This window comes from Juglans microcarpa x Juglans regia, chromosome 6S (genome assembly GCF_004785595.1).
Source record: "Juglans microcarpa x Juglans regia isolate MS1-56 chromosome 6S, Jm3101_v1.0, whole genome shotgun sequence".
NCBI lineage: Eukaryota > Viridiplantae > Streptophyta > Magnoliopsida > Fagales > Juglandaceae > Juglans > Juglans microcarpa x Juglans regia.
Genome location: NC_054605.1, coordinates 19,487,980 through 19,549,359, shown reverse-complemented (window position 1 = coordinate 19,549,359; position 61,380 = coordinate 19,487,980). Strand labels below are relative to the sequence as shown.

General features: G+C 36.4%; 8 protein-coding genes across 15 annotated transcripts; 4 read left to right on the top strand and 4 right to left on the bottom strand.

Annotated features, from left to right (window-relative positions):
• The first annotated feature begins 5,447 nt into the window (after window positions 1-5,447).
• LOC121236725 (L-lactate dehydrogenase A-like) lies at window positions 5,448-7,154 on the top strand. The gene is made up of 2 exons (XM_041133156.1): window positions 5,448-6,140; window positions 6,511-7,154. The coding sequence occupies exons 1-2, from the start codon at window positions 5,532-5,534 to the stop codon at window positions 6,952-6,954; spliced, it is 1,053 nt and encodes a 350-aa protein (XP_040989090.1). The 5' UTR covers window positions 5,448-5,531; the 3' UTR covers window positions 6,955-7,154.
• A 1,011-nt stretch (window positions 7,155-8,165) lies between these two features.
• LOC121237934 (NADH dehydrogenase [ubiquinone] 1 beta subcomplex subunit 8, mitochondrial-like) lies at window positions 8,166-8,854 on the top strand. The gene is made up of 3 exons (XM_041134866.1): window positions 8,166-8,382; window positions 8,540-8,624; window positions 8,757-8,854. The coding sequence occupies exons 1-3, from the start codon at window positions 8,245-8,247 to the stop codon at window positions 8,852-8,854; spliced, it is 321 nt and encodes a 106-aa protein (XP_040990800.1). The 5' UTR covers window positions 8,166-8,244.
• A 6,659-nt stretch (window positions 8,855-15,513) lies between these two features.
• Window positions 15,514-16,271, bottom strand: LOC121237937 (14 kDa proline-rich protein DC2.15-like). The gene has a single exon (XM_041134870.1). The coding sequence runs from the start codon at window positions 16,145-16,147 to the stop codon at window positions 15,743-15,745; it is 405 nt and encodes a 134-aa protein (XP_040990804.1). The 5' UTR covers window positions 16,148-16,271; the 3' UTR covers window positions 15,514-15,742.
• Window positions 16,272-19,235: 2,964 nt separating this feature from the next.
• LOC121236452 (14 kDa proline-rich protein DC2.15-like) lies at window positions 19,236-20,095 on the top strand. Its single transcript, XM_041132880.1, has one exon. The coding sequence runs from the start codon at window positions 19,356-19,358 to the stop codon at window positions 19,761-19,763; it is 408 nt and encodes a 135-aa protein (XP_040988814.1). The 5' UTR covers window positions 19,236-19,355; the 3' UTR covers window positions 19,764-20,095.
• A 5,396-nt stretch (window positions 20,096-25,491) lies between these two features.
• Window positions 25,492-29,672, top strand: LOC121236818 (protein NRT1/ PTR FAMILY 6.3-like). Of its 2 annotated transcripts, none has more exons than XM_041133288.1 (5): window positions 25,492-25,743; window positions 25,839-26,016; window positions 26,128-26,167; window positions 26,263-26,834; window positions 28,435-29,672. In XM_041133288.1, exons 1-5 carry the CDS (start codon window positions 25,626-25,628, stop codon window positions 29,315-29,317), a joined length of 1,791 nt encoding a protein of 596 aa, XP_040989222.1. In that variant the 5' UTR covers window positions 25,492-25,625; the 3' UTR covers window positions 29,318-29,672. The 2 variants fall into 2 exon arrangements, with proteins under 2 accessions (XP_040989222.1, XP_040989223.1); XM_041133289.1 differs by having other exon boundaries at window positions 25,507-25,743; window positions 26,301-26,834.
• Window positions 29,673-31,582: 1,910 nt separating this feature from the next.
• On the bottom strand, window positions 31,583-40,527 carry LOC121236817 (oxysterol-binding protein-related protein 2A). Of its 4 annotated transcripts, none has more exons than XM_041133285.1 (11): window positions 39,797-40,527; window positions 38,093-38,452; window positions 37,570-37,666; window positions 36,275-36,717; window positions 35,048-35,203; window positions 34,004-34,171; window positions 33,467-33,607; window positions 33,034-33,264; window positions 32,808-32,927; window positions 32,291-32,488; window positions 31,583-31,914 (listed from the first exon to the last, which is right to left on the bottom strand). In XM_041133285.1, the coding sequence occupies exons 1-10, from the start codon at window positions 40,211-40,213 to the stop codon at window positions 32,312-32,314; spliced, it is 2,310 nt and encodes a 769-aa protein (XP_040989219.1). In that variant the 5' UTR covers window positions 40,214-40,527; the 3' UTR covers window positions 31,583-31,914; window positions 32,291-32,311. The 4 variants fall into 4 exon arrangements, 3 of the variants coding, with proteins under 3 accessions (XP_040989219.1, XP_040989220.1, XP_040989221.1); XM_041133286.1 differs by having other exon boundaries at window positions 32,808-32,921; window positions 39,797-40,525; XM_041133287.1 differs by lacking the exon at window positions 39,797-40,527 and adding an exon at window positions 39,266-39,478.
• Window positions 40,528-54,063: 13,536 nt separating this feature from the next.
• On the bottom strand, window positions 54,064-59,749 carry LOC121237766 (probable lipid phosphate phosphatase beta). Of its 4 annotated transcripts, XR_005934967.1 has the most exons (3): window positions 59,034-59,749; window positions 54,685-54,770; window positions 54,064-54,512 (listed from the first exon to the last, which is right to left on the bottom strand). XR_005934967.1 is itself a non-coding variant. In XM_041134642.1 (2 exons), the coding sequence occupies exon 1, from the start codon at window positions 59,653-59,655 to the stop codon at window positions 59,044-59,046; it is 612 nt and encodes a 203-aa protein (XP_040990576.1). In that variant the 5' UTR covers window positions 59,656-59,749; the 3' UTR covers window positions 54,064-54,512; window positions 59,034-59,043. The 4 variants fall into 4 exon arrangements, 2 of the variants coding, with proteins under 2 accessions (XP_040990576.1, XP_040990577.1); XR_005934966.1 differs by lacking the exon at window positions 54,685-54,770 and having other exon boundaries at window positions 58,780-59,748; XM_041134642.1 differs by lacking the exon at window positions 54,685-54,770.
• Window positions 56,642-57,630, bottom strand: LOC121236683. Its single transcript, XM_041133117.1, has 2 exons — window positions 57,099-57,630; window positions 56,642-57,054 (listed from the first exon to the last, which is right to left on the bottom strand). The coding sequence occupies exons 1-2, from the start codon at window positions 57,628-57,630 to the stop codon at window positions 56,642-56,644; spliced, it is 945 nt and encodes a 314-aa protein (XP_040989051.1).
• Window positions 59,750-61,380: the final 1,631 nt, after the last annotated feature.

Genomic DNA, 61,380 nt, shown 5'->3' with positions numbered 1-61,380 from the left:
ATCTGTTCTGGTTGGTATTTCTCTTGCATTCACAGTTCATGTGGTTGGCCTTTACTAGTGGTATCAAAATGATGATCTTTTGTATCCATTAGTGATGCTTCCTCCAAAGGCTATACCACCTTTTTGGCATGCTATTTTCATCATCATGGTGAATGGTATGCTTTTTTCTGGCTGTTATTATGAATTAATGAAATCAATAATATTTTTTTATGATGAGGAATCTCAGAAACTGTGCAAACACAACATGACTTTTACTCTGTTAAACCTTGGACCTGTGTGACTAAGTGGTTTGGGCTTTTCGGTTTCAGGTTGGTATCTCTTAACTTTCTCAATTTGTATAAATATGAAGTTGCTTATATGATTTCATATTTGTCTTTTGTATTGATATTTGCATCTTTTTATTGTTTGTGTTTATGATTTTCTAATATATTTGGTTTATCCAGCGAATTTTACCTATTTGGTTTAAGGTTTGCATTTGCGCACTTTGTAAATTTTGTATAAATATGTAGTTATATCAAATTATCTGTAGTTAAAATGCAAACCTGTAGTTATTTGGGCAAATGTAAACCTCAGGTTGGTTTGAGGTTTGCATTTGCCCAAATAGGTAAGGCTTGCCTTTAAGATTGAAAGATATGGGTATTATACTAAATTTTATTTCTTTTTTGTCTAGATCAAATTATCGTAGGAAGTCTATCTCTGTTCTTACTGAATTCAGTCATCTTAGGAGATCAATCTCTGGGTTCAGGTTTGTATGGTTCTAATTATTTTGAAATTGACGTTCCAAATAATCCTCCTCCTCTATTAACGTTTGCTTTGTAAAATTAAGAATTATAATTAAAAATGCATAGGCTTTATGTATGTATTAAATTGTGTATGGTTTCTCGTGTGTTTGTTTGCTCATTTCTCATGTCTACATTCAAAAAGGGATTTTGATGGGTGCTGCTCTTGGGTAAGGTTGAAGGCGTGGAAGTGGGGCTTACCCTAGGTTTGGAGAATCAGGAATGAACACTAAAGCTTTCCCTCATGGAGTGTGATTGCTATGTGAAATATATATCAGCAATGTTGGATGGAGGAACTGTACCAGTTGTTTTAAATTTTTGTTTTAGAATTGGCGATTTTAGTTAGTGTATGCTACAAACTGGAGGTCAGTTAGTTGTTATATATATCCATACCCATGTATATATTTATATTTTAGAAAAGTGGCCTAGAAGATTTATGTCTTGGGTGTATGAAGGTCGAGGTTACATTTTTTTTGGTTTCTTATACTGGTTTTCATTTTTATTTGGCTTACTCATGCATCTTGAACTGAACTGTTATTGAAATTAAATAATTCTGTAGGATTTCGGATTTTATGTTGTTTGCATTTCATCTAAAGTTAGTAGTATATATTATGGTCTTTATTCCTGTGGAGATGCAAAGACCAATACATTGTTTTTTTCGTATAATTTATTTTTTTGTTCTGCCTATGTGAAGTCTTTGTTTTTCAAAGCAATGCTTGTTGTAGAGAAAGAATATGTTATTTCCACAATTTTTTTCACAACTAGGGAAACGTGCCTTGCATTTAAACTGTATTAGAAAATTGATCGAATGTAGTAAACTGTATTAGTTTGGTGGTGTGAGGGTTTTCAACAAGCTATTTAATTTTTATTTAACTTGCCTAAGAGAGTTGCTCTTTCCACTGTGGTGAACGTCTGTAAGAAACTTCCCTCTGAATGCTTTTCATCTTTCATGAAAGCTATTCTCATATTGTGCAATCTTCTTCAGTATGAAGATAGGCATGTATTGTGTAGAGTTTTTTTGTTGTCTTTCTTTTTTCTTTTAAATGATTTTGTTGTTGGTTATTATTTAAAGTATTTTGTTGATCTTCCAACTTATTATTAATTTTTAATTTCAAATCTTCAACTTGTTGAATATGTTGCTATCTGCTTGATTACAATAGTGGAGCAAGTAAGTCAATCTTCTGAGTTGCTGGATGAACTTTGTAAGCACAAATTGATTGATCAAGTAATACATCTTATAGACTTGAATTGCCGAACCACTATATTCCACCTTATATATAATGTAGGTTTACCTTATATACTCTTGCTTCTTAACCAGCTTTTCGCATAGAACTGATTTTCGAGAGTGATCTGACTTTTCCATTTTGGTTTGTCAGGGTTTGATTGGGTTACTTGTAAAACTTTCTTCTGGTTCAATTGTAGCCATCAGAACTCTATATGAGCTTGAGATAAGCAGCATACTGAAGGATATACTATCTACTTATGACCTCTCACAGAATGTCTTCTCCTCATATGGTGGATGGACATTGTGATCAGGTTTACATCTTTGTCTACACAATTTTGTTTTGTTTCTTATGGGAAAAAAAGAAAAAAAGAAAAAGAAAGTTGATCGAATCTTTGGACTATTAGTTTTATGAGCATTTGCTGGACGGCCAAATACTGAATGAAAACTTGGCATTGGGTTTTGGCAATGTGTGATAATGGAAAACATAAATTTGAAGTTTTATACTATTATGTGTTTGAAACACCCAATAGATTTTGAACCTACTCTGACACAGCTCAAAAACAAAGGTTTTGCTAACTGTTAATAAGTTGCGTGCATAAGCTGTTAAGTGTTGTGCCATATGGTTAATCAGGAAATGTGCTATTCGGAGGATCCCTTAATTATTTGCAATACAATATCTTGTACCATAGTTTTTTTTTTTTTAGCAAAATCTATGTCAAAGATTGTAATGATAGATTGGGTTTTGGGTTCATGGATTGTTTTCAACTATGTATGTGACGGCTGAAATTTAATTATGAGCCATATATTGTTTTTTTTTTTCCTTATATGTCTTTGTAATGTTGCTTCACCCCTTGCACAAGTAGTTAATTCTGGTGCAAATTTATATGTTTGCTATGGCTGTCTTTCTGTTATCAACAAATAAATTTATTTCAGCAAATCTGACATACTTCTTGAATTGCTTAAGAATACCAATATTTTAAGGTGAACCAGGCTATCTTGTATTTATAGTATTAATCTTGATAATATTTCTCTTGAACTGAAGATTTTTTTTTTCTAATTAGCAGTTGTTTGGCTGGAGTGTTCACTCGAAAGGATCAGCATGTGCTCTTAGTAGCTCTACATATTGCTGAGATGATCCGGCAAAAGCTTTCTGATATTTTCCTGAGTTCATTTATCAAGGAAGGTGTCCTTTTTGCTATTGATGCATTGTCATTTAAGTAACTATTACATTTCCTTCTTTCCTTTTATTTGTCTAATTTTTAATTACACTTGTATTAAAGACTGTTTGCCTCGATGGTGTTGGGTTGATCCAATGTTGGTAAAAGCGCAAAACCCCAAGGACAAAGCTAAGAAAATTTACAAATATTTGCTTAAAATGCACTTTTGAGTGATCTTAAAGCGCAGAAAAACATAATTTTGTAATTTTTTATTGAAGAAAATAGAAACTATCTATGCATGACCTAGAAAATAAATATTCCAGAGTGTTGATATTGAAAATCATTTGTCGTATGATACCACATGTTTTCATATGTTATGCTTTGACCCTAATTCAACACAAAAATGTGTTATGCTTTGAACTTGATATAATAGTCCGAAATGGCCTTTTAGATGGATTGATATTTTTCTTGCTTATGTTGGCATAGATGGATTGCTTTTGTAAAATATCAATTTTTTCTTTTATTAAAAATCGTGTCTTACCTAACTAGGCAAACGTGCTTTGCACGTTGTTTGACCTAATATGTTCAAATGTGAATTTTGAGGCAACGGCTCATGCGGACTTTGAGTTTTGGTTCTGGAAGGTTTGAAAGTTCTAATTGGTCCTCTTCGCCGCTGGTTTGCCTATGCTGGAAGAATAAAATTCAAATGCTAGTAAATTTATGACCCGAATGCTTGGAGTGGGTATCAAGCAAAATGGAGATTCTCTATTACCATTTTCGTGGCAAGTAATCGTGCCTATTTTATTTAGGAAAATGCTTTGCCATAACTAATGCCATAAAATTAAATTTATAAATTGATATAATTTTATATATTATGTCAGATTATAAAATTATTATAAAATATATTTAAGGTATTATATTAAATTATATCAATTTATAAATTTATTTTTATAAAATTTATTTATAATTATTGTACTTTTACATTATTTTTTATAAGGATATTGTTATATCTATCGAGAGTGGATATTGAGAAAAATTACTAATATTGTAAAAAAAGTTTTAAACATATTTTAAACCCCTTCAATATTTAAAAAAAATACTTTATTAATCATTAAATAAAAAAAAAACACAATCAATACATTTTATCGATGAAAATATCATTTCCCCTTTTATAATTAGGATGGCAAACATTAACGTGGTTTATAATATACAGATATTACAATCGGAGTTGAAAGATTTGTAAGGAAAACTCATACACGAAATTCTTAAGGAGATGTGTCTTCGTGAATTTATTCACGTGAGTTCTTTCCTGCCAAAAGGTTGATTATATGAACTACTTTTAAAGTATGAAAAAGTATATTCCGTCGTATTATTTATTGAATAATATTTTATAAATTTTAAATAAACAAATCTCATAAATTATTTATAAAAAAAATAAATTTCATTGATAAAAAATAGTTTTTTACATATTTTTAAAGTGGGTACATTTTTTTACGAAAACTTGTATGAGATTTATCTATTTGAGACTTGTAGAAATATTTTCTCTTATTTATTTATGCACACAATCTAACATTCTTCCAAAATTATTATTTATTCCATTGAAGAAACAGATAAATAAAAGGTGTAAAATCATAATACCCACACACTACATATCATATTTATTTTTATTATTTTTAAATTAATTAAATTTTTCAACTTATCATTCAACTACACATTTGATAAGAAAAAAATAAAAAATTATGTTTCATATATAATGTGAGGATGATAAAAAAAAAAAATTCTTATATAAAGAAGGTAAAAAGTTTTATGAAAAAAAGTTTATATATATATATACACATTATTAATAAAGTATTTAAAAAAATTTCTGTCAATCTATCGGAAGAGGAATATTATGTATTAACTATTATTTATTTTCACATCTTATATTTATAATTTTTTTTCTATAAAGTGTGGAGTGTGGAATAATGAATAATAGCTGATGAGAAGAATTTTTTTTATTGAAAATAAAAAATTTTATTCATTATCCTCATACACTATATATCATATTTTTTATTTTTATTTTTTTATTATTAAATGTGTGATATATGAATAATGAATAGAAGAATTTAATAAATTTAAGAATAAAAAAACTAATTTTTTTTTTAAAAAAAATATAATATATAGTTGGGAAGATGATGATGAGTAATAGTTGTCTGTGGCTGAAAATAAAGAGTATTGATTAGTCCGAAACAAGGGGCAGGAGCCGCTGATCACCCCGTCTTTACTGCTTTCTCTCCGACCGATATAAATCCCCACAAATCCTAAAACAGTGGAAAAACCATTCTCTCTCTCTCTCTCTCTCTCTCTCTCTCTCCAGCTTTCGCTGTCACTATGCACAAGACTTCTTCTGCCTCCTCCCTGGGTCCAGGAGGACTGGACCTTACCCAGGCCTTCTTCAAGCCCATCCACAGCGCCGCTCCTCCCTCCCCTACCAAGCGCCACACCAAGATCTCCGTCATTGGTGCTGGCAACGTCGGCATGGCCATTGCCCAAACCATCCTCACTCAAGCTCTCGCCGATGAGCTCGCCCTCGTCGACGCCAAGCCCGACAAGCTCCGCGGCGAGATGCTCGACCTCCAGCACGCCGCTGCCTTCCTCCCCCGCACCAAAATCCTCGCCTCTGTTGACTACGAAATCACCGTCGGATCCGATCTCTGCATCGTCACGGCCGGGGCCCGCCAGATCCCCGGCGAGTCTAGGCTGAACCTGATTCAGAGGAACGTGTCTTTGTTCCAGAACATCATACCCCCGCTCGCGCGGTACTCCCCGGAATCCATCCTGCTGATCGTTTCTAATCCCGTGGATGTGCTGACTTACGTGGCGTGGAAGCTGTCTGGATTCCCTTCGAATCGGGTCATTGGGTCGGGCACTAATTTGGATTCGTCCAGGTTTCGGTTCCTCATCGCGGATCATCTCGATGTCAATGCTCAGGATGTGCAGGTGAGTGGTGGTGCTCTAGAGTTCCGTCCAAGCAGATACTGCTCCGTCGCATTTTGTTTATTCCAAAAGTGAACTTTCTTAATATTTGCTTATTCCAACTTCAATTAACAAGCAAACTTCACAGCTTGGATTTTTTTTCCGAGAGTGTTTACAGCTTGGTTTTGGTTGATCCATTAGGTTTTCGATAGCTTTTTAAATTGCGTCGAAAATGACCAAAACATCTTTTACAATTTATAGTCAACTTGTGGTCTTTTATAAGGTATTTTACAAAAATACCTCTCTTTTTAAAACATTGTGGGTTTATCATTTTTCTTATGTTATTGCCTTCTTAGCTAACCTTTCTGCTCGACCGGTTGGTCCAATGTTGTAGGCGTACATAGTTGGGGAGCATGGCGATAGCTCGGTGGCACTATGGTCGAGCATAAGCGTCGGTGGCGTGCCGGTGTTGAGCTTCCTAGAAAAACAACAAATCGCCTACGAAAAGGAAACCTTGGTTAACATTCACAAAGCGGTCATAGGTGGTGCGTACGAAGTGATCAGCCTCAAGGGATACACTTCATGGGCAATTGGATACTCGGTGGCTAACCTGGCTCGGTCCATACTTAGGGACCAGAGGAAGATCCACCCCATCTCGGTCCTTGCAAAGGGATTCTATGGAGTCGAAGGTGGGGACGTGTTCCTGAGCTTGCCAGCCCAGCTTGGTAGGGGTGGGGTGCTGGGTGTCACAAATGTGCATCTCACGGAAGAGGAGGCGCAACAGCTCAGGGATTCGGCTAAGACCATCCTTGAGGTCCAAAACCAGCTGAATATGTGACCAGACATAAATCTCAGTGGACTGGCCTGGCCTGGCCTGGTCTGGCACCTAACTTTTGATTTGCATTTGCGCGTGTATTTTGGCTTATTGCGCTTTGGTTTTTTCAGCCATTGGGAACCGGCATGTCATATGGATCACTTTATTTAGCTTTGGGCTTGCTACTTATTTTAATATAAATCAGTTTTCGATTTCCTATTTTCTTGCGTTTGTTACGAATACAGCGTGGCTATGGAAATTTATTTTGATGTTGCAAAACCATCCCCCTTTTTTTCAGTAATGGAAATCTTATTGAGAAACAATTAGAACAATTCATGCAACTCCTAAGAGAGATTGAGACAACAAAAACTCCCTGCACTCTTTTCTCAGCCTAACAGAAACCTGTATTAATGTAATCAATGTAGGGAGTAACTCTGAAAATACAAGATATTCATTCTTCAAGAGCTTAAATCCAAAGAAATTGGATTGGATCCATATGGGTCCCCAACGGCCTAAGAAGTTTCTCAAACAAAGTCCGAGAATTTGGAGACATAGAACCCCACATGATTAAGAAGAAAAGACCATTGGATGCTTGACATAATATCTATTTCTATTCTGATACAAAATAACACTTTATCAATCAATGATGTGACCAGCCTTTCCCGTCGAAGTTGTTGAAGAGCTGCTCTACACACGGCCGCCTTGCTGGAGTGACTCGCCGACATCCATTAGGGGTGGTGGCGGAAGGAGGGGCCACATTCACGTTGAATAATTCACCCCTCTCGGCTTAGGAGGGTTTTTTAATTTTTTTTTTTATTATTTTTGGCTTTTATGAGTTTTTGATGGTTCGCTAATTCAGTTTTGCTTTGTTTTTTACTAAATATTTTTTCTTCTTCCAACCAAACAAATATTTATTTACTTTGTCAAGAACTGTTTCCTGAAAATAGTTTTTTTTAGATAATGTTTGTTTTCTTAATAGTATTCAGACGGGCCCTTAAATAAAGCCGAACCAGAGTGAAAAGGGCATGCACTGTTTCTTCTCCGGAATGAGACTGTAGGGGCCAAACTGGGCCACGCAATTTGGTCACATTGCTTGATTCTGCCCAATACATTTCGGTGGGCCCAATATAGGGGTGGGAACACTTGAAACGGCGTCGTTGAAATGCATTGCCTTCCTTTGGGAGATGCACGACCAAATGCCATGAACCAACGGAGACACTAGACAGTATAGACTATAGAGAGAAGAGAAAAGCGAGTGGCAGGGAGATTAAGCAACGTAGCATCTAGAGAGACGAGCAAATCAGTGAAACATAAATGGCAGGGAGATTAAGCAACGTAGCATCCAGAATCATGGGTGGAAACGGCATCGTTTGCCGCTCTGTGGCCTTCTCTCTTCGCCAACGTTCTGGGATGGACCTCCCCGTCGGCAAACATATCGTCCCCGACAAACCCGTGAGTATAAACCACTTCACCTGAATCCCTATGTTTTCACTCTCACACACGGTTGAAACTTGAAAATTTATCATTTTGGTTATGATTTTCGGAAGATTTGTTAATAAGAAAAACATCGAGGTTCTACGAACACTTTGTTTTTTGTTTCCTGAATCAGCTTCCTGTCAACGACGAGCTAGTTTGGGACAACGGGACCGCATATCCCGAGCCCTGTATAGATCGCATTGCCGATACAGTTGGAAAGATAACAAAATTTTATCTATTCTTGAGCTTCCATTTCTGATTTGTGATTAGCTGAAATGTGGATTTTGTTAAAATCGAAGTGTGATCGTGGGTTTTTTTTTTATTATTATTATTATTGTGAATTTGGAAACAGTATGAAGCATTGGCTTGGTTGTGCGGGGGCTTAGGATTTTTCGCGTCTTTGGGATTGTTGGTTGTGTGGAAAGATAAAGCTTCTTACCATTTGTAAGTCAAAAGCTCCAACCGGATATTTAGATTTGTATTCTGTTGATTTTGTGAAATGCGCTTTTTTTTTTCTTTTTTTTTTTTTTTTTTTTTTTTTTTTTTTTTCTGTGATAGTTTGCGTTTGTCTATTTTATGAAACTTAGTTCTGCTTTATTATATCCCAATTTTGATGAAGTGAAATTGCTGCCTACTTGTTATTCTCCGATGAGTTTCTTTTCATTTCTGATGGCGTCAAGGGTTGGTTTTTGTAAGTAACGGAATATGTGCAGCAAATCTCCATAAATGGATGAAATTGGGTGCGCCTGAAATATGCAAAAATGTCTCTATATGCTACCGAAGATAGGATTATTTAAGAATTGCAATGAATCCATCAATTAGAACAGTTCATGTGGCTGACACTAAGTACTGGGGTCTGACTTTGTTGTCTTTGGTTGCTTTTCGAGTCTTATTGGAAAATAGGTTCCAAGTCGAATTGATAAATGTCACAAAACTGATCTTAATTCAGTGCTTATCTTAATTTGAGACAATTAAGGTGATTAAAATAGTCTTGTAGCACTTACTTATATAAAAAATTAGTCTTGTAGCACTTGTTTAAGCGAATGCCCATGATGAACTAGACAGCCTGATGTTTCTAAGAACTCTAACAGAAACTTTACGCGGTTAAAAGAACTAAAACCATTGGTTTTGCTTGATACTAGAGCAAATTTGGAGTCATTACATGTGCCCCAGTTGACATTAATTGGTACTGAAGATATGCTTTACACAGAGCTGTAGGAAACGGATTCACTCTATGTTTCCTTGTTGAACATTATTTACAATTAAGGGTGAGCTTCTTCTGTAAAAAGGACGATCAACTGCAAGAATCTTGTTGGTATGTATTTGGAAGTTAATCTGCAGCTCAAACACCATGAAATGTGGCATATTGGAGGTTGGATAAAGCTGGTCTTTGCCAATCGACTGCTTGAAATGTGACAAACTTGGGGTATTGACTTATTAAAAAAGAAAACAACTTTGATTGCACTACAAGACCCAGTACCAATATGATGCTAAAACCAGTTTTTTTTAGACTGTGGAATCATTCTACTTACACCTTGAAGTGCAATTATGGTTGAGAAGTATCTATGCCTTCACCTTCTATTTAATCCCCTCTGATTTATAATGTCATCTGCTGGTCTTCTCCTGATGCTTCTGTTATTCTTTCTGATCCTGAATCATGGCATCTCCGTTTCTGTGGAGCAGACACCAAAAGTCTATCCATATGACAACCTACGAGTGGAGCTTGGTGGCCAACCATAGTTAGATCCATGGGCAACTAATTACACAGTTCTTGTCGTTCCATTTCTGCCTACCCATTTGTTTATTTGTATGCTTTTGGAGGTTGAATGGTTAAAATAATGCACCATCCTTCTACGTCAGCAAAACAGACATCTTCAAACATGGAGCAAAATTTGGTACTGTCTGAATCACATTAATTTTAATTTTCATGACAAAATGCCTAAATTCATGTTTTTACATGATGTGCTGTAAGTCGAGAGGAGCTGTTGTGAATCTTGTGATATCTAGTCTCTCCCCATTTTGCAATTTAAGTGTATAACTATCGGTTGCTTGGAAGTTGCAAGGGAGGCTTTTGTTCCAGTCTCACCATCCAAAACCTAGTTTCACTTCCTAGTTCCTAACTAAGATACAATGACGGCAGCAGGGGCCCATATGCCTCGTGATCTCGACTGCTAAATGTTCCATGTTTTACTTTTCTGCGTTTTCCTTCTACTAAACTTTGATAAACAAATGTACTCAACAAATGTTTAGCTGAACTTTAGTTAGTGTCTCGAGTTGGAGTAGGTCTACTCTTATTATCACTAATTGATAGACGAGCATTTGATTAGAAGCTGAGGTTCTTTCATTTGATTTTCTTTTTCTTTTTTAGCTCAGCTTAGTTCTTGGGCCTTTTTTGTGTTCTCATATGCATGAATATTTTTAGGAGAGGATTTTGAAGGCTTCAATTTGATAAGTTTTCGAACAAACTAAAGAAATAGACAAGTCTTACTCGCTTGATTTAATCAATTCCAAAGTAATGATACATCACTTTATATAGTCTTAGATAAATTCACAAGTAGCAGCGGCTAGATAGTTCATAGACATCAAACTGCGTTCTTATATTTGTTTACTACGAAAAATGTGAAAATCAAAAGCAAAAATATTGATTCAGGAAGTTCACGTGTTTACATCGTGAAATGAACTCAACAACAACACATATTCGTACTGCAAACCCTATGGCTCTATGCTTCCATCTGTTCAGATTCGGCCAGCCTACAATTTCCCCTTACTAACACGAATAAATTATGGATGGCCGAAAAAATGTAGCTCCAGATGTATGGTTTTAAACCATGAAAATCACTCTCGAGGACAGCCCATAAAGACAATAAAAGAAACCAGAGATGCCAGACAGTGGACACTATTCACTAAGCAAGAGAGGAAATAGGTGGAAGCAGCCATGTTCACAGTTGTACCGAGGCAGTCACGGATTTAAAATCTAAACTCAGGGGACAACCGACAAACGTCTCCAGACCGTCAAATTTAATTTTGCTAGGAACTAGAGGAATGCTCTATATATATATATATATATATTTTAGGAATGCTCTATAGTTTCCATGATTTTGTAGCAGATTTGGTTTTCTAACTTCTAATTTCATAAATGGCCTTTTTTTCTTTTTTTTGGCTTCCATGTCAGAGAAAATAGTCACGGGTGTTCGTAAAATGCAGAAGCTATATAACCCTAGCTAGGACCAAACCCATCGCATGATGAACTCAATCGGAGTTGCTAGCAGTAAGCCTTCAAGACGACACCCAAAGCCATGGGTTCAATTTTAACCTTTTAAAGGTTAAAAGCCATGCTGCATGCTCTTTCAACTTCATGATTTTCAACTAATTCATGTGGAACGGACGCCTTGCCACCAACACTTGCTTGTGCATGCCTTGTGCTCCATGTTCACCTTCCCCCTGCCCAAACCATCCGAATATACCCCACCTTACACCTCCGATAACCTTACACCAACCCTCCTGGAGGTGGTGGCCGTCGTATACCCGCACCAACCTCGCGCCTTCTTAGCTCAACCATTATATCCCATCGATGCCACTTAAACTAGAGCTTTCTATGTAGATGTACTCGGAGCTTTGTTGCATATATGCTGGATTAGGGAAGCTGGTTGAGAATGCATGCTAAGTGACAGGCGCTTGAAGGTCTGTTTGAGCTTGAAGCGCCCGATTGACGTTTACCTTTTGCACTACGTTTGAGACCTCAACGCTTTCATTCCTTTCGCTGATCTTCAAGTACTCCTATAATAGCTTGTGTAAGTATATTTCATTTTCAAAATGGATATATCTGTGTAAGTATATCCCAAAAGTTTAAGCTCACGGAAGGGATATATTTTAGTATTTATTTTATATCCTTAACAATGCCTTCACATATGGGTTAGAGTACTATATCAATGATAAAATGTAAAGTCTGTTTGAATTTATAATCTCTATTTTGATATGGTGTAAAATCATCATTTATTTAAAAAAGTTAAGATTATGAAAATAGGTATATTTTATTATTTATTTTATATCCTTTACATGGATTCCGTGGCCAACTTATTGATGTTCAGTAGCAGACCTACATTAGGATTGGCCCCCCCAAAATTTTTCAAAAATTCAAAATATATCCTAAATTTTATTTATAATTCTATAAATATAGAAAATAGCCCTCCAAAAAATTTATAATTCCTATATGCTCTCTAATTTTTTTTAAAAAAATTTCAATATATCTAGAAATGTCTTTCTCCATTTTTTTTTCCTTCTATAGTCCCAAAATTTTGTATAATTTCTATATATTATCTATTTTCAAGGATGTGGCCTCACCAGAATTAAACTAAAACTAAGTTTAGGAAAAATAATAAACTTATTAATACGGATCTCATAGTTTTTTGTTATACAATATTAGGCTTCTTAATATGGAATTCAAAGTGAAATTACAAGAAAAATCATTTAAAGTTGATGATCATTTATATGAAAAATAGTTGAGAGGTTTTATCCTCTATCTTCGTTGAACAAGAAACAAATTTATTTAAAGTCTCAATTATAGCATTATATGTTTAATATGACACGAAAATATCTAGATTTTATATGAAACTTGATAAACTAGCTTACATACTAAAATGAAAAATAACCTTCTAAAAGATTATTTGATAGTTTCTATGAAGAAAATAAATTCTAAATATTTCATTACAAAAATAATAATGGATTAATATTATTCCATAAAACATTACTCTCAGAAATTTGAAACATATATTAAGTTGTTTTTTTTTAGACTGCCTCTATGGAACAAATTATTGAGATCTAATTTTATATATAGTTATATTTTTATGATTTTTTAAGTTCTTTTTATTTTATATAAACGTGTCACACGGTATAAAAGTTGCCCCCCGGGAGAAAAATTCCTAGTTCCGCCACTGCTGATGTTGGGTCATTCTTTAATAATGTTTCTAAATCTTATTAGAGAGTTGGGTACTTTGGTACTGTGTCCGGTGCTTTTGTTTTTTGATTAACGTCATCATGTATATTCTATAAATGACGGATGAATTATTGTGGTGCTGCCGTAGGGTTTGAAAGGAAAGGTATATTGCTCGCTCGTGCCGATCCTTAATTGGAGGCCGTACGTGGATGGTTCAATTATATAATCATGTCTAATAAATAATAATGTACTTCATTTGGAGTGAGAGTGATTAATTGATCAAGGGGTTTCATGAGCTAATTAATTAGTCATTTATCTATATATTGGTTTCATGTTTGCTATTATATAAGCTTCTTGACTAAAATCAATCGTTCACGGGATGAAATGATTTGCCGGACCATCTAATTCACCTAATTAATACGACCAAGAATATTAATTAAGCCGGATTGAAATTATTAGATTTGGTTTTAGTCGTTCATGTCAACGTCTCTACATGCATCTTGCTTATATAGATACGGTTTCTAGTCAACACGCAATGGGTTGGGGGGTACTAATTATGCTTATATGATACACCAAAATGAAAACAGTACGCATTGTGATCATGATCATCATGAGACTGTGAAAAACTAAAAGCAAAGGTTTCATACTTTCATCATTATATAAAGCATTATTGCTTAATCAAGTCGAATGTATGACGTATATAGTAAATTTCCCCCCATTTTTAATCTTATCATGAATATGTCGATTGGAAGTTTCTCAACATCATGAGCCTCCTTTCGGGTACCATAATTACCAGCTCCCTCAAATTAATTAACCACATATATGCAAGAAAGTTTCGAAGCTTTCGGATCATGATCATCAGCATAATCATGATTAATAGATTGGATTTGAGAATATTTTTATAGAGCGGTGTTACTCTGCAGCTCAGAGTGTACCGCTCTATCTTACCGCTAGTTCAAAATTCTCTTTTTATTTTTCTTCAATTTTTTTATTCATATTTTTTTTATCATCTTAAAACATTTTTAAAAATATAAAAAAATATCAATACATTAATAATCACTTCTTTAACTATTAAGTAAAAAAAAAATTAAAATACATGAGGGGGCAAAAAGAGTGGGCAAAGTAGCATTTTTCATTTTTATAATTAGTTGAGATTAATTAATGGGGCATGGAATCTTTCCTTTCTACATGCACGGTGGAGTGCAATGAACATATATATATTCTCTATGATCTGTCTTCCTTTTTCCATGTGAGAGGGTATGCATTTTCTTCACCAAACTATCAGTAGTACTCACAGTCACGGGGAGAACAGTTCGGGTGGTTTCCATGACTTGCCAATCGCGCGCCACAAACTTCATCAATATTATGGCTTGCAAATGATCAAGCTAAAGGACTAAATTAGGAAGGATCGAGTACAGCAGTGCATAAAACCTAGACCGGTGCTACATTTCTACTTCTTTAGTAATCCAAGGAATAAACGACATATTAGAACACCCATGGCGTGCTTTGACGATCCTACCGTCCACTTTGTGGGCCGCATATGTTTAGTTTCACCATTGCAATGATCTGACTTACTTTTACTGGATGAGCATGCATACTGCATGTCTAAAGATATGGAGTACGCGCACTTCTAATCAAAATACTTTCCTATCAAATCACTCATTCGATCGGCCACATATAGCAATCTACACTGGATCAAATGTGAGAAGATATTTAACTATTAAGAGGCTCGATTATGTTGCCGTCGGTCCCTCGGATATTGTTAATCAATCATTTTTCTCAAGCATGTACAGACAAATGATGCATCGATGCGTGAGCGATAACCATCCATTTTGCTATCCCTGCATGCATGAGCTGCTAGATAAAATGCAACAGTCGTGCTAATAAGTACTGCAGCTAGCATCCCGGGAAATTGAGTGCCAGAGTTCAGAATTCGATCCTTTCGTTTAGTTCTTTGATCTGTGGAGCTCGCACGCCGCCTAGCTGATGAAGGCATGCATATTATTGTAAAAATTGATAGGCATCAGTACTATTAATATAAATTTAGTTTGTATGAAATCAGTATCAGTGCACCTATACTTCTAGGATGAGGTTTCACCAAAATTAAAAGGAAAATACTTTTGAATCGAGTTGAAAAGAGAGAAAAAAGTACGAAAAGGGAAAAAGTACGAAAGAAAGATAAATGTTTTTCCATTTCCCATAGAATTACACAAGCAAACATCAGTATGAATACTTATTCATAATCACCCATATTGACAGGATCACACGGAAATCCAAAAACCGCTATAACAAGGAAAACGAGCAATATTTCCTACTTACCACACACATGAATTACAATAGATTATTATAGTTGAAAGCCAGGGAAAGCCATAGTTCGACGAGAAATGATCAAATTTTCACTTTCTAGGCACACTTGAACCCAGATGGAACGTTCTTTGAACAAACATTGAGAAGCAAGCTGAGGGAAAGTGGGATGTTGAGGTTGATGCCCAGTATATTAGCTTTGATGGCAGTGCAAAGACAGACAGCTGCCTCAAGGTCAGCAAGGCCCTGTATGAGAGTGCAGCAGGGAGTTACCGGAGGGCTGCCGACGGTAACGTTAAGCAAACTACCGAGCAGATCAGCACATACTCCTAGTTTGAGGGCATCCCTAGGGCACGAGGCCTGGGAAGGGGTGGGGCTGGGCTTTGGCTTCGGCTTTGGTTTTGGCTTCGGACTAGGGCATGTGCCACATGCAGTGACAAGTGCAAAGAAGAGAAGATTGAGGGAGAAAAAGAGAGCAAGAGAGGCAGAGCTTTTGGAAGCCATATCCCAAACCCTAATTGTAGGTATTCGGTAGATATATAGTAGAAAAGTTATAGAAGTAGTTGTGAGGATATTGGGTTTGAAGTGCAAGGGTGGGCTTTTATAGGCTTCAAGGAGAGCGATCGAGTTCTCAAATTTAATGTTATCATAAGAGAACTTAAATATAGAAAAATAAAGCCAAAGACCCATGTGTCATCCTGGGATTTTAGCTGTCAAAGTAAGCAAATTTTGGCATACTTTTGGATGTTTGTGGGATGGGGCTTTGCAAGTTGCCATGTTCATGTGGCCTTGCCCTAGCTAGCATCAATATCCATCTGGATCTATCCTAGGGCGTGCATCCATAGAATCCAGACGCGTTCGGTTAGTCTATGAAAATTTTCCCACATCAGGTTCAGGCCTACCGGTTGCAACTTGCAATCAAATTGGGGAAAATTTCGGGAGTAGTTTTTAATCGATGATATTAGTAAAGAAAGCCATTTTCTTCTAAATGCTTCCTTTCAAATCAGGCTAAATCATACATACTGCCAAGGACTGATAAAGTGATCTTTACTTGGATATCGATTCACACTCTGTTAACCAGCTTGGGGAAAATGTCGGGAGTAGTTTTTAATCGATGATATTAGTAATTAAGAAAGCCATTTTCTTCTAAATGCTTCCTTTCAAATCAGGCTAAATCATACATACTGCCAAGGACTGATAAAGTCTTTACTTGGATGTCGATTCACACTCTGTTAACCGCTCTCTCTCTCTCTCTCCCTCTCTCTCATATATTCTACTTCAAAAATGATAGGATTACTACCATCTTACTATTCATTTACTATTCTTTTTGTATTTGATTTTTTTTTAATTTTTTATTTTACTTAATGAATAAGGAAGTGACTATTAGTAAAATGATATATTTTTTTAATTTTTTCTTAATGGTTAAGGATGTTAAAAAAATACTTAAAAGAAAATGATAAAAAAATAAATACACTATAAGTAATAAATGGGTAATAAAAGGGTAGTAACCCTATCACAACCCATTCTACTTTATATTTAATGGATTCATGTAATTAATGACTAATCATCTACTTTATATTTACTGCATTTATGTAATTAATGACTATCACGATTAAGGGAAGTGATATTTATAATCGTATGTAAGCGTTGCGCAATCATTTTAACAATAAATTTTATTTTTTTTCAAAAAAATTACTCAGCACTTGCGTACTCTATGATTATATATAACATTACTTTAATAGATTAGTTTTTTATGCATATATGTTGGGGAAACAAACAGCTTGATCACTTGTTTCATAGGAAAATCATAATTGTCTCCGTTTCAAATGAACAGATAATATCCATTTAATATTATATATATTATGATAATTTCACTTTTGAATATAATCTCTTCAAAAAATTATATAAGGATTGAAAGATCTATATTTTATATTAAATTGATATATATCATGTGAAATGAAGAAAATTCTACCGACTTCACCCCATAACAAAGGTGCTAGTTACTTCTTTCTTATCAACTATCAAATCAACTAAAGGACAGTAAACACACACACCTATATGTATATAAAGGATTAAATCTATCTTTTTACATCAATTTAAATTTTTGAGATAAATAATAATAATTCTACATGTTAAACCTATTGATCATTGAGAATAAGTCTAGCTAGTTCACATGTGAGGGAAAGTACTGTTAAAACAAATATAAATAATTTAATCTATATCTTTATATTAACTTAAAATTTTGAAACAAGCATGGTGATCAATTTCATAATTCCAATAAGTATACTTTCTTCTTCTTTAATTTTAGTTGTGTTTTTAGCATTTCTTTAATCTTGGCATGTTCCATACATGGGCGGAATTTGCAGCTGGAGGAAAGTATCACGGGCAGCCCTCAAAAGCAATATTTATATGAAATCCCCCCTCCGGCCTAAAATGGCGGCCTAAGTCAAACAATATTGTCGGGACTTTACAAATTAAGTTTTCTTCAATTCACACTATGTGAAGCCATCTTTCACTCTACAAATTATGAGATAAATATATAGCTATGCCCAGATCATCAGTGCGTGCGTCCTGTCCCTTATAATATAAAACACAGCTAGTGATCTTTTGTTTGGTGCAGAGGAAAATTGCAATGTTAAATTAAGTTGATAATAAATTAGATCGGTCGATCGTGATCCCTTGATTAGTACGAGAAGTTCTTGATATCTATTGTCTTGATCATGTGTAGGAGACGGCCCCAAGTTTTATTGCCAGCTAATACCAACTAAATTTGGAGACCATTTAAATTTAGAGTAACGCTACACACACATATATAATCGTAGAGTATGTAAACGTCGTGCAGTCATTTTAAAAAAAAGTGAAATCTAATATTAAAAAATTAATTTTTTTTCATGTGAATCTTCATTTTTTTCAAAATAATTATATAGCGCTTGTATACTTACGATTGAAACTATTATTTTTCTTAAATTTAATTCCCTTTACATGAAAATAAAGGTATATAGCACAAGATCAGCGTACTGGATAGACCCATTGAGTTATATATTATAATCTCTTGGATACGAAGTATAAATGATCGGGTACATGGATAACTAGCTAGCTTGTACAAAAGTCATGTGGGTACTCGTGTCAATTTCTCTTGGACGTTGGAATTGAAGGCATGCATATTGGCCGGGCTTGTTTATAAGTTTAGTCCCGGACCTATCCCTCTGATATTAATAATATATATGTATGTATAAATGTATTTATGTATATGTCCATAGTTGGGGCTAGCTATATAGCTAGGTATGATTAATAATTAAAACTCCCTCATCAGTATTCCTTCAAAAAAAAAAAAGAAAAAGAATTATAAAATGGCAAGTGGCCGTACGTCAGTTGCATTATATACAGATTCGAAAGAACTCCTGATCCATTGATCATATATATAATATTACGGACGTAGAATACCTTGGTTTCTTGCCAGCTAAGTTCTCGGCCAATGTTGCTTCACATGATCGATGCATGTTGTTCACTGCCTTGTTCTCTATATTTAGTTAAACTTATACCGCAAGTAAAACTCAATTATTAAGCATCTTAACAACTCATGTATTGCTCTTAAATTTCTGCTATAAATAGCCCCTCGATCTTTACATCTCCATAACAAAACTGCACGAACGTATTATCAGCACTAACAGTAGTGATTAGCACTTGGGTAAAAGTTTGAGATCATCAGATCATGGGTTCGGAGAGAACTTTGCAAGCTGCTCTTTTCATATCACTGATCAACCTTCTCTTCTTTACCCTTGTAAGTGGTAATTGCTACATTTGTCCTAAGCCTAAGCCAAACCCTAAGCCAAGCCCGAGTAGTACTCCTGCAGCCACGCAGAGCTGTCCCAGAGACGCCCTGAAGCTGGGAGTCTGTGCCAAGTTACTTAACGGAACGGTCGGTGCAGTTGTTGGGACCCCACCAGATGCCCCATGCTGCTCTCTACTTGGAGGGCTTGTCGATCTTGAAGCTGCAGTCTGCCTCTGCACTGCCATTAAGGCTAACATTCTTGGCATCAACCTTAACATCCCCGTTTCCCTTAGCTTGCTCATCAATACTTGTGGGAAGAACGTCCCCTCTGGCTTCCAATGTGCCTAGCTACGCATGACTTCTTTAGATCTATCTATCTGATTTGCAACGCTGCTGTGTATTTTTGTTTTTTGTTAATTTTTGTACGTTTTTCTCTCCTTCGTGATGAAGTGTTTGTTAATTGTCTTCTAGCAAGTGTTGATTAATAATGCATGCAGACCCCAAGATTACAATTCTGATTGTAACTTTGAACTGCTTTTCAATTCTGTAGTAGCATTAATTGTACTACGTAGTACACGTACGTACGTGCACGATCTGTATGCGTCAATTTCTACTTTACAAAACTGTCCAGGCTAGACTTGTCTATTTTAATTTTTAAGCCAACTTTGAATGATATATATATATATATATATATATATATATATATATTAAAGGAAAATAGCATTCTTCGTGAACATTTTCTTTTTCCTCATATAATACATGTCCTCGTCGACTAATGATCTGCATATATAGCATGTACACGAAGCACGTATGCCGTGATTTACGTAACCGCAATGGCAATATGACATCCTTAATTTGTAAAATTAAGGGTAAAACTTAGAGAAAAATTCTACTCATTATTCAGCTCACACTACATACCACACATAATTTTTTATTTTTTTCTCTTATTAAATATGTGGTCATGTATAGATGATGAATAGAATATATAACTAATTAGTTTAAGAAGAATAAAACTAAAAAAATAAAAAATCTCATCTGCACAGTAACTCCGTTGATTCTTAACTACATTGTTCCGTTGTGTCTCCTCATATCTCTGTTGGCAAGGGCAATCCTCTAAAGGCCGTAGCTTCGTAGAAACCCTATACAGAAGTACTTATGTTCTAAAATATTTCGCTGTAGGGTATGATCATGTGAGGATGTGTTTGTATATATACATGTGACTTCTATTGCCAACCAATTAATTGTAGCTATCTATTTGTTCTGAATTGAATTATCAATGGCATTAATTAATTTCGCATATATAAACTAATATTTATCCAAATGATGTTGATTAATCCTGCCTCCGTGAAAGATTCTTTCGGACCAACGTCTAAACTGGCTCTTATAATATAAAGCGAGTCCAGCTTGCAGCTTATGAAATTATATATTATCACCATGTACAAGGAAAACACATGAGTGAATTAATAAAAAACTAATTAATGGAAAGTACTTAGTCACGAGTTCATATTGGAAATTGCAGATCGAGAGAGAAATGGGGTGTTTACCAACTATATAGCTTAAATTCAACATGTGAATCAACAGTACTACAACTCATGTGACACTCAGAAAAAGGATAAACTTTTGCAGGTCCAAATGCGATTTTGACTTTGATCAGCCACTTAAAACCAAGATTTGGATTTACAACGAATGTTGATTATCTATAATATCGGCTCCGATACACACGATCCACATGGGGAAGATTCACGGAGATCAAACAAATTAAGGGATGTGCAGTAATACCTATCAACTCCTAATTAGTTGTAATAATATTTAACCTCATTTAATTTTTAAGAGCTGTTCTACTCAGCGGTCTTACACCACACAAGAAAAAAAAACAATGAAAAAATATAAACAAGAAGACTGAAACTCTAGATTTTTTCTACCCTTTTGTACTGTTTGTATTTTTAATTTGTATAATAAATAACGTGGCATTATATATTGATGCCGCGGTCAAAAGAGACATCTGAACGATAAGTTTCAGATGGTCAAGTAGCATTATTCTTGTTGTTTTTCCATAAAGGACGTGTCTATTGAGTTCTGTTATATACAATCACTTTTACACTTTTTGAACATTCTATTGATATGATTGGCTAAATAAATTATTTTATATTAAAAAATATGAGGCCATCAATCATATTAATAAAATGCGTAAAGACTATTGCAAGAAGTGCATATAAAATTTTTGATAAAAAAAAAAACCGAAAAAGGGAAAGAGCTCCCACGTTTTGAGTAGCCCATGGTGCCCCCAAAGCCGGAAGAAACAGGGCCTGCTTTGTGCTATTATGGGCCGGACCGTACAAACGTATCTGAAGCAAATCTTTGATGCTGCAATGGGAGGTCCAGGTAATAATAGTCTGGTGAGAAACATATTTTTCACCAAAAGTGAAAGAATCAAAAGACAGACGAAAAGAAAAAGATGTCATGCAAACATCCCATAACTAACTGATTAAAGGCAAAAGTCATAACTAAATAATTGATGCAGAAAAAGATGGAATTGATGCACGATGGAATCTCCCACTTTCTTTTCTAAACAAAAAACAGATAGAATTTTATTTTATTTTTTCTAAGAAAAAATACGTACGAATAATATTTGTGGATCAAAAATCAAGAAAGAAGACGACGAACAGCATCCAGCTCTAAAATTAGACGTAAGGTTGTCAATGATTTTGATCCCCGAGAATTTATGAGATCGTCAATCTTTAGCGATATGATATGATGTAAATTCATTTTGATTTCAGTCCAAACTCGATAATTGAGATCATCTGTTTCCTATGTTTCCTACGTTTTAATTATCTGTTCCCTATGTTTTAGATTAGAATGTATACACAAGATCATTAAAATTTCCTATGATTTGATCCCGACATAGCGGGAGATGAATAGACATATAAATTAGTGATCGAGATTAATGGTATTTATAAGTATTCAAATGAATGTTTCGAACACATTAAATACTGTAAAATCCAATACATGTCTTTTTTTTATTAGATCGTAAACTTTAAATAAAAATTTTAGAAAATCTAATTAATCTTGTTGTACATATTCTCAATGAGTTTTGTTACAAAGAAGTCTAGTGTGCAACATATTATTTATAGTGAGATCTATTATAATTTTTTTTTTTTTATATCGAGAACCGTTATAATTTTAAAAAAGTAAAAAAAAAAAAAAAAAAAAAAGCAAAATCATTTTTTAGCAAAATTAACGTGAGAGACTTGCATATCTACAATGCATGCTAAAAATGTGTACTAAATAGATTTTTCTCATTATGAATATCATGCTTAAATTAATTTTTTTAAAATTTTTAAATCCACATAAATAAAATAATAGCACTTGCTTTGCTTAGCCACGCACGTATTTACTTGTTTGGCTAACGTTTGCTAGCTAGTCTAATCAGGTTATAAAGTGAAAGTGGTTCGGAGCCATGAATGCACTGACCGTCCTCTTTCTTTTTCTTTTTTTTTTTTAAATGAGTAATCATGATCAATGATTCCAACAACCCAATCAATTAGAATCATTTTTCAAATGACCAATCTTGTGGTCCAAATATATATGACCTCGTGACCCTTTCCAAATTCTGTGTTAATTCTCAGTACTACTTGTGTCACGCAATAATACGGGACAGGCGCCGCACATTATTTAAAAATACAGTTTACCCACAAATGCTTTAATCGCATATATAAGCTATGATGGCATGGCCCCAACCACCATATAGTTTAAGCCCCATGCCATCTTTAACGCTGGAATATAATTATAATATGGGTCATCTGATTGCAAAGCTAGCTAGCTGGCCATCAAGGTGTGGGTGGAGAGTGAGCTGCTAGCTAGCACAGGTGCGGCTTGTTTGTTTGGTACCTTATCCGTTTGGATAAGAATTTCATTATTATTGATAAATTATCTCAATAATAATGAAATCTTCTCACGTTTCAACAACATCGGGTGGTTCATAATTCTCGGCTTCTCACGTTTCAATAACATCGGGTGGTTCATAATTCTTAGCCGAGTAAAGGTCAATTTAAAGAGATCGACAGTGAAATGTGCTACAAAAAGAGAGGACACCAATATTGGAAACATGTGAGCTTCTCTCTCACTACCGATGGGAACGTCATCAGCACTCTGCGCCGCAGAGAAGATGGAGAAACGCTCCCTCCATGATTGATTTGGAATACTATATGGCATTTGGCAAATGACAGCTTTACCTTGGTTTATAACCTATGTAGATTTTGAGACATGGTGATATATCTAAAAGGAAGGCTTTTCTCTTCACGTCTTCAGTACCTTTCTAGTCTCTTTTATATACAAGCAAATAATTTGAGTATTATTGTTTTTTAAAGCTAATTAAATATATAAAGAGATTATACTAAATAAACATATCAATTTGACGGATTTTATAAAATTCGTTAGATTTATTTTTTAATAAAAATAATTTTACAATATGATATATTATATTAAACTATATCAATTTATAAATTTATTTTTTATATAATCCAATAAAATAGTTCGGTTAACTATAACGAGAGAGTGCGGCAAACACTAAAAACTTTGCCCAATTTCGTGTACAGCAAGTAAATATCGTACTCTTTACTCTTTAGATTGGACAACGCCAAAATTTTACTGAATTAGTGTTTGTTTGTGGTGTGAGATGGCAAGAAGATTTTGTGTATAATAATAAGCTTAATAATTTATAAATAATATTAAAATAGTTTGTGTTGAGTATTTTTTAAATTTTAAAAAATAAGAGAGAAAAAATTAAATAAAAAATATTATAAAATTAAAATATTGTTAGAATATAATTTTATAATATTATTTTTATTTAAAATTTAAAAAAATTATAATAATTAATTTAAAAATTTTATATTTAGATTATATTACAAAAGAAAATGAGATGAGATGAAATTGAGAATTTTGATCCCAAAATCCAACTCATTTTATTTTAGTGGGACGGCAACCAACAGCCACTGAGGTCATCTCCACGCACGGCACGGGCAAGCACCTCCAAAACTCAGCCATGTGCACCAAGAAACACCAAGCCGCTGTCCCCAGCTGAACGTCTTCTCCACCATGGAAGCCCGACCCCGTCGCACTGCAATCCAAGCGAGTCAGTCCAAACCACTTCCAAAGCCTCTGTCGTGTGTAACCCGAACAAGTAACAACACACACACACAATCTCTCTCTCCACCCTGTCCAACCAAAAACTAGCCCCAAGCCGTCGTTGCCTTCACCATAAACCATGGAAAAGTTTGCATTAAAAACCACCTACCAAAGAATTGATGAGGAATATTGAAACCCAAGAAGACAATGTAAACATGACAAGAAGAATATTGAAGAGGAATATGCCAAATGAAACCTTGCAAAAAATGATTAGAAAATATTGCAATAGAGCATAATGGAAGAAAAAGTTTGCAGAAAATATAAACAAAGATGACAGTTGCTCATGATAGCCGTGAAATCCAAGGTCGACGATTGTTGCGGTGGAGTGAGAATAGAGTCGACGGGTAGAGAAAATGTGGTTTGCCTCTCAAGTAAAGGAATTGAAAATGAAGAAAGAAATTTAATACAATAGGATGTGGATGTGCAGAAATTGGAAGAACTCAAAGAAAAAACTATAAACATCGGAAGATTTTTTATCATATTCTCTTTTTAAGATGTGCGTTGATTTCTTCTTTGAGAGATGAATGTGCAGAAATTAGAGAGAAACAAAGAGAAGAGGGAGAGATAGAGAGAGGCTTGAGAATATGAGGGAAATGAATGAGAAGGGAGTTGGAGTCTGGATGGTATTTTTTAATGAGTATTTTTATGTATCAGTTTATAACTGCAGTACACCTCATATTATTTTATTTATTTATTTATTTTTTTACCGTGTGTTGCGGTTATGGGCTTATACAAATATATTTTCTTTTTTAATAAATTATTTTTAAAATAAATTATGAAAATATTTGCAAACACTCAATATTTGATAATCCAATGACAGGTGTCCTTTCACCCAACATATATCTATTTTAATGGATGCAAAGTTTTTGAGTATAAATACAGCAGTAGGCCTGCACCAACTGAGCCACGAATTCAAGTCTCCTATCTACGGCCACCACCATCCAATCTTGAATCTTGATTAGTAAAAGCATTAATTAAACTAGAGCTCCTACGGGCTACAGGCGCGCGCACACCGGATCGCGAAGGATGAGTCCTGCCCTGCCTCAAACACAAGGGAAAATCCTCCCAGATGCCTGGGACTACAAAGGCCGTCCGGTCGAGAGATCTAAAACCGGTGGCTGGATCGCTGCCGCCATGATTTTAGGTCTCACTCCCCTTCACTCTCTCCGGCTCCTACCACTTTGTGTTAAACCTTTTCTCAATCTAAGACTCTTCCTTCTATGATTTTTAATCATTCAGGTGGGGAGGCAATGGAAAGGTTAACGACGCTGGGTATTGCCGTCAATCTGGTGACTTATTTGACTGGAACCATGCATTTGGGCAATGCTACCTCCGCTAATATTGTCACCAACTTCATGGGCACCTCTTTCATTCTCTGTTTACTCGGTGGCTTTATTGCCGACACCTTTCTTGGCAGGTTCAATCTCAAGTTCAGTTTATTACGTCTTGTTCCGTCTAAAAAAAATGGTTCAAGACTTGCTAAATTTTTTTTTTTTTTTTTTGCTTGATTTGCATCCTCTTTTGACAGGTATCTCACGATTGCCATCTTCGCCACCGTTCAAGCAACTGTACGTAATATTTCTTGCTTGTTTGTAATGTATAAAGAATCTCAGCTTACTATTTGGAAGTTATTTATTAATTTTAGATTCTTTTTGGTCGTTAGGGTGTCACAATCTTGACAATCTCGACCGTGATTCCCAGCCTCCGTCCACCCAAATGCGCCGCGGACACCGTTCCGCCCTGCATCCCCGCAAGCGGCATGCAGCTAAAAGTTCTTTATCTAGCGCTGTACCTCACCGCCCTCGGCACCGGTGGTGTAAAATCGAGCGTGTCGGGCTTCGGCTCAGACCAGTTCGATGACTCGGACAAAGAAGAGAGAGCCCAAATGAGTAAATTCTTCAACTGGTTCTTCTTCTTTATAAGCATAGGCTCACTCCTGGCCGTAACCGTTCTTGTGTACATCCAAGACAACCTTGGGAGAGAATGGGGTTATGGAATATGTGCGTGTGCCATACTGCTCGGCTTGGTTGTGTTCTTGTCGGGCACGAGGCGGTACCGGTTCAAGAAGCTCGTCGGTAGCCCGCTTACGCAGATTGCTGCGGTTTTTGTCGCTGCGTGGAGAAAGAGGCATTTGGAGTTACCTTCGGATATATCGTTGCTGTTCAACGTCGAGGACTTAAAAGGCGAGGGACAGAGGAAGAAGAAGCAGAGTTTGCCACATACCAAGCAGTTCCGGTAAGTCACCACCTCGACCTAGCTACCTCAACTAACTCATTAACTGTATCTAAACTTTTTTTCACCATTTTCCTCGCTAGCTTTCGTTTTATCTTTCTCCTGGATGTTAGTCTTATGCTGCATCTTATTTTATTTTTCTTTTTTTTTTTATTGATTAAATAAGTGATTATTAATATATTCGTATTTTTTTTATTTTTTTTAAATATTTAAAGATGTTAAAATATATTAAAATTAAAAATTAAAAAAATATTTAAAAATAGGATCACTTTTTTTTTAAATATTAAAAAAAAAAAAATACGAATATAAAATGAAAATACATTATATTCGTATTTAAAGATGTATAATATATTATAATATATTGTACAATAATATTATAAAATAAAAATATTTTTATAAAATGATATTATTTTTATAAGATGTTTTATAAAATTATTTTTTATTTAAAATATAATTATGTAAAAAAAATATTATGCCTAAATCAATTTCGATTGATACGACACCCTTTTTATCTAAGATTCTTACGTGATGCTTGGTACGACTATCGGTAGCTCTCGCACCACCTATATATATTATATAATATATTACAGTATCTTTTTATTGGACGCTGATCATATGGCATATAAATACTATGTGTCCGCCAATAAGAAATTGACACATAATCATTCATTAATTTAATTTATGTATCAAATTTTATAAAAGTTAAGAACTTTTTAAAAAAATATTATATGTTCAAGATCCTTTTGATCAGTGGCCAACCAGATACATACTGGCGCCAGTGCGTTTGGCGCAATGCGCATGTCCTTTCAGGGCGGTGTGAATGCCAGCCAAGTGCCTACTGATGGGAAAACAATAGCACACTGCCACAGCTTGATGCTTGGAGTTGGGACTAGCAATTTGTCCGCTCTGCTATTCTATCATCTCCTTTCCATATCCTTTTTTACTCTTCTTTTTCACCTCGAAATTAAAAAAGCTAGCTTTTATATCACATGATGTCCAACTCAGTGTCAGTCATGACATCTAAAGCTTACCATCCGTTCAATATTTAATTTTAATTATATATATATATAACATATATGATGTGCTGTGACGACATTAATTTATCTCAATCGATGCTGCCGTTTACAAAGGAATCAAAGACAGATCACGAGGGAGTTAATAAGGCTCCAAATTTGCTCCTCGAATCAATTCTCATCGCCTTTTTTTACTCTTTTGAGTGTATCACGGACACATTAGCTGTGTTCTGTTTCTTTCCATTCTAACAAAAAACTTATTTAGAAACTGTCGCAACGAGCTGTATATTGGCTCGATCTGCCTTATATACACATGAAAATGGCACAAAGATCGATACAAAACAAATAAATTAGTAATATTCATGACAACATGTGGTCCACTAATTTCATAGATCAATATGTATGATCTTATACGTACTCATCATGTTGTTATTTTGTAGAAATTAAATTGCTCTGTTTATAAAACGATTTAATACAATTATATTTATAAATTGATTCCTTTGATATGATATTTTAAAGTTGTTTTATAATAAAAAGAATTACGTGACGAATTATTTTCTATACTCTTGATCTTTCTCCTAAACATGCAGTTTCCTGGACAAGGCAGCAATCAAGGACCAGGAAATGTCTAGTAGTTGGAATACCAGTAGTACTGCAGTAAACAAATGGTATCTTTCAACCCTAACAGATGTTGAAGAAGTGAAATTGATCCTCAGAATGTTACCCATATGGGCCACCACTATCATGTTTTGGACGATCTATGCTCAAATGTCCACATTCTCAGTCTCTCAAGCAACCACCATGGACCGCCATATCGGCTCGTTTCAAATCCCCGCAGCTTCCCTAACAGTCTTCTTCGTCGGCAGCATTCTCTTGACTGTCCCCCTTTACGACCGAATCATTGCTCCCATTGCAAGGAAAGTGCTTAAAAACCCACAAGGTTTAACCCCATTGCAACGCGTAGGGGTTGGTCTCGTTTTCTCAATGTTTGCAATGGTGGTAGCGGCACTCACTGAACTAAAGCGTTTGCGAGCCGCAAGATCATATGGTTTGTCGGAAAATCCAACCGCAGAGATCCCATTAAGTGTGTTTTGGCTGGTTCCGCAGTTTTTCTTTGTGGGATCAGGGGAGGCCTTTATGTATATAGGGCAGCTAGATTTCTTCCTGAGGGAGTGTCCAAAAGGGATGAAGACAATGAGCACAGGGCTGTTTTTGAGCACACTTTCGCTAGGGCTTTTCGTTAGCTCTGTACTGGTTAGTATCGTGCACAAGGTGACAGGGAAAAGGAGGCCGTGGCTAGCGGATAATCTCAACCAAGGGAAGCTTTACGATTTTTACTGGCTTTTGTCAATCTTGAGTGCTTTGAATTTGGTCCTATTTTTGGTTTGTTCTAAGTGGTATGTGTACAAGGACAAGAGGCTTGCGGACGAGGGTATAGAGTTGGAGGACCTGGAGCCTACTTGCCATGCATAACGGTTTGACCTGATCTCTCTTTTCGTTTGAGTTTTACTATGTACGTACGTACATACATACATACATATATATATATATATATATTTATATATATAATCAGCCACTAAATTGACATGGATCATAATTCACATGCATGTCTAGAATGCTAAGAGTCTAAGACCGGCAGACGCAATTTAGAGGTGGTCTCGCGTGCATGCCACCCTACCCAAACTGGGGGCCGGGATAGCCACACCTTTGTTTTGGAGATTTTCTTAGTTTCTTAACTTATTCCATGCAGTACGTAGCTAGATTGCCCACTTGAGTTTATGAGATATGTACAGCAAAACTTTGTGTAGTAAAAGTACTTGTTGTACTAGCTCTAATATTTTATTTTCATTGTAAAGCAGTCTATTCGATCTACCGTCAACGTGCCTGTAATTAATATTATATATATATATATATATATATATATATATATGTGTGTGTGTACACAAAAAGATCAAGATTAATGGATAGTAGCAAGAATCTCGGCAAGATATAATCCCTCACTTCATACATGTATTACCAATTTACTGATCTGTGATTCTGTTGATTTTATGTTAATAGATATCTAACTTGTCAAAAAGGGCAAAAAAAAAAAAAAAACAAAAAGGAGCGAGAAAAATCCTTTTTTCTTTTTCCATTTACCATCCTTGTCAGAAACCAGGCCAAACCTTCACAAGAAAAATGCTTGTTTTGAAAAATGTAATTTTAGCCAAGCTACAGAGCTAAAATTACATTTAGGAATTTTTTTATTTTAATTATCATCAGTTCAGTTAAATTACATTGTTAGCAGAAACCCAAAGAGTCATGCTCACAACGGTAATGGCTACGCCAGCGACGGGGGCAGTCCTCCTTCACCGCCCCGTCACTCTGGACTCTCCCATTGCCGTCGAAGGTCACGGGGGTTACCCTATCCCAAAACGAACCCTCCCCCATTTTCATCGCCGTTTAAATCTTGTTTCCGCCCAAAACCGTAATTCACTATCAAATTAAAATGCACCGTTTCATTAAACGGTACAGGTGGGATGGATTGGTGTGCATTCGTCCTCCAAAGCGCCTTCATTCAGAGGAATATGGGCACAGAGAAAGAAAAGGAAAAGGCAATAATATCATGATATTAACGACACATGCATGCAAAACCGTGGATAGGATAATAAAGAATACGACAGCACGCCAAATCCCAATTGGGGGTAATTGTCTCATGATCTCATCACATTCATTACTACCGGTACTTTATAACATCGAGAACATGGAACACCCTTTTTTTTTTTAATTTTTTGAGGTTCTTGTCCATACCGGCAAGCAACCTGCATCGAGGGCCACGCCATCCACCATAACCAAAAACAAAAAACAAAGTGATCCTCTCTCTCTCTCTCTCTCTCTCTCTCAATAATCCCAATAATTGAAGGAGGAAAAACTTTATAATCAAGTGTGTATTAAACATTACACGAATATAATTTAATTTATAAAATAAATTTTATCATTTAAATGATGTAGATGCAGGTGTGCTCTATACATAAAATAAAATAACTCTTAAAAGAGACCAATTAAAATAGTCATGCAAAGTAAATCAATAAAGAAATAATAATCACGCCAGGCATTCGTCATTAAATAATTAATGCAAGCAAAGCTAGATTTGGAGAAAACGCATGTTTCGTAAACAAGGCCAATCTGTTTGGTTGTCAAAAAGCAACTCTAAAATTAAGCTTATTCCATTTAATTGGCAGTGAAATCTGGTAGGTGTAAAGGGATTTTGATTGGGCGAGGCTCAAATAATTAATGACGAATTAACAAACAAGTAGTCAACTACCAATGTTTTCTCGGCCAGGCCGGTTGGATATATGATGCTGCAAGATGATAAGATGTGGAGGAATTACTCATTCTAATCAGGCTAAAAAGTCACTGAGATCTGCGAAAGTAAACCGGCTTTAAAACGAAATGATGTGTTAGTGATGAGGGAAAACAAGATTGATTGGTAGAGCCGAACAGCCTTTGGGCCTAATGGCACTTCTCTCCGTTACTTCCGATTAATAAGGTTGAGAATTGAGCCCCATGAAATAAGGAGGCATGAAGGATAAAGTCAGAATTGTTTAGCATGAAGGGAAGAGCAGAAGGTCCAGAGAACTGAATCAGCTTCTCCATCATTTCCGGATTTACTGGTAGATTGTTGGCACATTGACGGTGGAGGGGGGAAAAGCTTGGTCTAAATAGCCAACACTTCCAAAATGATGGGAAGAATACAAGTATACAACCTTGTTTCTTTTATTTTTATGAAAGATGGGGATACAAATGAATATGAAATAAAAGCTTAGCCAGTGGCTAGTACGGTTTGACAAGTATATCGAGAGAGAGAGAGAGAGAGAGAGAGAATGTGCGTGTGATTACATTGCACAAACTATCCCACTGCAGATAATGAAAATGCTAAAAAAAAAAAAAGAAATATCAGAGACCTCCGGTCTAACCATTAAGCAGACTTGAAAGCTTAGTACTTTTTAATGCCTCTGAGGATCGCGTTCACCAACTTCATACTAAGCTCTATCTGAGAACAACACAATGGTAACGGATTTCTGTTCATCCTGCATCATCAATAACACAATCCCCACCATTAGCCACGCAGTTCTAGCAACCAAAGTTCATTATAAAATGCAATTTTCATTTAGTGGTGAATAAATATGATGTGGGCAAGCTGATCTTTTTTTTTTTTTTTTCTTTTTTAGACAGATTCTTGCAGGCAGATTCTTAGAACTTTCTTTGAAGAGAAACAACCATTGTAACGATGTTCAGCCTCTGGATTTCCCTTTCAGCATAAACAATGAGGCAGCTCGGATTACAATTATGATGCTTCCATCAGACTCAATGGCTTTTATCACATACACGTTTGTTAATTATGTAAGAGCAAAAGATATAAAAGTAAAGAAACTAAAATCATCGCTTGCCCGAGAATGCACACACCTCAACTATGATCATGACACTTCACACTTGTACGAGATCAACAAGGTCTTCATTAAATTCACCAAATATGTCTGGGCATCCATTCCATTTTCCTTGTTCACGAGCTTCCCAATATCCGCCGCCATAGCAGAAGGAGCCATTTTCACCTTCTCTCTGGAACCATCTGGGCTTCCACCCGTTTTCTTGTAATTTCCTTGACTGAACAATGAGGAGCATGATCGATCAGCAATGAAAGAAAAATAATAATGCCTTGACAAAATGTCCCACATAAATCAGGTCTTGCCTAAAGCTAGATATGCTTGCTAATATGTTTTGTGAATTTTCAATTTAACAGTCAACACATTTTCCCGGCAAGGATACAAACAAAGAAACCACATGAGCAAAACAAGAAGAAACTGGAACTTGGTTGAATATTTTTTGTCTTCAGAATGTAAAAATCAAAGAAGACTAGAACAAAAACTAGAAAATGAAGATAAGATAGTTGTGCAGGAGTTGAGAAGAAAGAATCCAGGCATACAATTCTTTGCCTCCTCTCCAAACGCAGCTTGTCCAAATTTGCCTTCTCGTATTCTCCATTTTCCAGATGCCGCTGGTCTGGTCTAAGCCTCGAATCCGTGGGTGGGAGCTTCTCCTTAATCCGTGATCAAATACCCAGGATCAGACAACTATAAAAAACAATTAGATATGCATAAGAGGAAAGTGAAAATGCATATGAAAATGGTGAATTAATTCATCATGTTTACCTGCAGTCCAGATGTCAGCTCGTTCAATGTAATTGCAAATGAAGTTAAGTTGTATCGAGTAAGATTAGGAGGGGGCTTGCTCCTTTTCCATAGCAAGGATGCATCAGAAGAGGGAGTGAAATCCTTTGGCTTACCACTCCCATCGTTATTCACATAATACATGCTGTCATTCCACTTTCCAAATAGCATGGCAGCCTTTTTTCCAATAGCATCTTCAACAAATCCATGTACCTGTGTAGATTTAAGATGCAATTTAACCAATCTAGTATCCTGACAAGTGGCAAAGCATGTAGACCCATATGCAGAAGTGGGGTGGCCAAGTAGTGAACTCTTAACAGTTTCTAACATTTTTCCAGATAATTCGAGAAGATAAGTAATATTCATGATGCAACCACACAAATGCTATCCTCAACAAATAGAATTTATTACAAACCTGGCAAGGATTTCGGTCAAGAATAGACTGCTCTTTAAACTTGAGTTTGCATGAATATTGGCGATTTCCACGTATGTGCATTGTCCCATGGTGACCACAATACACCTTACCAAGGATAAGATTATATATAGTGGTAGTGACCTATGAATAGCATGATCATGTTTTAGAATATCTCTAAAATATAAATGGAAAAGGAAGGTGAATAAACTGACAGAAAGAAACTCCCACCAAGATCGATAGGCATCATCTATTTTAACATATTTTAAGTCAGCTTTTTCTAATTGTAATGTTCAATAGATCAAGGGAAACAAATATGAGAGGAAATTTGTTGAAACCACAAACTCGATGCTTTTAATTTAATAATTTATTCAACATGCAAAAGTTCAACCATTGCTTTCTGGAGATGTATTTGGATGGTTTGAACTTTGAATCAATAATAAAGCTGACCAAATGTCAAAAAGAATGATGCCATATCAATCTTGACAAGGCAGCACCATTTCACATTTCGCACAAACACAAACAAGCAGCAGTACACACCTTGCTCCACTGGAAAATTTCGCCATCATCAAACTCTAAGGTAAGAACTCCAACAGGGTCAAGCTGAATTGATTGCCCCCAAAATTTTGTGCGGAGGTTGCTGTCACCCCAGAATTTCCACCCTCTTCCTTCACAGTGGCAGGCAATTAGTGTTGGGTGGTGACTGACCTGTTTTGAGCAACATATTATCAAATTATTTTAGATTGAAAATTACAGTCAATGTGATTACATACTTCTAGTAAGATATAATCAAAGTGAACACTTAGGGCTTGATTAACCACATACATGACCATTCAATGCAAAGGTCTGTACTTGTGCCTCCCCATTCATATTCTTGAGTTCTCAAGGAAGACATTCACAATTTAATTTCTTTCTTTCTTTCACTATTCCCAAGAACAAACATAAACTTCAATCTTCCTAGAGAAAATATTTATAAAATTTTCCTTGTCATATTTCATAAGGAGAGAAATAGTGCATCCTGCTCGTATTTCTAAAGTCCTCAAAGAAGACATTCACATTTAATTAATTTATTTCTTTCACTATTCCTGAGAACCCCAAACATAATCTTCACACTCCTGAGAGAAAATTTCATGGAGTTTTCCTTGTCATAAAATGCAGTCATTAGACTGAAAAGAAGTCTTTTTCCTCTAGCGAGTTTTTATAGAAGCCCCTTTTTTAATGCGTAAGAATAGTGATCTGTTGCATTTAGTCATTTGATTGCCCCTTTAGATAAAGGTAGTGCCACCTGCCCTTTTTATTGTCCAGAGGACTCAATCCCAAATAATGTTTTTCTTGCAATTTATAACCGGTCATTTTTCACAGCTTCTGGAAAACGCTGCATCAGTCAAATTTTCTCATTTATTGTCGAGGAACTTCCAACAAAAATATCTTATCAAAATTAGAGAATTTCTCTTGAAGCCAGATTGATTGAAACTATAATCATATCTTGACCTCAACTCAATTAGCCACTGTTTTATGCTTTAATAAAAAAAAAGTTTAATTCCTTTCTCAGATAGGAAGCAAATAGTTGGATACTTACTGTACCTTCTCAGAGAAGAACCGAATTCCTTTCTCAGGATAGACAGCTTCATAAGTTTCCCCTAACAAAGGATTGAATGGTTTACAGTGTCGACCTTCAGAGGAAGCATAACCAGAAACTGCAAAAGCCGCAACATTCAGAATCCTCTGGAGACTGTTCCCCTGATTACAAAATGTGGGCCCGTGACTCAAATCGTCAGATTCAACAAATTTCTGAACAGTTACAACCTTTAATTGGCACGAAGCATTTAACTGCACTAAACATGTACAAGAAGCTAAAAATAATGGAATCAGGGGTGCAACTCAGTTCTGGGATACCAAAATCAAACCGATTAATTCAGGTTGGTTTGGTTGGTCCTGGAATGAATCGCTTTTGTGATTTGGAGCCAAAAGATTCAAAGCAGTTCTTGAGGGAGGGGATCAAGTTATCCAACTCCAACCACACTGAACTTTTTATGTATAATATCTTTATTATGATATGTCCTATAATATTACTGCGATACTTCATATGATAAGGACATGTGGTAAATGAGATCCCACATTGCTTGGGAATGAGAAGTTTTTGCTCTTTATAAGGTTCCAATGGGGCTTCAATTATATCATTGACTAGTTTTTTTGAAGTATAGGTCATGTTATTTAGGCATTCTATTGGAACATTACAATTACATAGGCCGCAATATGATAATAGAGATCCACCACGCATTCAATCTACAAAGAACTTTATGCCACTTCATATATTAAGTGTTCCCTTATATCTGTTCCACTATCACCCCCTTTCTTACCCTAACACGCTAGTAATCTGTTCATTTTCCCTTTGCATAAAAAGAGACCCATGGAACTGAACCAAACCGACTGGTGCTTCATGTCAGTCACAAGTTCCATTCATTTTTTAGCTGTGTTTTGTAAAACCAAATTTTTCTTCTTGATTCATAAATTTCCTGGAACCAAATCATACCAATCCAAGTTGCACACCTGAAAGGACTACAGGGCAAAGACATATAAGTAACTGACACAATTGATCAGGAAGGCATCACATAAGTTGTAAGGCTCTTCTAATGGAAAGCATGGAAAAATCAAAATCATAGTAAGACCAAGCTTGGAATGCCTACACATACTAACTGTAAAACTACTTATGCACAAACACATTATTGCATATTGCAAGTAATATGTACAGCAATAAACTTATAGTTAATATCAATGATCGCAAAAATAAGCAATGTACATCAATCTGACCTCTCTTCCGAACTCATATGCTTGATCCAAAAGAAAAGAGTACTCCATGTCCTCACAACACTTTTGAAGAGATGAAATTGGCTCATTAAAGTAGACAGGGAGACAAACGCGTGTGAGGTCTTTTCCGACATTGTCCTTGATCATAGACCAGAGGCTAACCCCTTTCTCCTTCTCAACTGGATCAGGAAGCTTTGTTCGCCTTTCAAAGTTCAGATGTCCAGACTTCGGACTTTCTTTCTTAGTATGCATTTTCTCCGCATTAATTAAATCTTCAGTCTCTCTATAATTGTCCAGATGATTCAAAACTACTTTTGTAGGCCCACAACCATCAGCGGGTTCAATAAAGTACTCTTTTGTGTCATGAAAGGACATTTCATCTCCATCTGACACTTCCTCAAGTTCTTGTTTCTCAATATCATCAGAAGATTCAGTCGTGCTGCATTCTATAAAACCATAAGACATCAAGATACATGTAGACGTGCTACGAAGAATAATATATACCTAGATGTTAATGCTCGCAAGCTGTGGGAAATTGGCAACATTATCCATGCATCATCCACAGATGACTTCATTGAGGAATTCATCAGCATGGCATTGAATTAAACTTGAACAAAAATTTCGATCCATTTTTTATTAAATCAACCAAGGGCAAAGTTAAGAACTAGAAGGAAGTCGGAAATCTTTTTTCTTACTCAGAGAGAGAGAGAGAGAAAGTCTACCTAGGACTCCATGAACAAGTAATCAAATGTCAAAAATATTTTTACAAACTACAACCATTTTCATTCTAAATAATAGATCAGCATGATATTAACTAGTAGATAAAAAAAAAAAAACAGCAAACAGATAAATGTTATTTCAACAAGGATTGAACATAAGGTGAAATTCAACAAGGACATCTAAGTACAGGTTATTTTCACTGACATGCCTATAAAAAAGGGAGATTAAAATTATATGCGCTTACAAATTCGAAGAAGGCAGACTTCGCTTTAAAAGCTTAGTGAGTGAAGGAAGTACATAATTCAAGCGAAATGCGCTGTCAAATCATAATGCACTTCAAGCAAAGATATGTGAGGTGACTTGCCATAATGTTCCATTTCCAAAGTTGTTGATCGTAATCATCCGAATATAGGTTGAACTTAATCTGCTCACCCAAGAATGAACTAGTGTCTTATTTTTTTTATTTTATAAGTAGAATGAACAATTGTCTTATTGCCACAAACAACCAAACTAAAATTTCACTAATACGGCATAAGAATATAATTAAAGCCATTAAAAGCAACATAAATCATATATACCACTGTATTTTCCACGCCCAAGACCAGAAAACTCATGTTTTGTCAGTTGGTAATCATTATCATGAATTCCAGAGGCTTCAGGTTCGATATTAGCTGCCTGCACATGCAAATTAAATGGAGTAGGTAACTTTTACTTATCGAAAAAAGTTAAATAGAGTAGATAAAAAAGCTAATTCTACAATTAAAATTTTCATTTCATTAAGAAATGAAAGAATAGATATTTTTAAAGAAAATGTAATGGGTTTTTCATAATGACAAAATACACAGATAATACGAACCAAAAAGACACCATCGGGGGATCAAGGATTTCCTACGCCACCATTGGCCCCACCCCCAACAAAAAAAGAACGCCCATAAAATGAGCACGACCAGAATAAAGATGAGATGAGTAAAGTGGAAAAAGTAGATAATGAAAACTGAAAAGGTTAAGAGAGAACGATTTCAAACAGGGAAGAAAGGGACGAGGACGACGACAATTCGCGACAATAAAGTGGTTAAAATGGTTTGCTCATCACCAGTTTACCTCTAACTGCCTCAAAGTGTCAAGCAAATTGGATCGTTCTTCGCAAAGAAGTTCAAGCTGTCCTTGAATTTCAGAGAATTCTGAAAGCACGATCTGCTCGCAATCCTTTACCAGGTTGTCGTTTATTCCCTGTTCAAGCAGGCGTTTTCTGAGCCTTTCTGTTGATATAGACAAATCCTTTGGTATAAGGGAGAGATTGTCAGTGAGCGGTCGAAGTGGAAATAGGCTCCGGGTTGAGACCAAAGCTTGTATCCAAGCCACCCGATCCGCCTTCGAATCAGTTTTCAGATGAAGGGTCTTTGTGGCAGTAAAAATGTAAAACCGCCGGTCGTCCGACTTGCTCTCCCGAAATGATGAGATCTGCTAAATGAAAATAAAAAGTTCAAAAGAATCTCTATAAATTATCTTATAAAGTGACATTTTTTTTACAAGTATCTTATAAAGTGATATAAATTCTGGAAACACATGAAATTGAATTAGGAGAGCCCAAAGTTCTGACTCGTAATATAACACCAAGCTCCTACCTACATTAACAGTATTTTCACCACGCCGGCCGGCATACAGATCCAAGTAGGTAAACCCAAACCAAAACCCTAAAAGCTTCAGAATTTTCAGTGGCTAAAGAAGCTAGAAAGAATACGATGAGGAGTAATCTGATCGGACTGCTACAGTGCTAAGCTTATACTTCCATTCAATATTAAAAAATGGGGGACTGAAACGAGCGATGGGATGTTCATAAAAGTTCCCTGCATTTTTAAATTCTGTTCATTCATGTATCTTTACAATTCAGACCCCCGCAATTAACCCCATAATATAATCAAAGCAAACCCACAAAACAAAAACCCCACTTCGGCTTCATTTGCAAACAAAGAAAACTTATGATCTCTACCGTCCGATCACAGCAAGGTTCGACTTTTACTTTCTCTAATTTAATAAAAAGCTTTCACGTCTTTCCATCTGCCGGTAGTATCATACTCTAAGAACAAACACAGCTTCGGCTTCCTCGACACCTTGAGTAAAGAAACAGTGTCGGAAGCTTTACAACAAGGAAAAGGCGACTGGAATTAAACAACGATGAGACCACATTGTGAAGGGATATAGAAGAATCTCAGAAGAAAGAAATTGAGCCATTGAAGAAAGAAAAATGGGGAAGACCAATTCAAAGGAAGGAACTTCTGAGAGATAGAGACAGATCGAGGCCACCCAACACAGTTCTTGTTCGACCGCTGATTTGACCACAGGATAATACGTAGGCCTCCAACGCAGCCTATCCACAAACACTCTCACCACCTGCTGATGTGACCCACTATACATTGACAACCAGTTAAAACTGTGAAAAAAGAGTTGAAAATTGAAATTGAAATTGAAATCGAAATCACCAAACCCAGCGAAGGGAGAAAGTGCCAGAAACCTCTGGTTCATACTTTCCCTCGCTCGGATACCAGAGCCTTTCTTTGCTCTTTCATTATATTATTTTTTATTTTCTTCCTTGGCAGAATTCAGGACCAGAGGGGAATAAAATCTCAAGAGACAAAAAGTGACAAGGTTGATCGATATCTTTCTGATCTTTTGGCAAGATTGCTAGAGACTCTTGGGGATCTTTATCTTCCCTGTGATGGAAATTATGCTTTTGTGCAGTAACGCCAAAATAACCAAAACGTAGCGATGCATGGCTCGCAAATTCTTCTCAGAATATGATTATACCTTGAGATGGACAATGCCAACAGTTTTCCCGTGTCTCCGTCTCCTACTGTCCATCCTAGAAAGCCGATTAGTGGAGATGTCTCCAATCAGTCTGACGTCGTCAGTCGTCGGCGAAAGGAGGTTGAGATTCTCAGGGTACCGAATTTTGGCGTAGGAAACGACGCCGTTCCTCAGCAGGAACCACCTGGATCTCCATCCTTTACCATAATTGGTCCACTTGTGTAGTACTCCGGCGACCGTGGCCTCGGATCGTCCTGCATTGCCGTCAGATCCGCCAGGAACCGAAGCCAGACTGGCCGGCAAGCTCCTCGCCCTGGACAGCGAGGAGGCGGCGACCTCCGCCGATTGATCGCCGAGGCTACCGCAGGGACTCTCGAGCGAGATACAGCAAAGTGGGTGCAATTCTTTCACTCTCATTTTTCGATTTCTCACATAAAAGATCAAAATTTATCACTTTTTATCACATCTAGTTATCCATCGCAGAAAGAAAAAGAAAGCAGGAGTGGAAAATGTAGGTGCAGAGCTAGGTAGGGCAACTAATACCGAGTGAGAAAGAGAAGCAAAAAATTGTATATAGGAGAGAGAGAAAAGGGGTTTAATTATCGAGAGGTATTTGGGTATGAAAGTATGCTGAGTAATGTGATTGGAGAGTTGGGTGAGTTAGGAAGGAAGACCATGACTGAGTGTGGCTGTGGGTGGCAGCAGGAGGAGCAGGAAGGCTGCCCACACAGTCTTTATATAACGATCAACAACTGAGGCGTTGTTATCAATGCCATTTAATCCATTTCTTAGCATTTTGGGCAGTCAATGCCGGCTGCCCAATATTCACACATTTCCATCTCGCTCCATTTTTCGTTAGGGGTTTTCTCCATTTTCTAAGAAATTGAGTGATCTAATTTTATAAAAAGATAACGATTTTTTCTTTATTATTATTGAAAATGTCATAGCAATAAAGTAATTTTATAAACGTAATTTATTAGATCTATTTTACAATAAAATTAATTTTATAATTAATATATCATATCAAATTATAAATCTATTTATAATTAAAATATTTATTTTTTTAATTAGGCCATTTATTTAATCATGCAATTAGATCTCAGTTATGATTTAAATTTATGTCAAGACTTGATGTTATTTGGGTAAAGAATAACTGAGTTATATTTAATTAGTATCGTTTTTATTTAATGATGAAATCGATTAAAATATACCAAGTTAAATAGAATAAATCTGGTAATACGGACGTGTTCTCATGAGATCCGTTCGACTCGCTCCCGTTCTACAATAACATGACATCTTTTGTAAAAGCCAGAGACCTTACAATATATCACGTCTTTCTTTAAATAAAACGGCCAGCGATCTCAAAATTTTTACACAAAACGACGTCTGCCTTTAAGATGGAATGAAACCAGCCTCCACGTTCTCAAATATCCACAACGTACTCAGTTCTAAGCCATTAGAACATCATGTAATTGAGTGAACCTCTCTACAGTCTTCTGGCGATTTAGCTACAAAATTATTAACTGGTTTGGTATGTTTTAGAGATTCCGAGAATTAGTTCGATAGTTCTTAAATTTTGGTGGGAGATGTAACGAGCAACAACGATAAAATTATTTGAATCATGAAGAGGTTAAAATCTGATCGGGGATAGATGGAAGGGAAAAGATCAGAATAAGGATACGTAGTTAATTTACAGAGAAGAAAGGAAAGGACAGCTACGAAAGAACTAAGTTCCAGAGTACTACTGCATGCAGAAAAGTGAACGGAATATTAATTTTTTTCATTCAAGCGATACTGAAATTGAACGACGCGCAGAAGAAGAGGAGGAGGAGAGGTTGTCCGGCGGGAAGGAAGGCGCCAAAGGAGGCGGTGAAGCAAAGGCACTGAAACGTGTCAGCAACAGATGGAACAACAAGAATAAATAGTCTGCTCTGTCTCTCCCTCTGTCTCTCTCTGCGCGCACATGCGGCTCGGCCTTCCACTCCCCACACACACACACACACACACACACACACACCCACCCCAACTTTCTCTTCTTTTATACATAATTGTTTTCTCCCGAGGTCTTCATTTCTTTTCATGCCTACTCACTTTTGCGCATGCTCGCTTTCAACGTCAAAAATCTAGTTCATACGAGATATATATAAAGTTAAAAGAATCATGACTTCAAATCTCTCGTCTCCGGCCTTCAAGTCTAAACATCATTAACGATACAGATATATATGAACTCAAAATCTAATCCATACAAGATACATAGCATGCAACATTGATCTGCACAGCCAGGAGAGTCATGTGTCTGCAAAACTTGACACTCGATGTTCACACAAGACATTGAATTGTCCTCCAAGTCTAAGCCATCATACGTGACGTAAATCTCTGCGCAGCAGTACCCTAAAATGACTTAAAGATTGCCAACCCCGATGCACGTACCCAAATGAATACTTTTGTTTTAAGCTCAATGGTTGCCGTTGAAATTTGTAAATAATATTCTTGATGCAACTTAAAGCACAAGCAATATGCATAACTGTATATAAAATCCTACACAAACTCTCATGTGACAGATCTAGCTACAAGGAAACTTTTTTATTAAAAATGAAAGGATGGTTACTTTATAGCTTACAAGTACAGGCAAGTAACTATTTTTTAATGTTTAAACCATATCTTTTATACCTAATTAGTATCGAAGATGGAATCCCACGTGTGTAGTACCTCAAGATCCTCGGATATTTTTCATGGGAATATTATCGTAGAAAATTACAATTGATGAATGAAGAATGATATTCATGAATACTACTATTTGTTGCATTTAAAAATGAAATTAAACATATTTTGGAACAAATTGATTTGTTACATGGAATGTTATAATTTCGTTCAAAAAATTCAGTGAGATATGTCTGACTGAAAAAATATGTCATCATCATCTCGTGACCCTTGTCGTATTTTCATTTTAGCTCAAAGTTGGTCAAATGGAACAAAATTGTGTTCTCAACAAACGAGTGTGGTCCATCTATAAACAGAGGTTGCAGTGCACAGGAATGCTACATCTTCTTACACATGGACCGCTTTTCTTTTGATCTGTTCTTCTCTTTAATTAGAAAAAGAAAAAACATAGATATTGGACCACTTATTCACTACAAGCTGGACATGAAAAATAAATTGCTTAAGTACTGTGAGCTTGGCTGTATGCAGAGACTCTGATTCTGATACGTTTAGAATCTCAATTCCTTATGGAGGATATACCCTTTATCATGTGCCAAAGTGGCAAAAAGAGGTTCTTCTCTCATTCATCAGAAAGAGAACCTCAAGGCAAAGGTGGAAAAAAAAGGCAAAAAAATCCACGTGATGATGCTTTGCGACAAATTCCCAATGTGACATTTTGACGTAGACAATTGGTATTAATTGGCGCAATCGATAAATTAAATTGCATGCAAATATGGGAATAAGATCATGTACATGTGCATATATAGGTAGGTTTAATTAATCAAGATCCCAAATTAGCGTGACATACAAAAAGACTTGGAGTGGGATTATATTAATGTAGGTCGGGTTTATGTCCAACCAATTAGCAGAAAAATATAATAATGTCTAATCCAAATAGCCAATAGAATAAGCTCGTGAAGCTCAGAATCGATCCTAGAGTTCATGAATTAAATAGCAATAGGATCAGCACATCAATCAAATGGCAAACATGCATGCACTCAGTCTTAAAAATAATGGTGTACGTCCAACTTTTGTGAGGCCAAAACTATCAAAGTTATCACTTATATATGTGTCTGTATTAACAGCGTGCAGATTATACCCAAAAAGAGTGTATATATGGCCTATATATAAAAGATCAGGATAGTCGCAATCACGAGTCGCTTCCCAAAAAATAAAAAAAGGGCCCAACTTAGTTTCTTAAAGTGTCGCAAATAAGCACGAAATCCCACTTCACAGACCCCCATCTCTCTCTCTCTCTCTCTCTCTCTCTCTCAGCAATAATTGGTGTGAATGCGCATGTTTGTAGCTAGCAGAATATTTCAACGAAAGTCATAAATCGATACTCTAAATTTCTCCTCAGTTTTAAAAGTTTTTACATAAAAGGATGGAAGACATGAATTTAACAATGCTTTTATATTCAATCGCTTTCCTTTTTTATTGTTAAGAAACTCAATGTGAGAAATAATTCACTTGTTTATTCATTGATTTCATACACGTATATATGCTTGAGTGAAATAATGTATACATGGAAAGAAAAAGAATTTGCTGTACAAAGAAAGAATGTGTAATGGCTACAGCTAATTAGCTAAAATTATGGGATTGCGAGGATTGTGGAATCTTGCTGGAATGAAGGAGATTTGATTTGCTAATACTCCCCCTCAAGTTAGTGCATGACGATCCGTAATGCCCAACTTGCGATATAGATGATGAAAGAGATCGCTACCCAAAGCTTTGGTGAAGATGTCGACGAGTTGCTCGGAAGAGGGTAAGTGAGCGGTGGTGAGAAGACCAGAGCGAAGTTTGTCACGAACAATATGACAATCGATCTCAATATGTTTGGTACGTTCATGGAAGACAAGGTTGTGAGCAATGTAGAGAGCAGATTGGTTGTCGCAGTAGAGAGTCATGGGACCTTTGTGTGAGATGCCGAGATCACGGAGAAGTTGTTGCAACCATACTAGTTCACAGGTGGTGATAGCCCTGGCACGGTATTCGGCTTCCATAGAGGAACGGGCAACTGTAGTCTGTTTCTTGGTACTCCATGAAATAGGACTGAGCCAAGAGTGATAAAAAAATCCGTGGTAGAGCGTCGGGTGGTGGGGCAACTAGCCCAATCATAATCTGTGTAGGCGCGAACATGAAGGTCATTTGAGGAGGAGAAAAAAATGCCTTGGCCGGGAGTTCCTTTGATGTAGCGGAGAACACGAGTAGTAGCTGTCATATGAGAAATTCTGGGAGCATGCATGAATTGGCTAAGGATGTTGACGGCAAAGACAATATCAGGGCGAGTGATGGTGAGATAAATGAGTCGTACAACTAACCGTCGGTATGGGGCAGGGTCAGGAAGTAGATCCTCATCTGTGTTGTTGAGCTTCAAGTTTTGCTCCATGGGAAAAGGAGCAGGGCGAGAACCAAGCTGACCACTATCGGCAAGAATTTCCATGGCATATTTGCCTTGATTGAGAAAAATGCCTAAAGGTGAGTGAGCGACTTCAAGACCAAGGAAATATTTGAGCGGTCCAAGATCCTTAGTTTTGAAGTGAGAAGAAATAATAGTCTTGAAAAAAGTGACTTGAGAGAGATCATTACCGACGACCAAGATGTCATCGACATATACCAAGATAATAGTGAGACTAGTAGTAGTAAACAAGGTAAATAGAGAGTGATCGGCTTGAGATTGAACAAAACCTGCATTAAGAAGAACAGACGTTAGTTTAAAAAACCAATTCCGAGAAACTTGCTTGAGGCCATAGAGGGATTTTCGGAGGCGACGAACATGTGTCTCCCCCTTAATGCAGTAGCCTGGTGGGGGTTTCATATAAACTTCCCCATCAAGTTCACCATGCAAAAAGGCATTGTGAACGTCCATTTGGTGAATAATCCAATTCTTGGTGACAGCAATTACTAGAACGCAGCGGACTGTGGTCATTTTGGCAACTGGAGCAAAGGTTTCATGATAGTCTATACCTTCCACTTAAGTGTAGCCTTTAGCTACAAGTCGAGTTTTGTAGCGCTCAATGGTACCATTAGCACGGAGTTTGGTCTTGGAAACCCATTTGCAACCAATGGGTGTTTTGCCAGAAGGAAGAGGTTCAAGTGTCCAAGTGGAGTTTTCCTCAAGGGCACGGAGTTCGGAGGCCATGGCTTCACGCCAATGAAAGTGGCGATTGGCTTCGGAGTAACAAGTAGGCTCAACAGAAGCAGTGAGAGCAGTTAAGAATAAATGATGAGCATGTGAAAAACGAGAGTATGAAAGGAAAGCAGATAAGGGATGAGAAGTACCTGAGGACTGTGCAGCAGTTGAAGATGCATTGGACTACGTGGAAATGGTAGGACAAACGTAATCAAGAAGATAGGCAGGGCGGGTGATAGCACGGTGAGGAAGAGAGGGAATAGGAGAATTGGGGTTCGAATCTGTAGGTGTGGTCAGTGAAGGAGTAGAGGAGGGAATAGGTTCGGGGATAGGTAAAGATGAAATTTGGGATGGGTTGGGTTGGGAAGTGACAGAGTGTTGAAAAGGAAACTGATTTTCATGAAAAGTAACGTCACTTGAGTAAACAATAGAGTTAGTGTCAAGGTTGTATAATTTGTAAGCTTTACAGTTGCTAGGATAACCAATAAAGATACAACGAGATGCTCGGGGAGAAAATTTGTCCCGATGAGCAGTGAGGGTCTGAGCATAACAAAAGCAACCAAAGACACGTAGATGAGAGTAGGTGGGTACAATATTGAGAAGAAGTTGAAAAGGAGTTTTATTTTGAAGAGATCGACTAGGAGTCCTATTGATGAGGTAAGCAACAGTAAGAACACATTCTCCCCAAAATTGAAGAGGTAAATGAGCTTGAAAACGGAGACTCCAAGCAACATTCAATAGGTGTCTGTGTTTACGTTCTGCAACACCGTTTTGTTGAGGAGTTTCAACACAGGTACGCTCATGAAAGATGCCATGGTCATGAAAGTAGGTTTGAAGATTTTTTGAAAAGAATTCTTGACCATTATCAATACGAATAATTTTGACCATAGAGTTATATTGAGTTTTGACAAGAGCAAAGAAATGCATTAGATGACTAAAAATTTTCAATTTAAAACGCATTAAATAAATCCATGTAGTGCGAGAAAAATCGTCAACAATAGTCAAAAAATAATGAGCACCACAAATAGAGGCAGTGGGATAACCGCCCCAAATATCACAATGTAATCGATGAAAAGGAACTAAACTTTTATTCGCATGAACGGGAAATGGTAAACGGGTGTGCTTAGAACGAGTACAAGTATCACAAGAAAAAATAATACATGGACTATCAAAAATAATAGGAATAGTAAAGCTTGAAGGGTGACCTAGACGGCAATGCCAAAGGGTCTTATTATCAATTTTTTGAACGGACAAAGCAGTGCATTTTTGGGGCCGGAAAATGTAGAGTCCATTGCAAGCTTCACTCGCTCCAATCAACCTCTTCGACTGAAGGTCCTAAAAAAATAATGAGAAGATGAGAATAATACAACACAAGATAAGTGGATGGTGAGATTAAGGATAGAAAGGAGATTAAAATAAAAGGTAGGGACATATAAGACATTGTGGAGAGTGAGGGTTTCAGAGAGAAAAACGGAGCCAATCCCTTCAACGGGGATGGTCTGTCCCGTGGGTAATCGAATAGAGCGATCCATGGGTGGCGGCTTGAGTTGCCAGAAGATAGATCGGCAAGGGCTCATGTGGTCGGTCGCACCACTGTCTATGATCCAATCTTGTTGTGAATTAAAAATAGAGGTGAAGGAGTTACCCACGAACTGCTCGGTCGAAGAAGAAGGTTGAAGGAGGGCCATGAGCTGCTGGTAATTTTTTGGTGAGAGACCTGGAATCGGACTGGAGCTAGCACCTGCAAAATTGACAGCAACAGGCGGCTTCCCAAGAAGAGAAGGTGTGCGATTGTTGCGGGGTTCACGGCCTGGGGGGTAGCCGATGAGACGCCAGCAACGATGACGGGGATGTCCGTCTTTGCCACACTCGGTGCATTTGAGAGAGGGTTTATCGGAATGGGGATGAGAAACCCGAGCAGCAAGGGCTATGTTTTCAGGTGGTTAATGGGTAATATGAAGGAGGCGTTGTTTTTCTTCTTGAAAAATGATGGAAAAAACTTTGTTGAGAGGAGGAAGGGGATCGGTGGTGAGGATTTGGGTGCGGAGGGCAGCGAAGGAGTCGTTGAGGCCCAATAGAAACTGTAACACATGCTCGTCCTCTTTTTCTAAGGTATTTGCATCAGTGGGAGTTTGAAGGCTGCCGAGCTCAACCCAGAGTTGTTTGATACAATTATAGTAGTTGGGGATGGAAAGTTGATTTTGGTGAATATTAGAGATTTCTCGTTTGAGATGGAAGAGACGGGCGTTGTTGCCATAACAAAAACGTGACTCAAGATCGAGCCAAACAACACGAGGATCATCATGGTAGTCTAGGGAGTTGGCAAGGGAAGGGTTGATGGTGTTGAGAATCCAAGTGAGGACCATGTCTTTGGTCCTACTCCATTAAGCATATTCGGTGGAGGTGGTAGCAGGTGGTTTGAGAGTGCCATCAACAAAACAAAGTTTGTTTTTGGCATTGAGGGCACGACGAAGAGCACGTTGCCATTTGGGGAAATTGTCACCAGTGAGATGACCAGAAATAAGAACAAGGCTGGGAGAATCAGAAGGATGCAGAAGATATGGAGAAGAAGAAGAGGAATCAGTGGAAAGGGAATTCACAAAAGGTATTTCTGAAGCCATGGAAGGTATGGAAAAAAAAAAATTAGAATCGATATTTGGCTGATACCATGTTAAGAAACTCAATGTGAGAAATAATTTACTTGTTTATTCATTGATTTCATACACGTATATAGGCTTGAGTGAAATAATGTATACATGGAAAGAAAAAGAATTTGCTGTACAAAGAAAGAATATGTAACGGCTACAACTAATTAGCTAAAATTATGGGATTGCGAGGATTGTGGAATCTGGCTAGAATGAAGGAGATTTGATTTGCTAATACTTATCTTGGCAATCTTCAAAGATTAAATGGTATCAAAATCAATTTTGAAGATGATAGATCTTATCTCATGAGGTCTGTGCTGAGCAGATCGACAACTAAATAAATTGTGCTGGACCTTATGGACGAACATTTCTTCAAATTATTAGCAGTCATAACAAAATAACAATTCAGGTCATCCAACCAAACTTTTGAACAGACAAGGGCCGGATTCACGAAGCTTGATCAGGATGACGAATAATTTGTTTAATGAGCATTACAACTTGATCATCATCTTGAAATGGTTGTTTAAGAGTGAACTGGTTCTTGAGATGATCAGTCGAGGTGCAGATGTGGTTATATGGCTTAATTAAAATGTTTGAAGATCAGTTTAAATATACAAGAGATTACAGCAAGTGAATGACTCTATGGTACAGCTAAATAAAGATGCCAAAGGCGGAGCATAATCATGCTAATTAGAGTACTAATTGGTGTTGAGCCGATTAGGTGATTGATCATGGCATGAATCAAGGGATGTGATATCGGTTGATCAGCTGTCCTCTCCAGCAGAGGAAATCATGTTCTCGATCGTGATGGTTAACATGCGTGGTGGCAGGTAACCTTCCACTTTATAAAAGTGCAGTATTCGATTGCTTCCCACAAGAAAAAGGGTTTAGTCTACGTCTTAATTAAATGAGAAAATGGCTAGTTTTTGTTTATCCATTTTGAGGTACCGAGTCTGAGAATATCATTTCCAAGTTATATGGGATATTTCTTTATTTCATTACTAGGATGATTAAGAATCAGCTTTAACTACGCATGATATAATATGATGCTATATATAGTAGCTAGCTTACTTAAATATGTTAATTAATGGGTTAATATATATATATATATATATATATATATATATATATATATATATATACACACACACACACACACTAGGGAACATGACTAATTAACGGATTTAACAGAAAAACAACAAAAATTATTATTCACTTATTATAATAGAGTAGGTATATATAGAGAGAGTCAAACTCTGTAAATTGATCAGTTGATCTACGGTTCTGGTTTCCATATTGTTACTACTAATTGATGAGTTAATGCCGTTTAAGGGGAGTATCATGAAAAGTCTATGAGGAATCATTTCCCTGATGATCAATTATTTCTGCTCCATAATTGAAGATGGATATTTTACAGCATTCTCAAGGGTACTACCGCATATATATTTGCATGGCTGAAGCGCGTTGTTTAAGTAACATTAGGGTACTGGCTTCCAAACCCATAAACTCTTTTTACAGAATAAAGTCGATGGAAGTTTAGAAGAAAGACGATGAAAAGAATTAATTATGGAAAAAGGATGATGAATTATGGCACGCAACCACCAGGAGGCCGGTAGGTTGAAAGTCGGAAAGAAACGATCGAACAACCGGCAATCAAATCCATGTTTCTCAAGTACCAAACAACGAACAACTTTCCTCCACTGGGATCACCAAAGTTCCACTTGGGAAACACCTCATTTGACCAATTGCAACCGGCCCCTACAGCTGCTCATGTCCTCTGTGCACAGAGTCACAGACCATTGAGACCAATACTTCTATGCTCCCCTATCATATCAACATATATTTTTATCATTTTTAAAACGTGTCTCTCGCCAGAATAGCATGTGCCTGCCCAATGCCCATACATTCTATCGTTCTTTCGAGGCAAAAACAAAAACGAGAAAATAAATCATGGAGTGTGGATCGAGCAATCTTTGCCCACGTATAGTAGTTGAGATATATTCAATTTCCTTGTTGGTGACAGGGTCTTTGATCGGCTTGAATGGTCGGTGTGGCCAGTGGCCACCTTTAATTTTAGACCATACGCTAGAGTTTCTGATCCTAAAGACACTGTAAACACAGTTTGATCTAGCTGCACGTACGACACCTACCGGCGACATCATTACAAGAAAAATAGATTTTTGTGATCAATTTATTACAATCAAAAGATTATTTATAATTAATTTTAGTTATAAATAGTCATTTTATTGGAATTAACTGGTCATAAAAGTCTATTTTTCTGGTAATGTATAAACCTACATTGGACTGGAATCTTTCTCGTTGACATCTCTTAGGCTCTTCTTTGTGACCGATACTAATCATATGCATGCTGTTGGGAACAATACAAAAAGTAATATAAAAAGTGGAATCAATCTCACACACGAAAGTCTAGCTAGCCGCTTGCGAATTAATACAAAGTAGAGTATTGATTTAACCACATCTTCCTGTAATTTTGAAGTAAATAGCCACAATTGATCAAAAAAAAAAAAAACTCCAGTGTATAACACGTACGATCGTTCCTCGTGTTAGAAAGACGATATTGATGATCAAGCTCCCTAGCTAGCTTTCAGAAGTTCTCAGACATAGAATGGTCCAATAGTTAATGTTTGATCTGTGTTTTTGAGCCAGAAAGAATTGCCTTGTTGAATTTTTATAGCGAGATAGTATTCATCAAGAAGCTCTGCCTTTGAATCTGACAGATAGTGCATGATCTTGAATGCACTGCAAGTTTAGGTTGTAATAACTTGTATCAAAATCTACCTCCGAGTTCCTTTTCATGTTAAAGACAAAAACAAAAAAACAACAACCTTTTATCGCTCAGACATATTTATATTTCCTCCCCCACCTTTTTCTTTTTAGGGTTAGGTTAGAACCGGTTGCTTATGAAACTGCTTATCATCTTTAGTTAAGAGTAATTTCATCTTAATCCATGATGTTGGAGTAAACTGCAAAACGTGCATCTTTTTCCATTACGTGAGTACGTAACTCACCTTCTGTGCATGCTCTAAAGATAATTCCACAGGGATTCAAGTTCGACACAAAAAGATTTAACACCACTTTTTTTTTTTCCCTCGAAGTCTTAACCTAAAACAACCCTCACTCACTCTCTCTCTCTCTCTCTCTGAGCAAACTATGTCAGCCTCAGAAAAAAAGAAATAAATGGTGGGGAAAGATGTCAGAGCTTCAAATGATGCGCAGTCTCGTCGTCTCGTCTGAACTCTTTCAACGCTTCTGCTTCAATGGAGTCAGTCTCTCTGATCTGCTCTGAATCCCTCTGCCCAGGTTCCTCCGTTTGTGGCAGTAATCAACAGGGGTGGTACACAGGCTAAATAGAAAGACATGCACGGTAAGGCAATTCCATTCCTCTCCTCAGTGTTTACAAATTACAAATCCAATTTGGCTCCGTGGTCGGTCAGAACTCACAAGCTAATCGAACTCTGAGCCGATGAGCCCCTTTCCAAAAATCATTTTTGAAGTTGCATTGGCCAGTTTCACGGCTTCCCAATACATATTTATATATAAAAATTGGTGTACAGAATCAAAGAGAGCCATAAATTCTTGAATATCTCATTTATGGGGCTGCTCTCCCAAGCTATGTCATACAGTCTGAGCAGGCTTCCCAGCTCTGAAATTGTTGTCCTTACTTGGGGACTAATCAATGAGGCTTGACCGGTCCAATACGTAAGCATAAAGCTCAGCTCAGGCACTAGGATTTGGTCCATGCTCGAATGCAGGCGTCAAAGCAATGGACACGTAAAGAGTTAGAACAACCACCCAGGTCCCAGGTGCTATACTGTTAAATATTTAATGGTAATCAATTAACAGTACAGTCCATCGGCTGTCATATACATACATATATATATATATATATATATTTTTTTTATGGAATATATATATTTTATATATATAATAATGCTAGAGCTCCCGGAGCCCCCAGCGGGAGCTCTAACATATATTTTTATGTGTTTTTTTGTTAAATTATTTTTTATATAGATTTTTTTAATAATTTTTAATATTTTTAAAAAATAAAAAAAGTTTACAATATTATTAAAAAATATTTTCTATCATAAAGTAAAATAAAAAATATTTTTTTATGATTTTTTATTTTACTTTATGATTAAGAAAGTATTTTTTAATAATTTTTTTTACTTTCTAATTAAGGAAGTGTTTTTAATAATATTTTAAATTTATTTTATTTTAAAAAAATATTAAAAAAATCTATGTAAAAAGTAATTTTAAAAACACACATAAAAACATGTGAAAACATATACTATAGTTCCAACGGGAGCTCTCGGGGCAGTGGGAGCTATAGCATCATCCATATATATCTTATATATAATAAGCGTGGATAAGTAGGTGTCGAAAAATTAGTTTGATGCAGTATATTAGATTATAAAATTAATTTTAATGTAAAATAGATGTAACTAATTACATAAAAGTAATATATTAATAGTTTATATTAATAAGAAATGATACTTGCAGTCGTGAGTGTGCAAGTGCTATGCAGTCACTTTGAAAAAGAGTGAGATTCACTGTTAAAAAATTAATTTTAATTTTTTAACAGTGAATCTCACTCTTTTTCAAAACGACTGCATTACGTTTACGCATTTCACGACTATATGTAACATTACTCTACATTAATATAGGAGTACTCATCTTGACCCAAAAACAAAAATTTCCTAAGTTTTGCATAAGTTTTTTTTAAAAAAAATAATAATATATATTCAAAACTTACATCTAGTGTGATCGATGTTAATGACACTAATCAAATCAATCAGAAAAACTAACATTATTCTTAAATTAAAATGAATAACATTATTCTTTTGTCCTCCGGTCTGCTGTCTCTCCGGAGCTTCCTTTCTTCCGATGCATCTCCTCCTTTCTCCAAAAACTTTGTCTTCTTTTGTATGTCCTGTTATGGTAATCAGCCAAAATATATAAATAAATTTGTCTTCCTCCCCGGTGAGTTTTTTTTTTTTTTTTTTTCATTTTTCATCTACTTTTTTTTTTTTTTCCTTGTGATTTTTTTTTTCTGTGGATCTGGTTCTGTCCTTCATTTCTTTTATTATTATTATTATTATACGACGATCTCCAAAGACAACATGGTCAAACTGTGCGGATGTTTCGAATTTCAACCACAATGTCATCGTCTGTTACGTCTACTCTCCACATCAATGCCCCATCCTCTCTCCACGTCGTTCGCACGATTGACCCATTCAATTTCGATCTAATCCAATATTAAAAGAAACAAAAACAATCACTGGATAAGATCATTAATATTGGATTAATCAAATATTTTTTTATCTTTATATTTGACTAATTTTAACAATAATTGACTCACATTGAATTAGTCAAAAACTTTTCATCTCAAATATAAGCTACAGTAATTTCATTTTTCTTTTCAAATATGAAAAGTCCTGTAACAAGTCTAAATCTATTGTTTATTATATTTCAGCTCATTCTCTCTCTCGCGGCTCTTTTCTTTGATATCGTGTGATGAAATTTTGTTTATTAGATTGTGAAAATGAAAATGAATATAATTATTAGAGATTATAGGAGGTTATGAAAATAGAATTAATTAATTATAAAAATATAAAAATAAAAAATAATAATATTTTATTATTATAGAGAGTGTGATGACTAATCCAATGTAGACTTTAAGTTTTGAATGATTAGTTAAAAGTAAAAAAATTACATATTAGTCAAAATTTAAAGAATAAAATAGCCAATCTAATGCCAATGCTCTAATGTAGGCAATTTCTCATGTTCTTCCATCTCAATATTATATCATGCAATCGTCAAGAAAAATAAAACAATTCAATCCAAAGGAGAGAGAGGAAAAACGAGTCTAGCAACAAGTTATGGTCCACTTAAGTTTGAGCAAAGTAGATGAGCTGAAGTGTTAACAAACCAATCCTGACGAGTCCAGATATTCAATTTAACAAATCGTTGTTCAAAAAACCATGACATCAAGCTGTATGCTAAGGCATTCTCCTCCGTTGTGGCCCATCCCATGGTTCACTGCCAAAGTTCTGTTTGCTCGCAAGAGACTGGACCAACTTAAAATAAAAGCAAACCTATTCTCTGCATTCCAGACGAGTTTGTTCATCGCCAATCCTAGCTTCGACGCATGCAGCATGATTAATCTAACTAGGCTTAGCTTTCAGTGATTGACTGCTGCTCCTACTAAAGCTATTCTCTGCGTTCCAACAAAGATTGGTTGGTTTGGCAAGATAGCCAGCCTTACCGGATTCAAATCACAATCATGAAAAGAGAATACAAACAAGCACGCATGCAAGTGACCAACAAATTGACAAGATCGAACCACAAGGTGCACTAACAAAATTGCCCAGAATCCTTTCGGCACGGACCTCATATTCAAAGTGTAGAGCCCATGGTAGGACCCCCATCACACGTGGCTGTGGACTACAACTAAATTATTGTAGGACAGAGACTTCTGCATGTGGAATTTCAAAGCATAGTGAGCATATCTTTGACGAATGCATGTGTATCTCTTTCTCGGACATATCGATAAGAAAAAGATGTAACGAAAAAAAAAAGCAACAATCATGACTCATCAATCTTCAATGACCTGATAGTGTAATGGCATATCCCCTCTTTTCAACGTAAAATGGGTAGGATTAAACTGTTTGCACGAAGGATTGTCCACCCAATTAACTTGTCAAATCAATTAACTCGAATAGGTATTTACTTTCTCTGGTCTCTGTATGTATCACCTTTCCATCATAATAGTAACAGCCATGATGCAACCAGTAGATTGCATGGTGGTTGCATAAAGCATACCACCATGCAATCTACCTTTCCTCTTTTTCCCCTCACTTGTTAACTTGGGTCTAACCCAAACTTCGATTTAGAAATACAAGGGAAACACAGTATGAGTACGTGATTAAACTCGAGAAGGCTTGCGCAGCCAGTCTTTCATAGACCAAACTTTCAAACACAACTTTATAAATGTACACTTCTTATGATTTCGCAGGAGAAGATTGATTTTATTCCCCTAGGATTCCTTTTCCTTTCAATTACTTTCTGCCTCTAAAACAAAGTAGGACTGATGATAGGAATTAATAACAGATAACAAAGCAATAAATCAATTTCACTCCAATCAGAGAAGCACAAAGGGATCTAAAACCTAAACGATAGGAACACCGTACTTCCATGGTGTCAGCAACATGTCTAATAAAGAAGACTAATTGACAGCACCAGAGCACATGGGATAGACGAAACCATCTGTTGTCATAAATCATCCTCGATTTGATTGGCACACTCCAAGAAAAGCATGCAGCAATGTGAACCATCATTAAGACGAAACCATCTGAATTGTTTTGTCGTTCAAACACGGATTTTTTTCATACACCCAAACAAGATTGAGTCTTGTAACCTTAGACTTCACTCTGAAAAATTAAGCCGTACACAAAAATTGTTATAAGTAAATTGAGCACTACAAGATGACACTTGCTTATAAAAAATCATGCAGGTAACATTCCTGATTTCCCATCTTAGGCGAATAACATACACAAATATATTGCTGAAGTTGTCTACATGGTGAGCACCTGGTCCATATTAACGACATAATGAAACAAACATTTTCCAAAAGGAATAAAAAACCTTCTTAAGGTTGTCTCATAGTGAGCACCAGGTTCATTAAAGGTTTGAATGAATCAAACATTTATCTAAAAGGAACCAAAAACCTCATTGACGGGCTTTCAAGAATCCATTCTGCTGCCATTCCAACGAGTATCTTTGCCCTCTCCCTCCCTCAACTTGATCCAGCTGGAAACGTGGGGCAAAATGCTAGTTCATTCTCCATCAGTCCGGAGAGTGGAGAGGCTAGAAGTCATCCCAGAGCTTGATTGGTAAATCAGGCCCAGGTTAAGAGAATGGTCCTATATGACGGGCTCGGCAGATATTAAGACAGACACTTCCTCATGGGCCTAGGCAGACTCTGGACCAGCTTATTCCAGCCCCACCATAGATTCTAAAGATGATGTCCTCATCACAGGGATATGGTTAATTTTCCTTTTCAAATCCATATAGCTATGCTGCACATTCTTTTTTTTTTAATAATAAAGAGGGAGGTCAAGCCTCCTTATTATAAATCATCCTCATAGAAAGGCTGAGGAGAAACCCGTGGAACAATAAAGAATAAAACCTCCCAAAAAAAACCCAAAAAAGAATAAAACCTCCCAAAAAAACCCAACAAAGCCAAAGCATAAACTAAAACCAATCTAAGGCCTCTACCCAGAACACATTTTTGATCTAATAAAAGAACAACCACCCCCCCCCCCCCCCCCCCCCCCCCCCCCTTGTTCAAACGAAAATGACCCCGGAGACAATGAGGAAGCTCAGAACTATTAATCCAAATCTTGCAAACACCTGCAGCACCCATGCATGCAAATCCATCTGCCTAAAAATTGCACTCCCTATATATATGGCGAAAAGCCGAAAACAATAACATAGCCCATCCAACAGCTGTAGCAATTCCTCCCAATAATCATCCAAGTACCAAAGACCACATCTCTTTTTCCTCAACCATTCAATCACCAACATAGAATCCATCTCAATCTCCACATTTTGCAAACCCAAAAATCTCACTATGCGCAGCCCTTGAATCAAACCCATAAACTCAGCAAAATTATTAGACCGAGTACGGGTAAAGATAGAAAAACCAGAAATCAATTCGCCCCGATGATCGCGGATAGCACCTCCTGCACCTGAAGGACCTGGATTTCCTAAGGAGCTTCCATCAACATCAGCTTAAACCAACCTTCTGGAGGTTGCAACCATTTAACTATCTGAGTAGAAACTTTCTTTTGAGGCTTAACAGGCAGATTAAGAAGCTGCAATATTTCCTCATCTCGGCGACTCAAATCTGAATGCCCCTTAATCTTCTCCCCTGCTACCGCCAGCCAATATTTTATTGATCCCCAAACCACCTGCACAGATTCTTGTTCCCCCTCCATTCTTGCCTTGTACCGACGCCACCAAAGTCTCCAAGTGATAATAGAAGGAAGGATGCCAATTAATTGTCCACTCTGAGAAGAATTCTTAACATGCCGATACCAACATTCTATTTTTTCTCTCCAGGTTCCGCCTTCCAACAGTGGCATTCCCAGCTGTAATGAACAAATGCGCCAAACCTGTTCGGCAAAAGTCCCCAACGCAAGGATATGATTCTGGTCCTCATAACCCCCTGAACTACAACAATCACACTTAGATACAAGATAAATACCCACTCCGCGTATGCGATCATCCACTGGTAAACAGCCATGCATAGCCTTCCACATAATTATCGACATTTTTCCCAGCAACGAAGGATGCCACATCCAATTCATCCAAGGTATTTTAGGAGCACGAATCCGTATACAATCCGATGCACTACGGGTTGAAAAATTTCCTTGAGCATTCGGCAACCATATAAGCACATCCTTCCCTGACTAAATTCTTTCCAACTCTTCCATAATCTGATCTGACTTTTCTACTCCAACCAATCGATCAAAAACCTCTACACTCCATCCATTTTTGGTTTTACAGTCAGCCAACAATAAATCCGGTAACTCACTAACTTCTTGTTGTTCAATAATCAGACCATCATTGAGCCACTTATCACGCCAGAACGACAACTTCCCTTCCCTAACCCTTCATTTAGAATTTCGAAGAACAACAGCTAAGTTACTCATTAACAATTTCCAGAATTTGGATCCCTTTCTGGTATCAACCGTGGTAATATGCTTCTGACCAACATATTTAGCCAAGAAAAATTGTGACCATGTCGATTTGCCTTGAATGAGATTCCAGGTCAGTTTCATATGAAGAGAAGACTGCACCTCCTGCAGATTCCAAAGACCCCTATGCTGCACTTAACAACGGCACAAGTAGAGTTCTTACAAGTCATAAAAAAGCTTAACATAGATCGATCACTGTGCAGCAGATGTTTGGTACCAAATCTGGGCAGGTTCTTTAAATTTTACCACTCTGCATCAGTCAGCGTACTATTTTGGTAACGAAAAGTAAGGTTTTCACCCAGTAAATCTTGGGCAGTACTTATAGAAAATATCTTGGGCGGTAAAATTGTATATCTGATGCTACATCTACATAGTTAATAGAAAGATACTCCCATTGGATTCCAAAGGCTAGCAATCCAACATAAAGCACCCTTTTCTCGTTCAAGAGTAAGGCCTCAACTTTTGCAGCTGCCCAGCAACCGTGAAGTCAAGGCCTTCTTTTGCGTAAATCTCCAGGTTTTCGAAATCCTAAACCCTCAACTTTTCCTAAAGCTAAATTCATGGTAACCCCTAACAGTTAATACCAACTCCATTCAATGTTTATCCAGGAAAAAAAAAATCCAAACAATGTTTATCCAGAAGTGTAAGTTGAAGAATGCTATGCGGTCACATGTCAACTAAGGGAAAGAAACTCGGAAAAAAAAATGAAAAGAAGAAGATTACAAGAAAGGTGGATCCTCCTTTAAGACAAGGAAGCTAATCCAACAATGGATACCGATTGAGTTCATACATACATGCCTGCCACTTCTGAATACTTCCTTTTTCTTAAGGACAAATACACAAAATAGAAGAGGTCCGCATCACTGCATTGCATCGCCTCCGATGATATGGATAACAATTTCACAAAAAGGATAAATTTAAAAAAAAAAAAAAAAAAAGGTACGAATCTTTCCCCCAACAATTTGAGATTACAGTACCTGAAATGCTTTAAAACTTGAGGAAGCGGAAAGCAAAGACAGCTTCAAGAACACCCAAACACGCTCCAACGAAGACATCGGAAACGAAATGCCGGCCGAGCAAAACCCTAGACACCGAGGTCAAAGCCGCCCATACCCAAACAACGAGGAGAACGAAATTCACGGTCTTACTAGCCTCGTGATGGCCCTGGCGAATGGCAGCAGCTGAGAGGTGAGCGAGGGAAGCCACGAAACAGACGCGGGAGGCGTGGCCGCTGGGAAATGAGAAGTGATCGGCAGAAACGGCGACGTTCATGCTGTGGGTGTGGTTGTGGGGAGGGCGGGGTCGGCGAAAGAGAAGCTTGACGAGGCCGATGAGGGCGAGATCGAGGAGAAGACCGAGGAGGAGAGGGGGAAGGAAGGGGCGGAGGAGAGAGGGGGATAGGAGGAGAGAGAGGGATATCGGGAAGAAGAGGCGGAAGTCGGCGGAGAGCTCGAGGAGGAGTAAGAGAAAGGATGGGAGAACGGGTTGGGTCAGGGAGTGGAGCTGCCGGGAGAGGGTCGTGTCCAGGCTTATCAGATGGCCGATGAGCGGAACGGAGGATTTGGGTGCCACCGGTGGTGCTGGTTGTGGTGGGCCCATGGTTGAGAAACAGCAGACTTTGGCCCTTGGCGACTGGTGATTGGCAGTGTCGCCAGTGATGTGGGAGAAGATACGGAAGGGGAAGGGAACAACTGGCAAAAGACTGTGAGACGTCACCGTTTTTGTGACGAAAAGCCCAGCCCAGCCCAGCTTGTTGTCATACGAATCACAATAATTCAATTTTTTTAAAAAAAGAAAGATTTTTTTGGTTACAAATAAATTATATAAAAATAAGGAGTAATACTAGAGATAAACTATTGTAGCAATGTACATTTTGCACTCACTATATAGCTACTTCTAATTGATTGTTCCCAACACTTATTTGGGGAGATGTGTGGTCTAGATGATGATACATCATGTATGTAAAATGAATGTTCCTAATAGTGATTTCTATCTATATTTATTCTTAAAATTATATCAATTTATAGTTTTACATAGGGGTGTAAAAAAAAGGGTGAACCGGTAAATCGGACTGGACCGGATCGGTGGGTTTGATCTAGTATTGGTTTTATTTTTCTTAAAACCGGTTAAAATTGGTTCGGTTCCAGTTTTTTCTTTTTCTAAAATCTGATCGGACTGAATCGGACATGTTCATATATATATTATAATTTTTTATATTGTATATAATTTTCATATATAATATTTTATTATATATAAAATAATTTTGTATTATATGATAAATTACTAATTAATATAATATTAAATATTAAAATCTTATATCACTATAGTCTATTGTATTAATAGTTATACTAATATTATATCATTATATATTATAATAAACTATAATATATCACTATATTATAAATTATAATATATCACTATAGTCTATAATACAATTGTAATATATATTTTAATATATTTTAATAAATTATCACTATAATATATTAAAATCGAAAAACCGAACCGAACCAAACCAGAACTAATAAAATCGAAAGTATCGATTTAAGGGATAACATGTACGAAATTAGTTCTTGAAAATACAAAACCAATATATACCAATTTGATCTCAAATTTTTTCTAAAATCGAACTAAATCAAATCGATTACATCCTTAATTTCACGTAGCAATTCTATTATGAGTGGGGTTACAATACTGTCACACTCTTACGTCCAGTGGTTTTTTATATTTTTTTAATACATTTAAATATTTTTTTTAAAAAAATATATCAATATATTTAAAATCATTTTCTTAATTATTAAGTAAAAAAAAAAATTATCAACGACCAAATAGAACAGTTAAAATGGAACCACATAATAGACTTTCCCTTCTATTATATAAAAGCGTTCCCGTCAATCGTACCCTTCCGTGAGAAGCATCGTTGGAAAATGCAATGGTTTTTTTTACTGTTTATTATTGGACACCAAGTCACCAGCATTCAAATGCGTCAAGAAAAACAAAATCTTTTTCCTTTTTTTCTTCAAATTAAAGAGGGCTGAAACACACGCAAAGCCAACCAAAACGACAAGATGACTCTTTAAAGTTACGTCCGATTGAGAAAGATTTCATCTTATGTTATTTTATTTAATTTTATTATTATAATTTTTAAAATTTAACACAAAATCTAATAAAAAATTTATTTTTTAAAAATTTTAATTTAATTTTTTAAAATTTTAAAATAATAATAATATTAAAAAATAATATTTTAACAACCATTTTTTAATTTTTATCTTTTTTTTTTAAATCATTTCATTTTATTCCATCTCTATCTAAAATAACCTAACTGCT

Excerpts from the sequence above, each read along its gene's own strand:
- LOC121236817 (XM_041133285.1), bottom strand. The coding sequence starts at position 40,213 with ATGAGAGTGAAAGAATTGCACCCACTTTGCTGTATCTCGCTCGAGAGT. Across the intron at positions 34,172-35,047 it reads TTCGGTTCTTCTCTGAGAAG|GTCAGTCACCACCCAACACT; the intron begins GTACAGTAAGTA and ends TGCTCAAAACAG. Across the intron at positions 32,489-32,807 it reads TGGAGAGGAGGCAAAGAATT|TCAAGGAAATTACAAGAAAA; the intron begins GTATGCCTGGAT and ends CTCATTGTTCAG.
- LOC121236683 (XM_041133117.1), bottom strand. The coding sequence starts at position 57,630 with ATGTCGATAATTATGTGGAAGGCTATGCATGGCTGTTTACCAGTGGAT. Across the intron at positions 57,055-57,098 it reads ATGGTTGCAACCTCCAGAAG|GTCCTTCAGGTGCAGGAGGT; the intron begins GTTGGTTTAAGC and ends TAGGAAATCCAG.
- LOC121237934 (XM_041134866.1), top strand. The coding sequence starts at position 8,245 with ATGGCAGGGAGATTAAGCAACGTAGCATCCAGAATCATGGGTGGAAAC. Across the intron at positions 8,383-8,539 it reads ATATCGTCCCCGACAAACCC|CTTCCTGTCAACGACGAGCT; the intron begins GTGAGTATAAAC and ends TTCCTGAATCAG. Across the intron at positions 8,625-8,756 it reads CATTGCCGATACAGTTGGAA|AGTATGAAGCATTGGCTTGG; the intron begins AGATAACAAAAT and ends GAATTTGGAAAC.
- LOC121236725 (XM_041133156.1), top strand. The coding sequence starts at position 5,532 with ATGCACAAGACTTCTTCTGCCTCCTCCCTGGGTCCAGGAGGACTGGAC. Across the intron at positions 6,141-6,510 it reads TCAATGCTCAGGATGTGCAG|GCGTACATAGTTGGGGAGCA; the intron begins GTGAGTGGTGGT and ends CCAATGTTGTAG.
- LOC121237766 (XM_041134642.1), bottom strand. The coding sequence starts at position 59,655 with ATGGGCCCACCACAACCAGCACCACCGGTGGCACCCAAATCCTCCGTT.
- LOC121236818 (XM_041133288.1), top strand. The coding sequence starts at position 25,626 with ATGAGTCCTGCCCTGCCTCAAACACAAGGGAAAATCCTCCCAGATGCC. Across the intron at positions 26,017-26,127 it reads GCCGACACCTTTCTTGGCAG|GTATCTCACGATTGCCATCT; the intron begins GTTCAATCTCAA and ends CTCTTTTGACAG. Across the intron at positions 26,168-26,262 it reads TCGCCACCGTTCAAGCAACT|GGTGTCACAATCTTGACAAT; the intron begins GTACGTAATATT and ends TTTGGTCGTTAG.
- LOC121236452 (XM_041132880.1), top strand. The coding sequence starts at position 19,356 with ATGGGTTCGGAGAGAACTTTGCAAGCTGCTCTTTTCATATCACTGATC.
- LOC121237937 (XM_041134870.1), bottom strand. The coding sequence starts at position 16,147 with ATGGCTTCCAAAAGCTCTGCCTCTCTTGCTCTCTTTTTCTCCCTCAAT.